Genomic DNA, 51,853 nt, shown 5'->3' with positions numbered 1-51,853 from the left:
GTTCGATCCCACTATTCGTTGGTAAAAGAGCATCTCAAGAGATGGCGATGGGTGGTGATGACTAGCTGCCTTCCCTCTAGTCTTACACTGCTAAATTAGAGAGAGCTAGCGCAGATAGGACTCGTGTAGCTTTGCACGAAATTCGAAAGCAAACAAACTAACTGTACATCTAACAGATAAAACATCATTTGATAAAGAAAAACTTCTTTTGAAATTCGTAAAGAATAAAATTCCATCAAATTTTGTAATAGAACCTACAATGTCCCATTAAGTTTTCGTCATAGTTATAGTGTTTTTTTTATCATTACACTATTCCCTCTTTCTCTATTTCCTTCAGTTATCAGTTTTAACTCGCTGACAATGCAGGTGAATTCATTGTGAAAGTTTCCATAACAAATACATAAATATACTATATGTGAAGTTGGAATAGTTCAATTTTATATTTAGTAGTGGAGCTTTCTTCTCCATTTGTTTACGGTATGCTCAAAAAGCGAAAGCATAACCTTACAGCTTTTCATTAAATAACACAGATATAGAGCTCCTCTTTGTCCATAAGATATCTGTACACAAGTACAAAACAATAGAATTCAACTCTGGCAGTGGTCAGATTTATCAGAAGTTAAAACCACTGAAGCCTGCAAGATAGCTTTAGAACTTTATATGCAAGACCTAAACCTCATCAGCAATTCACTACCACCAAAATTAACATCATATTCACTAACAAAAACTACCTACAAATAAATGGTCTAATTATAGGGAATCTTGTGTCAACAGTTCTAGCCATCATTTTCATGACACAGATTGAATCTTAAGCGATCAATTCAGCCTTATACCCACCATTATACTGGCATAGGTACGTTGATGATACGATTGCTGGATTCACATCTATAGTGTGTGTGTGTTTTTCGTATAGCAAAGCCAAAAAGGGCTATCTGCTCAGCCCACCGAGGGGAATCGAACCCCTGATTTTAGCGTTGTAAATCCGGAGATATATCGCTGTACTAGCGGGGGGCCACATCTATAGAACACATACTTTCAAACACACTAACTCTATACATCCCAATATTAAATTCATCTATGAACAAGAAAAAACTAACCAAATACCATTTCTCAACCTGAAGATCATAAGAACCGTCACACAATTGAAAACTGAAATCCACAGAAAATTCACCCATAATGGACTGTACATCCCCTGGAACTCAACACATGACACAAAACGAAATCTCAAAATATTAAGGAAGTAAATAAACACAGCCACAAAAATACGCTCACCCGATAAAAGTAACGATTAAATCAACAAAATAAAACAACACTTCTTCAACTTCAACAAATTTCCTCAAAAAACCGTTAAAATTTATACACACACATACAAACACGTAGATTAACAATAAAAATAACAAAATATAAAATCATTTGCTGCTGCATACTATATATTACTGATATTAGCGAGAAATAAACTTTTGGAGAACACTTATTACAAAACACAACATTCCAGTAAACATCAAATTTATTCAAAAACAAGGTACAAAACAAAAGTCCATACTATGTTAAAACTATACTGACAAACGCAATACCAACATAATTTATAAAATACAATGCAACAACTGCCATCACTTCTATATCGGAGAAAACGCAGAAAAACGGAAACCAGATTAAAAAAAAAAAAAACAAAAACACCTTTGCACATTTTCCTTCACTCCAAATCAAATAAACACAGCACTACCACTGAAAACATTATCATAGAAAGCGTAAACATAGACAACGTTACTATATAAAACTTTACCATAAAAAACATAACCACAGAAAACATGACCATAGAAAACATAACCATAGAAAACATTACCATAGTAAATGTTTCCATAGAAAACATTACCATAGTAAACGTTTCCATAGAAAACATTACCATAGTAAACATTTCCATAGAAAACATAACCATAGAAAACATTACCATAGTAAACATTTCCATAGAAAACATTACCATAGTAAACATTTCCATAGAAAACATAACCATATAACACTTTACCATAGAAAACATTACCATTGTAAACATAACCATGGGAAACTTTACCATATGAAACATAACCATAGAAAACATTACTATAGAAAACGTTAATATAGAAAACATTACCATAGTAAACCTTACCATAAAAAAAAATACCATAGAAAACGTAACCGTGGAAAACTTTACCACAGAAAACATAACCATAGAAAACATTACCAAACAAAACATTACCAAACAAAACATTACCATAATAAACATAACCATAGAAAACTTTACTATAGAAAACATTTACATAGAAAACATAACAATAGAAAACTTCACCATAGAAAACATTACCATTGAAAACATAACCATAGAAAACTTTATGAAACTATATGAAACATAACCATAGAAAATGTTACTATAGAAAAAAATTACCATAGAAAACATTACCAAACAAAACATTACCATAGTAAACATAACCACAAAAAACTTTACCACAGAAAACTTTACTATAGATAACACTAAAATAGTAAACATTACCATAGAAAATTTTACCGTAGAAAACATTTCCATAGAAAATTTTACCGTAGAAAACATTTCCATAGAAAACTTTACCACAGAAAACAACCAAAGGAAACATAAGCACAGAAGTTGAACAACGTGCAAATATTCATATTTCAGATTTGTTACGAGCAGAAACCAGTGACGGGCTTGGTGGGGCTCGAACCATTGCCTTATTGTTCTTAACTAAGAAATATGTGTTGCATATCAATGACGTTGGTTGGTGGGACTCGAACCGTTGCTTTCTTGGTCTTAAGCCCTAAAATTACCATCCGTCTCAGTCATAAAAATGTCTACAACTACTATGGATATATCTATGTGTAAAAGTCATAGTTTTCATAGTTTTTCCAAACACCCTCCCAAAAAACATATTTTCTTGCCATGATTGAAAATTGTCCTTTCAATATGCTGTTCGATTTTTCTTTAGTTTATTTTAGACATTCTACAAAAAAAAATTGTAATAAAGTTATACAGAGTTACTATGTCGTCTCACTTCACGACCTCTAAAAAATTTGAATTTCTGAAAAATTGTTATAGATTTCGCAAACAAGCCAGGTATGAATAGAAAGATAATGTATGCTATACAGCATAATAAACTTCTTGTGTCAGTACCTGTTTCAATTTTTTCATAATAAACTTCTTGTGTCAGTACCTGTTTCAATTTTTTCATAATAAACTTCTTGTGTCAGTACCTGTTTCAATTTTTGTGTCAGTACCTGTTTCATAATAAACTTCTTGTGTCAGTACCTGTTTCAATTTTTTCATAATAAACTTCTTGTGTCAGTACCTGTTTCAATTTTTTCATAATAAACTTCTTGTGTCAGTACCTGTTTCAATTTTTTCGAATATACAATGGGCCATCTGTAAGTTATGCACATGATACGTTGAGCTACATGAAGTATTAGGATTCTTCAGGCCTACAATAATTGGTACAACTTACGCTGTACCTGTATAATTCTCTAAACCTGCACTTCGCTATGAGTCATACAGAAATATTATCCTTCTTATGACACCTATGTTTACCCTATGTAACTATAGAATGTTTATTTTCTCATTTCATGATGCAGTTGTTTGAATTTTTTGTTTCCCTTCAGACTTCCTGGTATCTTGACGGAGGGTCGTGGGGTAGAATCGCTTTGCCAAACATGTCGTGAAGCCGCTATAACGTGACGGTCATTTCGTTAGTAAAATCTGTGATATTACGGTTTCCAATCTCGTCGATGAACATGCTTGTCTCTTCAACCGTGTGTGCGTTGTAATGTGTCAATCAAATCCACTTTTCGTTGATAGACCATGAAGACCGGCATGGCCAGGTGTGTTAAGGCGTTCGACTCGTAATCCCAGGGTCGCGGATTCAAATTCTCGTCGCACCAAACATGATCGCCCTTTCAGAAGTAGGAGCATTGTAATGTGACGGTCAATCCCACTAGTCGTTGGTAAAAGAGCAGCCCAAAAGTCGGCGGTGGGTTGTGATGACTAATTGCCTTCCCTCTAGTCTTACACTGCTAAATAAAGGACGGTTAGCGCAAATAGCCCTTGTGTAACTTTGCGCGAAATTCAAACAAACTAGAACATGAATTTCCCATGATTATGTTTTCTGTATGACTCATAGCGAACTGCAGGTTTAGAGGATTATACAGGTACAGCTGCTTTTCCTCTAGTCTATTACTTACACAACCGGCGATTAGAGCAGACGGCCTCTCACGTACCAACAAACAACAAACATTATTTTAAATAAATGTCAATAATTCTGTGTACGGCGATGTTCTGTAAAGTTTAAACTTTATCAATAATAATGACAGGCTCACACAGTTAATTTATCACATCTTTTGTTTTGGTATCAGTAACAATTACTTGTTCACACAGGTAATTTTTTTTACATCTCTTGTTTTGCTATCAGTAATAAATAATATTTCACACAAATCACTTCTCACACTCTTGATTTAATAACATTTTTAATTACAGGTTTACACAGCTAATTTTTCACATCTCTTCCTTTGCTACCAATAATAATTATCGGTTCACACAGCTATTTTTTCACATTTCTTGTTTTGTAACAAATAATAACTACCAGCTCAAACAGCTCATTTTTCTTATCTCTTATTTTGATATCAATAATAATTACCGGTTCAAAAAAATCATTTTTGAAACTTTTTGATTTACTACCATTATTAATTACGGGTTAACACAGCTATTTCTTGAAATATTTTGCCATCAGTAATAATTATCTGATTAAACAAATGATTTTTGAAACCTTTTCATTTATTAACGTAAATATTTACGTGTTCACACAGCTAATATTTTACATCTCCTGTTTTGCTATCAATAATAAATAACATTACACACTAATCATTATTCAAACATCATGATTAACTAACATTATTTATTACGGGCGGCACAGATAATTTTTCACATCTCTTGTTTTACTATCAATAATAATTACCGGTTCGCAGAAATGATTTTTCACATCTCATGTTTTATTACTAATAATAATTATCGGTTAACACGAATGATTTATCATATGTTTTGTTTGATTATGAATGATAATTACTGGTTCAAACAACTGAATTTTTGATATCTCTTGTTTTACTTTCATTACTAAATAATTTATTAGAAACTACGTCATATACCTGTTGACTAGTAATTACTCACCTTTTTTATTCATATTTCACTGAAACAAATTAAGTGAACATTTTCTAAAATTATGTCTTATTCTGAGAAGCTGTTCGGATTGTGTCTTTTAGTGATGCGTAAATGATTCAATGGAAATAACCGAAAACGCTCATAAATTTTAGTTATTTAAAATCTCATGTGTTTTTTTTTTTATATACATTAATATTATGTTTGTTTTACGTTATGCACAAATTACTTAAGTGGTACCTGTTCTCTGCCTACCGCGGGTATTGATATCCGGTTTCTATCGTTGTAAATTCGCAAACTTACCGCTGCAGGCTGTATTTAAAAAAATGGTACCTTTTGATGGAAAAATAATAATTATGTTTTGTTTTAAAACTGTTGTTTTTCAGTAATATATTTATAAATTATATCAATAAAGATATAATCAAACCCTGATGTATATTAAAACCGTTTATTTAAAACCGTCTTGTGTCATAAAGAAATGGTTGTTCTACATATGATATTTATTTTTAATTGTCTCTATCTTGAACATCTGAAATCTGGAATTTCTCTAAGATTTTTATGTGTGGAGCTATTCAATAAAAAAAAAATGTTTCATTGTTTATTATCAACTATTCTATTAAAATGAATTACGTTAATATGATATCATTAAAAGTCTAACAATAAGTTTAGTTTAAAAATTTGCTTTATAATAAATGAAAAAAAAAGAATTATAATTACGCAAAGCGGAACATCGTCCATGTCTGCTGGCACCAATCAGATCTCGCTACGTTACACAATCTGGCTACGTAATTTTTATATCAGCTATATATTAAGAATACTGCAGGGAAGTAGTAGATAGAGATATAACGTAAGTAGAGGTAAGGTCACGTTTATATTACTTTCAATGTGTCATAACGGAGATTTTTTTTTCATTTGTTTAGTATGATAAAAACAACAAGACAAAACTACACGTTTTCCACTCATTTTAAATTTGTTGTCTTCCCTTTTGTTCATTATGTCTTAAAATTTAACACACAGAGTTAATTTGGTGGACAAATCGGGCACATGTTGCGATGGAGATGGGTGTGGATCCGTCCGTTATCTAAGCAATTTCTTGACCAATGATCTGTCAGACATCAATCACTGTTTTCTTGTGACAGAAACCTGAGGATTATTATAATGTTTCAAACAATGCTGGGTCTCGAGAGAGCAGAATTTTGATATATTTTTAACAAATTATATGTAGATCTTCGCGTAAATTAAAAATCATTTTTTGAATTATTTGAATAGACTTTCACTCATGCATCTCAGAATAGCTGGTATGGGTATTAACATTTCTTGATAAGGAGAAACTTTCACCCAGTTTGTGTAACTTTGGCCACCTTGTGATTTTAAAAGTTCTCACTATTGAGTGCTTGTGAGTTTACTTCTTTGAAGTTCTCCTGTAACTTTAAAATTGCCTTTAAAAATTTATTTAATATTATTCTCAGTTAGTAGAGATAATTCATGATTCATATTTGAAGTTGGAAATATTCTTCCTAGATAGACTAAGTTACAACAAAAACCTTTTAGTTATTATAGTCGTCTTCACAGTCGTACCTTTGGTTTTAAAAACAAAGGACCACGTGTAATGCACTTAGTTTTATTGCAGGCTGTAATGATGTAAATTAACGATTGGTTTCTTCTATAAATCTGCATGTTATATCTCATTCACTGTGGTCTAACGATCCGAAAAACAGTCGCATATTAGATCCGTGACCATCCCATTTTGTTTGTTTTTTAATTTCGCACAAAGCTACTCGAGGGCTATCTGTGCTAGCCGTCCCTAATTTAGCAGTGTAAGACTAGAGGAAAGGCAGCTTGTCATCACCACCCACCGCCAACTGTTGGGCTACTCTTTTACCAATGAATAGTGGGATTGACCGTCACATTATAACGCCCCCACGGCTGGGAGAGCGAGCATGTTTGGCGCGACGAAGATGCGAACCCGCGACCCTCAGATTACGAGTCGCACGCCTTAACACGCTTGGCCATGCCGGACTCCCATCCTACTTTGAAGGGAGCCCTCAAGCTACAACATTGTCTTCGATAACATATTTTTAAAATATGACTTATTACTGGAAGTAAAGATGAGAGGAGTGGGAGTGGAAGTACTATAATTCATAAAGCTGTAGCATATTGTTGTAGGCCAACAATACAAACGACCGACACATTTATAATGAAGATAGTTCTGTTTAGTATCTAAATACAAACTTGCTAAAACAAATTCATATCTTGGAATAACGCTACCTTGTTTGATCTTAACGCCAAGCGCCCTCTAACAAAACCCTCGACTCTTCCTTCACGCACGTAGTATTTATATTCTAGATGTTGTACGGTATTAAGGTCGATAAATTTCGACTAGTATTAAGTTAGATCAGTGATTTAGGGTCCAGTGAAGTGTTTATTGAATAATAAGTGAGAATTCAGTGAATTATTTAACGTGAACACTAAGTAATTGTTGATCGAGTAAAAGTAAACAGTATATTAGGTTTGTAATCGATCAAATAAACTTAAGCCTATGGTATTAGGTTTATGGTAAATGGTATTAAGCCTACAGTAGTTTCAGTGTTTATGTTAAAACTTAAGTTTTCAATTTACCTCGAAAACGTAATCAAAATGAATTCTTTATCAATACATGGACATGGCTTTATTTCTACCAGATAACCTATGTAAGTATACGTCAATACGTGTGAATATATGTGTGTGTTTCGTGAATATTTCCATATTTTTGATCAATTAGCACCAAACTTCTTGATATATCAATACAGGGTGACATGAGAAAGGCCATGTGGGGATTGAAGCCACCTATCTAATTTCATAATACTACCAATCAATGTTGTAATTTCATATTGATAAAAACCCTTTACCCAAGCGCTTTCGAAATGTGGGGCTTTCCTCTTTCGGTGCAAACTAGAAATACCTTGAAGAAGAAAGGTCCGCCTGATTTTTATCATTCTGTGTGAAATGTTAAAAATCTGTCAGCATCAGTCTATTTTTTAAAATTTGTCGAAACAATATGTATTTTTTGTCAATATTGGTACCTTTGTGTATTTTGGTAAAAACTAGCTTTTATTTCACCCATCCAATGGACAGTACTCCAGTTAGTAATAATATTACGAACGCGTGAACAAGTTCAAACAGTACTGTATATGTTACGGTCTATTACAGATAGACATGGACACTGAAGAGTTTCGTCTATATGGTAAGCAGATGGTAGACTTTATGGCAGATTACATGCACAACATCCGGAACCATCGAGTGCTTCCTCAGATCAGTCCTGGTTACGTTCGTGATCTAGTTCCAGAGCAGGCTCCTGAAGAAGGTGAACCTTGGGAAGAAGTCTTTAAAGACATTCAACGTGTCGTACTTCCAGGTGTAGGTTAAACTTATTTAATAAATCATTATATATATAGTAAGCACTATTCTGTACTCTTGATAGAAAGTTCCGTCTTGATTTACGAAGACGGTAAAGACGTTATTATTACTGAACTAAAAGTTTTGAGAAATATATTAACCATTAAGTGTTTATTGTATTTATAAGTAAATATAAAATTAATAATTCCTTTCAAGTCACTGTCATAAGATCCTCCCCCATCAAGTAGCTCAGCGGAATTCAATGAACTATCCACTTAATTCTAGTTCCCACTATTACTTAGGGCGAAGTCTATACGAAATTCTCAGTATGGTGAATTAATTATCTTAGAATGTCTGTCCATCAGAGCTAGAAGAACATCAGTGTCCACATTATAATGTTTCCTCGTGGGCACGTACAGAGTCAAGCCCTGTTTCCGAGTAACTTACACTAGTCGCCACAACCAGTAGTGGTAACCTGTACTGAACGCTACCTACAGAGTCAAGCCCTCTTCAGAGTTGCCTACACTAGTCACCACCACCTGTAAGGGTAACCTGAGCTAAGCACTACATACAAAGTCGATCAATCTTCAGAGTTGCCTTCACCAGTCACCACAACCAGTGAGGGCAACCTAAGCTAGCCACAAAATACTGTCTCAAGTTTAATTCTAATTTATATTATGATATTCTAGATTTCCGTTCTATTTTATTTATTGTTTTCACTTTTCAAATGTGAAACGTCCTTGATTAGTTGTTATTTTTATTTATCCTCACTTGAACTGTGAAAACTAGTACCCTTTATATTTCTAATGAACTCAAGTTTTTTAAAACCTTTTTTGGTCATAATACCTCTCTTTTCTTTTCATTTTCATCCTGTTCTTGCATTTTCATAAAGTTGACCTTCAACCCTCATAATATTTACTGCCTGACATGATGCGAACAAGATATCTATTGACAACAAATTACGTAGTAATAGATTTTGAAAGCATAAAATATGTCCAAAGCAATATAGAGATATATTTCATAATGAATGCTTGGCATTTGTAGGTGGTCCATTGGAATTCTCCAAGATTCCACTCCTATTTTCCTGCTGGAAATTCTTTTCCTGCCATTTGTGCTGAAATGCTCAGTGGTGTATTCTGCAACATTGGGTTTTCTTGGGTAAGATAAATAACTTGTATACTGAAACCTAATTTGTTTTTGGATACGGGTAGGCGTAGACTTTGGCTTTTTTTAACAGAAATCATTTTATTTCAAGAAAAAGGAGATACGTTTATGCATACGATGAAACAGGTTTAAGATATATATATATATATATATATATATATCACTCTTGTATGTCTCTTCCACATAAAGTCTGCTTCGCCAGCATCTACTGACTTGGAAATGGTCATGTTGGATTGGCTAGGGAAGATGGTCCAGTTGCCTCAGGAATTTCTGTTTTCCTCGAATGGACCAGGAGGAGGAGTGGTCCAGGTAAGCTCTCTGTGTAAAGTAAACAACATTGGTTTTTATTGTTATTATAACATTCAGAGGCTTAGTATGTTGTGTCAAGGCATTTCTGCAGCTTCGACAAGTCTTGCAGTCCATGTTGCTACATCTGGTTGAATTTTATCTTACAATCATCTATCTTAAGAATAGCCCTGCAGTGTTACTTCTATTGCAAGAAGCCTTGTAATAGGGATGTCATGTCAAAAGGATGCCACACCTCCCTGTCGTGCTTCTACAATCCATCTAATGTACGAGAAATACGATCTCACAATGCATGTTTCCTCAGTATTCAGCGACTTCAGCATTATTTCTTCGCACGAAACAACATGAATACCTGTTTTATTATTCATCTGCATCAGGCTTGCAGCTGTTGAAAGAAAAGACTATGAAAGAAAGTTTTATACATGTGACTTCTGCCATTTTCGTTGATTAGAAATGACTGGAAATGTAAACAGGCTTTAGCTACTGACTTTGTGCTCGTAGATTTTCATTTATTACAAGATGCCTCATTTTACTTACTGTACTTAAGGTACTTTTTCGTGAGTCTATTTCTATATGGTCCTTGTATCCCAAGTTAATCCATATATATGGTATAATCGGTATAAGCGTTGTTCTTCAAATAGAATGGAATAATAGATGGTTGATGAACCTATATAAGAGAATTATATAATATATGTATCACTGTTATTGTTCTTGTAGAATGGAATAATGGTTGTTGATGAACCTATATAAATTATGCATCAGTGTTGTCGGTCTAAATGAATGGAGCATGGACTGTTGATCAATCTATATAAGATACGTATATATATACATATATTTTTCTTTTTTGCAATGCCATTGAGTAAAGTGCCAGTCCCTCTCTTCACAACTTTAAATTCCTTATCTGGATACTTATTTAAAAGCTAAACCTATATACATGTAGTGATACGGAAAGTCAGTTTGGACACCTTCTGAAAGCCATCAATGTTCAGTGACATGTATCAGTGTTGCTCTAACAAGAGGTTTTTAATGAAATTGTATAAGATATACAATTGTTATACTGTTGCTATTCTAATAGAATGAACCAAGAAATGGTTGATGAACCCATATAAGATGTGTCAATGTTGTTGTTTTAATAGAATGGAACAAACGCTTCTTGAAAAACCTACATAAGATATGTATCAGTGTTGTTGTTCTAATAGAATTGAACAAACAGCTGTTGATCAACCTATATAAAATATGTATAAGCATTGTTCTTCAAATAGAATGGAATAATAGATGGTTGATGAACCTATATAAGAGAATTATATAATATATGTATCACTGTTATTGTTCTTGTAGAATGGAATAATGGTTGTTGATGAACCTATATAAATTATGCATCAGTGTTGTCGGTCTAAATGAATGGAGCATGGACTGTTGATCAATCTATATAAGATACGTATCAGTGTTGTTTTAATAAGATGGAACTAAGGGCTGTCAATGAACCTATATAATATATGTGTCGGTATCGTTGTTCAAAGAGAATGGTATAAGAGATGGTTGATAGGCCTATATAAGATATGTATCAGTGTTGTTATATTAAGAGAATGGTATAAAGGGCTGTTGAAGAACCTATATAACATACTTACCAGTGTGTCGTTCTAAATGAATGGAACATGGACTGTTAATCAACATATAAAAGATGTGTATAAGTGTTGTCGTTCTAAGTGAATGGGATATGGGCTATTTATCAAACTATATAAGATATGTATTTGTGTTGTTGTTCTAATGGAATGGAACAAACGGTTGTTGATAAAACCATGTAAGATATGTATCAGTTTTGTTGTTCTAACAGAATGAACCAAATGGCTGATGATCATCCTATATAAGATATGAGGGAGTGTTATTGTTGAAATAGAATAAAATAAGAGGCAGTTCATGAACCTATGTAAGATATGTATCAGTGTTTTTTTAATAGAATGGAACAAGGGGCTGTTGATGAACCTATAAAATGTATGTATCATTGTTGTCATCGTAAATAGATAGAATATGGGCTGTTGATGGACCTATATAAGATAAGTATCAGTGTATTGTTTTAATAGAATGGAATAAGAGATGGTTGATGAACCTATATAATATATGTATCACTGTTGTCGTTGTAAATGAATGGAATATGGGCTGTCGATAAACCTATATAAGATATGTATCAGTGTTGTTGTTTTAATGGAATGGAACAAATGGGTGTTGTCGTATCTATATTAGTTATGTACCAGTGCTGTTGTTTTAGTAGAATGGAACAAACGGCTGTTAATGAAACCATATAACGTGTATCAGTGTTGTTGTTTAATACATTGGAACAAACGGTTGTTTATGAACCTACATAAGATATGCATCAGTGTTGTTGTTTTAACAGAATGTAAGAAATAACTGTTGATCAACCTATATAAGATATGTACCAGTGCTTTTTTTACAAGAATGGAAGAACAGCTGTTGATGAAACTATATATGTTTAAGTGTTGTTGTTTTGATAGAATGGACGAAACGGCTCTGGATGAACCTATACATTTTATATGTATCAGTGCTGTTGTTTTAATAGATAGTAAGAAACGACTCCTGATCAACCTATGAAAAATATGTACCAGTGTTTCTGTTCTAATAGAATAATACAAGAGGCAGCACTCTTGCTGTTGGATTTTTTTTTCTGTCTTGACGAAGAAAGATTAAAGTCTCTGAAATATTTTTGAAAATATGAACTTTCTAGGAAGAAAACATACATATGAATATATAAATATTTACAGCCTTTATAATCTGTCATGAGGAGAAAACCCACTTGTAGAGAAAAATGTATATGTAAAAACGACTGGTATGGTTGAATAATTTCTACGTAGAGGAGCGAACAACGTTTCAACCTTCTTCTGTCATCTTGAACACCTGTTAATATGTTAGTGTCCTCTAGCTACAAAACAGCAACAGATGTCAGGGTCTCCTACCTGCAAAGCAATAACAGTTAATATGTCAGTGTCACCAATATAGAAAACAATAGCAGTTGATATATCAGTGCCTCCTCACTACAAAACAATAAAAATTAATATGTAAGTCTTCTACTTAGAAAAAAATAACAGTTATTATGTGTCTCCTAACTACAAAACAATAACAAATTATATCTTAGTGTCTCCCACCTGCAGAACAATAACATTTAATATGTTAGTGACTCCTACAAACAAATCAATAACAATTAATACGTAAGTCTTTTAGCTTCAAAAATTAAGTTAATAATTCAGTTTTCCTACCTACAAAACAACATCAGTTAATATTTTAGTATCTCCTACCCACAAAACAATAATCATTAATATATCTATATATACCTGCTGAAAAACAACAACAGTTAATATGTTAGTGTCTCCAAACTGCAAAAGAAAAGACATATGTGCATCTTAGCTACAATAAAATTAATATGTCAATGTATCCTAGCTACAAAACAACAACTAACAGGTCAGAGTCTCCTACCTACAAAACAACAATAGTTAATACGTCAGTGTTTGTTACCCAGAAAACAATAACCATTAATATCTCAGTTCCTCCTAGCTACAAAACAAAAACAGTTAATATATCAGTGTCTCCTAGCTAGAAAAAATAGCAGTTCAGGTGTCATTGTCTCCTACCTACACAACTATAACAGATAATATGGAAGTTTCCTAGCTGCAAAAGAGATATATTTAAGATTTCAGTGTCTCATAGCTACAAAACAACAGCAGTTAATATGTCAGAGTCTCCTACCTAGAAAACAATGACAGTTTATGTTAGTGTCTCTTAGCTACAAAAATATAGTAGTTAATATGTCAGTGACTCGTTATGGTAAAAGTATTAACAATTAATACGACAGTGTCTTCTAGGTACAAAACAATAACCATTAATATTTCTGTGTCTACTAGATGCAAAACAGTAACAGATAACATGTCAGTGTCTTTTACCTGCAAAAATATAACCATTAATATGTCAGTGTCTCCTAGCTAAAATACCACAGCACATAATATGTCAGTGTGTCCTAGCTCAAAACAATAACAGTTAATATGATATTGTCTCCTAGCTCAAGACAACAACTCTTAATATATCAGTGTATCTTAGCTACAAACAACTATGGTAAATATTTAAGTGTTTCTTACCTGCAAAACAATAACCATTAATATGTCAGTGGTAACTACCTGCTTAACAATAAGTTAATATGGCACTGTCTATTAACTCAAAACGACAACAGTTAATATGTGTGTCTCCTAGATGGAAAACCAAAACATTAATATTCAAGTGCCTCCTAGTTACAAAACATAAACAGTTGATATGTCAGTGTCTCGTACCTAGAAGAGAACAACATTTAATATGTCGCTGATTCAAACCTAGGTAACTCTTATCATTTATATGTGAGGGTCTCCTAGCTTCAAAAGAACAACAGTTAAAATGTCAGTGTCTCCTAGCTGCAGAACAGTAACAATTAATATGTCAGTGTCTCCTACCTACAAAACAAAGCAGTTAATGTGTCAGTATCTCTTAGCTACAGAACAATAACACTTAGCATCTAAATGTCTCCTTGCTCAAAACAATAACAGTTACTATATCAGTATCATCTACCTTCAAAACGATAATACTTAAAATAATAGTGTTGCCTACCTAGAAATCAATAACAATGTCAGTCTCTTACCTGCAAAAATATAACCATTAACGTCAGTGTCTCATAGCTGAAATATCACAACAGTTTTTATGTCTGTGTCTCATAGCTCAAAACAACTTCTGTTAATATCTCAGTTTCCTTTAACTATAAAACAACAACAGTTTATATGCCTGTTTCTTACCTGCACAAGAGTGACCATTAATATGTCTTTTTCTACAAGCCACAAATCCACAACAGATAATATGTCAGTGTCTCCTACCTGCAAAACAATAACACTTAAAATGTCAGGGTCTCCAATATAAAAAAACAATAACAGTTAATATGCCAGTGTCTCCTTAAGGCCAAAACCTTAATAGTGAATATGTCAGTGTCTCCTATCTACAAAACAATAATCATTAGTATATCAGTGTCTTGAAGTTACAAAATACAATAGTTAGTATGACTGTTTTTCTTAGCTAAAAAACAACAAGAGTTATTGTCAGTGTTTCCTACTTACAAAACAACAATAGTTATTGTGTCACAACAACAGTTAATATTTAAGTGTCTCATAACTACAAAACAATGATAGTTAATATGTCAGTGTCTCCTAGCTGAAAAAACAACTATTAGAAGGTCAGTGTCTTAAAGCTTCAAAACAATAACAATTAATATGCGAGTTTTTTTAGCTACAGATCAACAACAGTTATATGTCAAAGTCTTTTACCTGTAAAACAATAACCATTAATATGTGTCTCCCAACTACAAAGCAATAACATTTAATATTATACTGTCTTCTACCTGCAAATCAATAACCATCAATATGTCAGTGTCCCATAGCAACAACACAATAACAGATCATATGTTGGTGTGTTATACTTGCAAAACAGTAACCATTAATATGCCTGTGTCTCCTAGCTCAAAACAACTGTCAGTGCCTCTTACCTGTAGAACAATAAACACTAATATGTCTTTGTCTACAAGCTCCAAAACCTCAACACTTAATATCTCAGTGTCTCCTTCCTGCAAAACAATAATACTTAATATGTCAGTGGTTCCTACTTACAAAACCGTAAAAGTTAATATGTCAGTGTCTCATAGCTATAAGAGAACAACACTTAATATGTCACTGACTCAAACCTAGATAACTATTACCATTTATATGTGAGAGTCTCCTAGCTTCAAAAGAACAACAGTTAAAATGTCAGTATCTCCTAGCTGAAAAACAATAACATTTAATATGTCTGTGTCTACTAGCTACAAAACAAAGCAGTCAATATGTCAGTATCTCTTAGCTACAACACAATAACACTTAACATTTATATATCTCCGAGCTCAAATCACTAACTGTTACTATGTCAGCGTCACCTACCTACAAAACAATAATACTTAAAATAATAGTGTTGCCTACCTAGAAATCAATAACCATGTCAGTCTCTTACCTGCAAAAATATAACAATTAACGTCAGTGTCTCATAGCTGAAATACCACAACAGTTTTTATGTCTGTGTCTCCTAGCTCAAAACAACTTCTGTTAACATCTCAGTTTCCTTTAACTATAAAACAACAACAGTTAATATGCCTATTTCTTACTTGCACAAGAGTAACCATTAATATGTCTTTGTCTACAAGCCACAAATCCACAACAGATAATATGTCAGTGTCTCCTACCTGCAAAACAATAACATTTAAAATGGCAGGGTCTCCTATACAAAAACCAATAACAGTTAATATGCCAGTGTCTCCTTAAGGTCAAAACTTTAATAATGAATATGTCAGTTTCTCCTAGTCACAAAACAATAACCAGTAGTCAATCAGTGTCTCGAAGCTACAAAACTACAACAGTTAATGACTGTTTTTTGTAGTTAAAAACAACAAGAGTTAATGTCAGTGTCTCCTACTTACAAAACAACAACAGTTATTAGGTCAGTGTCTCTTAGGTAAAAAAATATAACCATTAATATGCCAGTTTCTCCAAGCTAGAACACAACAACAGTTAATATTTAAGTGTCTCGTAGCTACAAGAGAAAACAGTTAATGTGTTAGTGTATCCAAGCTCAAAATAACAACTGTTCATATGTAGGTGTCTTCTAACTACAATATAACAGCAGTTAATATGTCAGTGCATCCTAGCTACAAAAGAAAAACTGTTAATATGTCAGTGCTCCTGTCAAAAAACAATAACCATTAATATGTCAGTTTCTCCTAGCTACAAAACAACAACAATTAATGTTTCAGTGTCTCTCACCTGCACAACAATAATCATGAATATGCCAGTGTCTACTAGCTACAGAACAGTATCAGCTAAAGTCAGTGTCTCTTAGCTAGAGAAAATAACAATTAATATTTCAATTTCTCCTAGGTACAAAAGAGAAACAGTTGGTATATTAGTGTCTCCTAGCACAAAAGAATAAGAGTTGATATTTTAATGTTTCTTACCTAGGAAAAAAATACAATTTATGTTAATGTCTCTTGTATGGAAAAATATAACAGTATCTCAGTGTTTCCTTGGGTTAAAAATAATTAACAATTAACATGTCAGTGTCTCTGGCTTCAAAACAATAACAGATAATATGTCAGTGTTTCCGAGCTGCAAAACAAAAACTGTTATTTTTTCTCTGTCTCCTAGCAACAAAACAATAATGTTTAATATGTCTGTGTCTACTTCATCCAAAACAATAACAGTTAATATGTCAGTGCTCCAAGCTGCAAAACAAAAAAACATTAATATGCCAGTGTATTCGAGCTCCAAAACAACAACCTTTAATATGCCAGTGTCTCCTAGTTACAAACCAATAACAGTTTATATGTAAGTGTCTGCTAGCTCAAAACAACAAATGTTAATATCTCAGTGTTCTCTAGCTACAAAGCAACAACAGTTAATAAGTCAGGGTCTGTTACCTGCACAACAGTGACCATTAATATGTCTTTGTCTACATGCTAGAAAATCACAACAATTAATATGTAAGTGTCTAGTGCCTGCAAAACAACAGTTAACATGTCAGTGTCTCTTATATAAAAACAACAATAGTTAATATGGCAGTGTCTCTTACATAAAAACAATAATAGTTAATATGTCAGTGTCTCCTTCCTACAAAGCAATAACATTAAATATCAGTGTCTCCTAACTCAAAACAATAACAGTTAATATGTCAGTGTCTAATACCTAGAAAACAATAACACTTTACATCTCAGTGTTTTCTAAGCTATGAAGCAACAGCTGTTATGTCAGTGTCTTTTATCTGCACAATAATAACCATTAATATATTTTTGTCTACAAGCTACAAAACCACAACAGTTAATATGTCAGTGTCTCCTACATGCAAAAGAATAACAATTAATATGTCCATGGCTCATACCTCCAAAACCATAAGAGCTAATATGTCAGTGTCTTCTAGCTACGAAACAAAACAGCTAATATGTCAAGGTCTTCTACCTACAAAGCAATAAAAGTTAATATGTCAGAATCTCCAACCTGCAAAACAATAAAATATGTAAGTCTCCTTGGTACAAAAAACTACAGGTTTTATGTCGTTGTCTCTTAGCTACAAAACAATAACACTTAATAGGTATGTGTCTCCTATCTCAATACAACAACTGATAATATGCCAGTGTCTTTTAGGTACAAAACAAAAACAGCTAATATGTCAGTGTCTCTTACCTGCACAACAATAACCATTAATATGTCTTTTTCTACAAGCTACAAAATCACAACATTTAATATGTCAGCGTCTCCTACCAAAGAAACAATAACAGTTAATATGTTAATATACTTTTTCAGTATACAAAAAACTTGTGAAATTTGTTAATCTAACAAATGTTAATTTATTTTTAGCATGATTAGTAAAACTTAAGTCATGAAATACTAGAAGCATTTAAGCAACGTTGAATTACGGAAAGTAGTTTCAATTTTGGCTTCTAATGTTTCATAAACTTGTTTAGAAACATTGTCTAATGCTTATACCAGTGTATAACTTCATTCTAGAGCAGTGCCAGTGAAAGTACATTAATGGCTTTGTTGAGTGCTCGAGAGAAAGCCATTTCCTATGTCCAATCCATAAAGAAGGACTTAAGCCAAGGCATTATCTTGGAGAAAATGGTGTATTATTCATCAATAGAGGTGTGTTTCTGTTATTAAAATTCTTGAATTTTCTTAACACAGCACTCAGCATGGAATTGTGTGATTCCCTTGTGTCATCTTAATTGAATTACAGGTTGAATAAACGCCAAAGTTTTTTTATATTTTTATTTAAGGAATGATGTCGTTTCTTCAGATCGTATGGTTTAATTATAAAACTTGGCGAATATTTGGATTGGTTTGTTTTAAATTTCGATCAATGTTACACGAGGACTATCTGTGCTATATGTCCCTAATTTATTACTGTAAAACTAGGGGGTAGACAGCTAGTCATCACCACCCTCCGCCAACTCTTAGGCTAGTCTCTTACAAAAAATAATGGGATTGACCATGCCAGGCCTTTCTCGAATGTATAAATTTTTATTTAATTTTATTTTAATGAAATAATTTGCATTATATTTGCATTATGAAGTAATTTTACATTATAAGTAGCAGGTTTAATGTTGAAAATAACAAGTCAAATATACTCGCTTAAAGCAAATTTACACTTTATGCAGTCAGTTTACTATTGAAAACAAGACAAATGTAGAAGGTTATAGTAATTTTACATTCTGTGCAGCAAATTTATTGTTGAAAACAACAAGTGAAATATTCTCGCTCAAAGTAATTTCACATTGCATGCAGCAAACTTGGTGTTGAAAGCAAGAAGTGAAATATACTCGCTTAAGGTAATTCTACACCGTATACAACAAGTTTACTATTGAAAACAACAAGTCATATATACTTGCTTAAACTAATTTAACACTGAATGCAGCACCGTTTCAAAGAAGCCAAATATAATTTTACAATGTGTGCTCAAACTTACTCTTAAAACAAAAAGTAAAATATTCCCGTTTAAAGTAATTTTTAATTGTATGCACTAATTTTACTGTTGTAAAGAAGAAGTCAAATATCCTACCGTAAAGTAATTTTACATTGTATGCAGCAACTTTACTGTTGAAAGCAACAAGACAAATATACTCGCTCAAAGTAATTTTACAATGTGTGCTACAAATTTACTCTTAAAACAAAAAGTCAAATATTCCCGCTTAAAGTAATTTTTCGATGTATGCACTAATTTTACTGTTGTAAAGAAGTAAAATATACTACTGTAAAGTAATTTTCCATGTATGTAGAAAGATTACTGTTGAAAGCAAGATGTAAAATATAGTAGCTTAAAGTATTTTTTTTTTTGCATGCAATAAATTTACTGTAGGAAATAAGAATAAAATATACTGGCTTAAAGTTCTTTTACATTGTATGCAGCAAGTTTACAGTTAAAAAGAAAAGTCAATTACACTAGCTTAATGTAACTTTACATTCTATGTAGAAGTTTGTTTTTGAAAACAGCAAGTCAAATATCCTTGTTTAAAATAGTTCTACATTGCATACAGGAAGTTTACTGTTGAAAACAACAAGTCAAATATACTCGCTTAAAATAATTTTATAGTGTAGACTAGTAGTTTACTGTTCGAAAAAAGTCAGATATGCTCGCTTAAAGTAATTTCATATTGTACACAGCAAATTTATTATTCAAGACAACAAGTCAATTATACTCGCTTAAAGCAAATTTACACTATGCGGTCAGATTTCTATTAAAAACAGTAAGTCAAACATGCTAGTTTGAAGTAATTTTACATTGTATGCAGCAAGTTGACCGTTGAAAAGAAGTCAAATGTAGAAGGTTACAGTAATTTTACATTCTATGCAGCAAATTTAATGTTGAAAACAAAAAGTGAAATATTCTTGCTCAAAGTAATTTCACATTGTATGCAGCAAATTTATTATTGAAAACAACAAGTCATATATACTCGTTTAAAGTAGTTTAACATTGAATGCAGCATATTTACCGTTTCAAAGAAGCCAAATATACTCGCGCAAAGTAATTTTACAATGTGTTCTGCAAATTTACTCTTAAAACAAAAAATCAAACATTCCTGTTTAAAGTAATTTTTAATTGTATGCACTAATTTTACTGTTGTAAAGAAATCAAATATACTCAAAGTAATTTTACATTATATGCAGAATGTTTACTGTTGAAAACAACAATTCAATTACACTAGCTTAAAGTAATTTAACTTTCTATGTAGCAAGTTTACTGTTGATAACAACAAGTGATATATACCGGCTTAAAGTAATTTTGTTCTGAATGCAGCAAATTTACAGTTGAAACTAGATGTCAAAAATAAAACCTTAAATGAATTTTATATTGTATGCATTAAGATTAATCTTGAAAACAACTAGTCAAATATACTCTTTTAAATTAAGTTTACATTCTATGTAGTAAGTTCACCATTGAAAAAACAAGAAAAATATAATCGGTTAAAGTAATTTTATAATGTATGCAACAAGTTTATTCTTAAAATAAAAAGTAAAATATTCTCGCTTAAAGTAACTTTTCATTGTATGCAGTAAGTTTACTTTGAAAGCAGCAAATCAAATATACCAGCTGAAGGTAATTTTACATTGTACGCAGCAAGTTTACAGTTGAAAGCAAGAAGTGAAATATACTCGCTTAAAGTAATTTTACATTGTATGTAGCAAGTTTCAAGTTCAAAACAACAAGCAAATATACCGACTTATAGTAATTTTACATTTTATGCAGCTAGTTTACGGTTGAAAACAAGTCAAATATAGACGATAAAAGTAATTCTACATTGAATGGAGCAAATTTATCGTTGAATACAGCAGGTCAAATGTATTTGTTTCAAGTAATTTCACATTGTATGCAGCAAGTTTACTGTTGAAAACGTCAAAAATACTCGCTGTAAGTAATTTTACAATCTATGCAGCTAGTTTACGCTTGAAAACAACAAGTCAAATATACTTGCTGTAAGTAATCTTACAATCTATGCAGCTAGTTTGCGCTTGGAAACAACAAATCAAATATACTCGCTGAAAGTAATTCTACATCGAATGAAGAAAGTTTATTGTTGAAAACAATAAGTCAAATATACTAACTTAAAGTAATTTTACATTGAATGCAGCAAATTTACCATTGAAAAGAAGTCAAACATACAAGGTTATAGTAATGTTACATTGTATGCAGCAAATTTACTGTTGAAAGCAACAAGTGAAATATACTCGATTAAAGTAATTTTACATCGTATGCAGGAAGTTAAGTGTAGAAAACAATTGAAATATAATCGCTTAAAGTAATTTTACATTGTATGCAACAAGTTTACTGTTGGAAAGAAAAAGTCAAATATAGTTTAAAGTATTTTTTTTCCTTTCGGCTATTAAAATGAAATCTAAAACTGAGCAAACTAAACTGTTTCAAGATGAATAAATTATTTTTATAATTTACTTGTGGCTCACTTTTTTGATTCTCATGATGCAGATATTTGATTGTTTTACTTTAATTTCATAACAAGTGAAAATAATATAGCAATGCAATTTTGCATAAATTATGTTATTTCAGCTCAAACCTTCATGATACTTCAGTGAACCTGTTTTTTAACATAAGACTGGTTGTTGGTTTTTGTGAAAGTTGATTTGATGTTAATAATGATTCCTAACAATTTTTAACTTGTCTCTATCCTACGTCGTTTGCTGGAACTTGTATTATGACAAAAGTAAAATACATACTTTCTATTTTTAATTCATACATATGTCTTTCTTTTAACAGGCTCATTGCTCTGTGGAAAAAGCTGGATTGCTCAGTGGGCTGACGTGTCGGTTACTTCCAACAGATGCCGCATTTAGCCTACAAGGCGACATACTCCAAGCTGCCATTGATGAAGATCGAACTCAAGGGAAAATCCCATTTTTTGTACATTTTCTGTTTGTTTATATTTTAATATTATGCACGTAATGCAGGAACAAGATTTGCTGTTTTCATGTCTTTATGGACTTCTTGGTTTTATCGCGTATTGAAATGATTATACTGCTATTTTGAGTCAATAATAAATATTTTTAAAATATCTTTAATATAGTAGCTAATGATACTACTTGGTTCCACCTCTCGTGCTCTTCTTTCCAATGGTGTTAAAGAAATGTTACTTAGATGTTAAATGTGAATCTAAAACATTGATGCAGTACCAGCATGAAACCGTAGCTTTCAAATTGTGGTCTGGCATGAAAAAGTTGTCTAGTTCTCCATTTTATAAAGTCATTACTCTTAAACCAGTTTTAATTAACATAACCTCAGTTATTCTGTAACCCTGAAGGTTAATGTTATTAGCATAAAACAGCTATACTAATAATTAATAAAGGTTATTTCCAAGAATTCTAGAGTTCTTGGTTAAGGAAAACCTGTTTTGTACGTATAAGAGACAAGCATTTGGTCATAAGCTATATAAACTTTGTTCTATATACGTTGAAAATACTCTTATCGTGAAGGACTATTACATTTTTCTACATTAATATTGTCAACATTATTATTTCAGGTAGTAGGAACCCTAGGCACAACCAATTCGTGTGCGTTTGACAATATCGAAAAACTAGGAGAAGTTTGTAAGTCTTACATTATTTGTCTCACTACAAGTTATATTTGTATTAACGAATGCAGGTATTTTCTATTATTTCATATAAATATTTAAGACTTACAATTATCAATATAAATCTAATATTGTTTAGCTTGACACAAGTGAAACTTGCTGGTAATAATTTTAAAGAGATCTCGAATTGATTTGAATTTATGAGTTATGTGAGTGTGTGTTAAACCTACTGTATCAGTAAACAGTGTGTGTTAAGCCTGTATCAGTAAGTGAATTGGACAACTACGAAAGCAAATGGAACAATTTACACAATCATACAAAATTATAACCAAGTCTGTTAGTGTAAACTAGTTGCAAACATCTAAGAATCTAAGTGAAAAATATAACATTTTTTTAAGAAAGATATTACAATTTCATAAAGTGAATGATGTTCTTAAAATACAGCTTGCATTTTGAAACAATTTAGCCCGCTAATGGCCCAATGGTAATTATACCGAAAGACTCATTATGTTAAAAATAATGTTTCGAACAATGTAATAGACCAGGATCAAACTTCACATTATTTATTTTTTGCTTAGCAACAAACCAAGCCTTACAGCCTAATGCTAAATTGTTCATTTACTTTATATATTTCTACATGAAGAATTATTTGGATAGTTATGTTCCTAGAAATATTAATAAGAATTTGTAGAAATGAATACTATCATTAATATAAAGAAATTATGTCACTTAACCCTTTCAGTAGAACAAAATACTGTCATTAATATAGAGAAATTATGTCATTTATCCCTTTCAATGGAACAGAATACTATCATTAATATAGAGAAATTATGTCACTTACCATGTAAGTGGAACAGAATACTATCATTAATATAGAGAAATTGTGTCACTTAACCCTTTTAGTTGAACATGATACTTTTTTTTTAATATAGAGAAATTATGTCACGTTATCCTTTCAGTGGAACGGAATACTATCATCAATATAAAAAAATTATGTCACTTAACCCTTTCAGTGGAAAGGAACACTATCATCGTTATAGAGAAATTTTCGAGACCACTGAGTTTATAGTTGCCAGTTAATTATCGTATACTGACAGTAAAATTGTTAATTAACTGTGTCGAAATAATGACTAGAGATCAACTATAAATATCACTGGTGTCATTTGGAAGTGATTTGTTTATTTGTTTTATATTCCTTTGGTTCCAGGTAAGAAAGAAAACCTATGGTTTCATATAGACGCCGCTTACGCAGGTGCCGCATTTATTTGTCCAGAATTTCGATATCTTTTAAATGGAGTTGAAGTAAGTATTTAAGGCTTAATAAATTGTTTAAAACAAAAATAATTCTTGAAAAGTAAAGTGTATGTTCATAAGGGTTTTAATTCAAATAGAAACAACTGGTATATTAAGGCAATGTGTTTCTCTCCCTGATGTTATTTTACTTTCACGCTTTCAATTGTTCTCATGAATAGCTTGTATATAATACTGTATACTTTAATGTCACGTGATGAACACGTGAGTTAGTGACTAGTTTGTTTGTTTTTTCGTATTATTAAGAGTATAAAAGACTATTTGATTAAGAGAATGGCCGATGACATTCCACGTATTCTATCTCTTTTGTTACTGTGTATATTTAAGGTGTTTCATTGACGAGTTCTTTTAAAATATCTGGCGAAAATAATTACACGTCTTGTTTGTCGTCTTTAACACACCTAGATGCTTAAACACTGAAGAACATTGTAGGCCTTGTTTACAGCAATGCTAACTTGTACCACTTTGATATTAAAGTAATTAACTCAATAAGAACCTTAACAAACACAAGTGCGAAACATGCTAACCAGTTCTTATTAAACCCATGAATGTAAGTCATCATTAAGACCTGCAGCTCCTTTTAGTGAGTTTCTAAATAACAAAGTTTAAAACAGCTTATAACGATAAACTCAGTATTGGAAGTAGCTATGGAAACGATGAGGAAAGAGGATATTTTGTAAAATATCATGTGTCTATCGTGTCATAATGAAGTGTCACGTGGTGACAGTTTAAAATGTCATTCCATCGGAGCTTTGTAAGAGTCACAAGCTATCCATTAATTAATACTTCAAAATTAGGAAAATGGAGAAATGGGCTAAGTAGCTTTACTATATGTATATATATATAATACGAAAATAAAATAAATTGTTCATAGTTTTACTAAAGTAAAATTCCTATCACATACACTTTCAATTTATAATTATTAGGACGCAGTCTCTCACGAATCATTATCGCCTCTTCAGCTGCGGGGATGTAAGAATGTTATGACTAATTTCACTATTTGTTAACAGAGAAGCTCCACAGTTGTCGGTAAACTACACTAATATTATTTGCAATCGTGCAGACATTGAAACGTTTCTAAATAGTCTTTGTCAATACTGTAAATATTTGTGTTATTTCTTTCTGCATACTAAATAATTTATAAAATGTTGTGTATTTGAATATAATAACCTAAAATGGTGGCTTTCGAAAAATAAGTATATTATGATTCAGAAATGTGTGTATACTAGTGGTCTTTCTTACTGCAGTATGCAGACTCTTTCCTCTTGTGTCCTGCCAAGTGGCTGCTCACCAACCATGACTGTTGTGCGATGTGGTGAGTTACGTCACTTCCGCTATTTGAACTTCAAATGTGTTTTAAATGTTCAAGAAATTTAAATTTAGTTTAGTAAGATCTAACAAATATTCCATTATTATTTTATAATCATAACATTGTTTTTTTGTTCAATAACGTGTTTCTTTAATATGGCATGATCTTGTTACATTCGCACGACGTACTTAAGTGCTGCTAGCTCACAACGAACTTAGGCCTCCAAATACCAGAAACGACCCACATCCAAAAAATAATAATCTCGGGTAATCTAAAGATATACTAGAGTGAGGAATTTACTAGTGAAAATATAACCTTAAAGTATAATTTATTTTACTGTAAATTCTCCTAAAGTACTGAGGTCTGATAACTTCAATTCCGAAATACCGTTGTGTTTATATTAGCTGACGTCACTCTCTGGTGAACAAATGGGTACATGTTATCGTTTTAGTTATCTAATATTCTATAGAAACTTGCTCGTTTCTTCACTTTCTCATACTATTTTATCACCTACATGCTACAGACAAATTAGAAATATCTGACGTGCTCTACTGCAGACGTGTCATAAGTTCCCGTATTTTCAAAGACTCGTATTCTCACTTACACGTGTTCTAAAATCATGAAAAAAGTAATTCACTAGTTGGTGAGTGAAAATTGTCTATTATCTATACCCTACCGTATGTATGGTGGAGCAAATGTTATTGGAGTTATATTACTGTTATTTTTGCTTTGTGAGGTAAGGAGTAAATTAATATATTTTTATGCAACTACATCTAAAAAAATATACCCTATTCGCTTTCTCTCTTTGAAAGAGAAAGACGAGCAATTATGTCTTTATAAACAACTTACCTTTTGAGGAAACCTACTTTTCTACCCTGAGGAAACATGTCCGTTTGTTTGTTAGTGCTAACTTACATAGACAGCTATCGCCAATTTTTTAATGTTCGACCTTCAGACTTCCGTTGAGCCTAAAAAAGTTTAAAATCAAAACGCATCTGGGTATCCATCTATAGATCCTACGTAGATCCTGAATGGGGCTGCAGACTCCTCCCCCTCCTTCACACAAGCTTAGGAGAAGCTACCTCGCTAATTTCAATACTTAAAAAACTGACGTTATTTTTCCTGCTATTTAGAAAGTAACAAGTTAGTAAGTAATAATAAAACGCAGGTAGAAGTAAAAGATAAAATATCGACCATCTGGTTAGACTTACCAAATCTGTTCTTCGTGGCTTTAACCGCAAACAAACCACCATAGCTACCTTTGTCGATATACGGAAAGCATTTGACTCTGTATGGTACAATGGCCTTAGATATAAAACCCGGGCTCTAGGCCTGCCATCTGGTTTAGTCCGATGGATATCGAGTTTCTTCTCAAACCACACAGCCAAGGTTAAGATAAATATAGCATCCTTTCGACCTAAGTGCCAGTTTCCTACCCTCAACTATACTCTCCCAATACGCCGACGACATAGCTATATGGAATACCTCCAGCAACCCTCACATTGCAGCAGTCAGGGTTCAAGCAACACTCAGTTGTTTGTTTGTCTGCTTTTACATTTCACGCAGAGCTACATAAGGGCTATCTGCGCTAGCCGTCCCTATTTTACCAGTATAAGAACACAGGGAAGGCAGCTAATCGTCACCACCCACCGCCAATTCTTAGGCTACTCTTTTACCAACGAATAGTGGGATTGGCCGTAACATTATAACGCCTTCACGGCTGAAAGGGCGATCATGTTTGGTGTGACGGAGGCAATGTGGCACAATGATGTGACACATGGTGTGTTGGCCTGAACCCCAATAAAATTTAGCCATTCCTTTCCAGCAGAAAGTTAACAAATACCGGAGAAAATTCAGGAATATCAAACTAAACCTCAATAATACTGACATTCATTTCACAAACTGCATCAAATTTCTAGGACTAACTTTTTCACAAAACCTATCTTGGACACGACACCTCAAGTATATTATCGGCAAAGCCAGCAGCAGGATCTACTATCTGAAACGTATTAGCGAACCCACCTCTATGAAAACTATCCTGACTCAAAGCCTACATTAAACTCCTCTTCAAGTATGGCAATGCGGCCATCTGTAACATGTCTCAATACCAATACTCACAATTAAAGAACAAAGCCATAAAAATCGTATTTAGATTGTCTAATTATACCCCACCCATATATCTCGAAACAGTAACTGAACTACTACTACAGGTACATGACTGCTTCACCAAACTCGCTTCCCGATATTACAAAGGAGCCAAGAACAGAAACACATAAACCCATCAGATATCGTATATAGACACCACGTGGTCCTCGGCTAAATACACCTGCCCACTCAATTGGATTAACAGTAACATTGAATAGTACCACCAACTTTATATACTAATACTTTAGTTTTATTTTCAGGTATTGGCACTGGACAGATAGAATATTCGGCGCCTGTCCAGTGAAAGTGGTTTTCTCCGGGCACTCCGGTTTCCCGCACATCAAAATTTCCTAGCCATTGGATTTATATATCCCTGGTACCGTGGTCCTCAAAGGACCTGTTATTCTTCCTTCTCCTCTCTCCCCAGCCCCTATCATCACTGTGGCTATAATTCTGTCTATCACCTACCTACTCCTATTTTCTCACCCCATCCACTTACCTTCACTACACTCTTCCTTCATCCCAATCTTTCACTATCATAGCATTATAAGACTCACTTCAGCTTGAATCTCTCTGCTCAAACACTGGACCTCGCTATCGTTAAGCCCTTCAACCTCGGTTTTCACGAATCATGCCGTCCAGGTATACACTCCAACTACTGGTACTTCCTGACCTCCTTTCACGGCTCTTCCCGACCCACACGACTTACTTTAAGCTTGTCTGAAGGTAAAACCCAGAACCCCTAAAAACATAACCTACATCACAAGCACACAAGTAAACTCATATGCTGCAACAGTCAAAAGATCATCTGTAACTGGTGAAGGTTTACCCAAAACTACTGAAGACACACACAAAACCACATCAAAGAACAGTGAAAATGCATTGACCGATGTTATTACATCTACTTTCTCTCAAATAATGGCTGAATACACTAAACCTAATAATGTAAACAGTTTAATAGACGTAGTTATTAAATTACTTATGAAAAACATCTAAAAATACCTACCACAGATCTAAACATATATCATTAACTTTATCATAGAAAAATACACATCAATATTCAAGGTGCTGTTGTTTCCAAGAAACACGAGATTGAAGCTATAACCAGCATCATAAAACAGATGTCTTTGTAATTAGTGAAACATGCCTCTATAACCACCATAAATTTAAGATAAAGGGATATTCTATTATCAGACAGGATAAGACAGATTCAAACAGAGAAATTTTATTATTGTATAAAACTGAACTTATATATCAGGAAGTAAGAATACCTTCCTCATTATATATTTAAAAACGGCTGGTATGGGTAGAGAAAGCACTAGAAGAGCGAACAACGTTTCGACCTTCTTCGGTCATCGTCAGGTTAATGTACTATGTACTATTACTTTGGTATGAACATGACGATGACCGAAGAAGGTCGAAACGTTGTTCGCTCTTGTAATGCTTTCTCTACCCATACCAGCCGTTTTTAAATATATAATTTTCTCTACAAGTAGGTTTTCTCGTCATCACGAATACCTTCCTCAAATGAATCAGTAGTAACAGACAGAAGAAATCAAAATAACATTGAAGTTACATTGGCGGGCATTTACTGCTCGCCTAGCAAAGTATTAGATGCCAATCTGTTACACTCGATATGTAATCACAACCCCAATATTGTAATTATAGGAGATCTAAATAGTGAACATATCACTTTCAACCGTAGATATACATACTCTAATAGTGAAATACTTTATAAATTTCTACCCGAAACTAATATGATTTTGTTAAATGATGCAACACCGACACACGGCACCAGTGAAATGTGTTTTCTTATTGCAAAGCCACATCGGGCTATCTGCTGAGCCCACCGAGGGGAATCGAACCCCTGATTTTAGCGTTGTAAATTCGTAGACATACCACTGTACTAGCGGGGGGACACCAGTGAAATACTGGATTTATGCCTGTGTACGTATAAAATGTGTCGCAAATTCTTAAACTTCTCAGTTGGTCACGATATATATAGTGATCATCTTCCAGTCCCGTGTATCCTCAATCTCACCCCCCCCCCCCACTTAAACAAAATTAAAATAAAAGATAAATTAAATTATAAGAAAGCTAATTGGCCACTATTTCAATTAGTCATAGACCAAATTTTACCGACTGAAGTACTTAACTTTGCCGCGTACGCATCAGATATAGATGCATATAGTCATATAATCTCTGAGTGCCTAAAACATGCATCTAACAGTTTGATACCGAAACAAAAACACTCCACATCAACACTCATATGGCAACCACATCAAGAAATAATACACCTGATAAAAGAAAGAAGAAACCTACGCAGACAGTACATACAAAATCGAAATCCGATACTAAAAACACAAATAAACACCATAAGAAATAAAATAAGAAATCAAATCCGACAACAAAAAACAAGAAGTTGAGACACCTTCTGCTCACAATTATATCACAAAACAGATCCAAAACAACTCTGAACACACTTGAAAAGATATACCAACACAGGAAAAACAAACAAAGAGTACTCACCACTTGAATTGCATGTAAAAACTGCTTACACTAAACTAAAAAGTGCAGAAATATTTAAAGACCACCTGAAAAACACGTTCAAAACACACCACGATCCAGACATGAACAGATACTTTTATAATGAAGTCAATAAATTCAATGAACGGAACAAAACCATATACATGCCAAAATTCCCAGTAAACATCAATAAAACCAGATCAAACAAAAGACTGGAGCACTCACCAACAGATAAACGAATTAACAGTGACGGAAGTATCAATATTCATCAAAAACACCTGGAGGAGATGAAATACAAACCATCTTTTTAAGAAATGGTACTCAGGAATAATATGAACACCTATTTAACTTTCATTTTCAGCTGGATATATCCTTGTTTCTTGGAAGGACGCAGTAATTTTAATGTTCCAGAAAGAAGGAAAACCAAAAATAAACCAAATAATTACGCCCGATTAGTCTAACCAGCTGCATAGAAAAAATAATTAGTAACCGACTATCAATATACTGAGAAACAAACTCAAAATTACCCGAAATTCAAAACGGCTTTAGAAAATATAGACAAACTACAGACCACCTAATCAGATTAACAGAAACAGTTACAGACAGTTTTAACAAGAACGAATGCACTGTAGCTTGCTTTCTCGACGTTAAGAAAGCATTCGACACTGTCGAGCATCACGGATTACGACCGTTTAACGAAAATGGATTTACCCCAGGGAACTATTCACTAGCTATCTAACTTTTTGGACAATAGAACGTGTAAAGTAGATGTGAATGGAGCCTACTTAGAGTCCTTTTCACCTGAGGCAGGAGTCCCACAGGGAGGGATAGTTAGTCCTATCTTATTTATCATGTATGTGAGTAATATACATTGCCTTGTTTTTTGTTGAGTTTTTTTAGTCAGTATTTGACCTCTCTCAGATCACCGACGGACCTTTGTCACTAGCCTACAGCACAATCTCGTAAACTTAAAATTATTTTGGTTTAGCTCTTTATTACTAGCCCTGCATCAAATTTAACTTCGCGAGTAGGGCGAAGAGAAGGACTCTTCTGAGCGTCCTCGATTGTTTTTCATCTCTTCTTGAGGTGCAAAGTGTTAAATCGGAATACCTGCCACGATTTTTAGTTTAGTTTTATGTCACTGTAAGACCTAAATTTAGATTTTGCATCACAATTTGCTGACGATGTAGTGGTCTGGAGAAGTGCCCCCACTCCTTCAATAGCAGCAACGAACCTCGAACCAGTCCTGAATGACTTAGAAGAATATTACCAGAAATATAGAATAAAAATAAATATTCCGAAAAACCAAGTAATACTATTCAGCAGATTAAATAAACTAAAAAAAAAAAAAAAAAAGATCCACCGAAGTTATGCATGAACGGATCACTCTTACAGACTGCTGCCTCGGCTAAAGTTTTAGGATTTAACTTACGATATTAAATTAACGCGGATACAGCATACAAACAGTATCCTGATTAGAATATGGAAAAGCCCAAATTATCCAAGAAGGCCATCGGGTAAAAATCAAAGCACATCTCCTGATAATAAAATAATAATATACAAAACATACATTAGACTAATTATAGAATACGCATATCCAGCCTGGTTAAACATAACAAAAAAACTACACAAACTACAAAAAACACAAAATTCAATCATAACCTCAGCTTATAAAGTACCCCGCAGTACTTCATCAACATTTACGCACAAGTATGCAAACTTAGAGACAGTATCCCATCGATTCTGCCATAATGCACTAAATTATTTTAATAAAAATTGGCATAAAAATGATTTATTGTGTGATCTCGACAGATACTACGTACATGGCGAACATAGTCCTAAGTACCTCTCTTCTATGAATATTTAAGAAATATAAATCAAGCTGGCCACCATGCACTAGACGTTTAAATTTAGTATAATATACATAGTTTATAAATATTTTATATAAATAGATCTAAAACATAAAATAAACAAATAAAAAAGACAACTCAAGACAATATATGGACATTGCCCCAAAAGGGGCCAGGTTACTGTGGGTTACTCTGGCCCTCAAGCACTACAACTACAACATAGTAGTAGCTGAAATGAAAGAAAGGTAAGGATGGAGGAAGAGGTCTTTTCCACCTGACCCTCCTGGGTATAAAAATTTCCAACATACCCAAATACCCACGAAGAAGAAAGCGAAGCGATTAGGATTCCTTCCCACTCGGGCAACAGAAGGGTCCCAGAAGTAATCTATCTAAATTTTTCCTGGGCAAAACAATGGTTTTAACTATTACAACAAATTTGACTAAAGAGCCTTGTTTATGTATTTATTTATATGTTTCTAGAGCTATATATAATTCTATTTTGAATCAAAATCCACACAGTCTGGTTCAGTTACTTTAGAACATAATTGACAAGACGAAGTATTTTTCCCTATTCAATTACAACGGTTCAGTCTGTGATCATTTCACTTTAATTATCACTCTTTATTAATAAGCACACGACCACGCAGTCTAGAACCACACTCCATGATTTGTTTTACGTATTTATACCCGACAGAAGAATGTAACATTCCACACGACACTAGATATTCTGATGCAATAATAATCAGTTGAACCAGTTCTGGCCACATGACGCTATAATCTCACTAATGGAAGCAATCGTTCATTCACAACAATTAAACTGCACAACGTATGATTCGTTGACAGCTATGCAAAAAAAACTTACCGCAAAATACAGCTTCTAAAAATATATAAATGTTATTATCTAAATCATAAAGCTCGCGGTAAATTTATATTGAAACAGTCCAGTATATCTAACAATTAGCAATTTAGAATTTTGTAAAGAAAACAAGAACTGAAAGAACACTGGGCTTTATCATAGGGTGAAAGACAGAGAGAATATTCTTAAGCCTTTCTCTATCATGCATGCGTATTTGAAGGAAGATTTGGAAGTGGAAACCCTCAACTATAGGGTACGTATTACTTGTTTATTTTCTTACTATAACTTTAAAGTTTCCCAATTTATTATTCTTTACTAAAGTGTTAACTTCAAAAATGCTATAGCCATTTTACATTTTTCTTTCATCGAAAATTAAATAAAATGTTTCTCTAAACTAAAATATTATTCAACACTTGAAGAACCTCCGTTAGTACAGCGGTAAGTCTACGGATTTACAACGCTAAAATCAGGGGGTTCGATTCCCCACGGTGGGCTCAGGAGATAGCCCAATGTAGCTTTGCTATCAAAACAAAACACACACATAGTGGGAGATAAATTTTTACCATAATATTTGCCTAAGTTATCTTAGATGTTGTAAATCTGATCATTAACCATTTTTGTAAACATAGAAATAATTATTGTGAAAAAAGTGAAAATGTGTTACTTTTAGTCGACAAAAAGAAGGAAACATTTTTAATTAAAATAATTGAGTTAATCAATTTACGACGTATTCTTCCATTGATTCATTAAATATGAATCTATCACTTTTAAATGCCACATAAGTACACAAATGTTATTCTGTGATCAGATTTCACATTACAGGAGGGAAGATAAAACCTTTAGCCTTGAGTTTACTTGTCCCGGCCTGTGAGTTAGTTTAATATACCCCTTTTGAATGGAATGCTCGTTTGTTTACACTCTTGTAAACCACATTTATTACCTACGTGTGATAGTCTGACGTGTACATGGTGTCTACTGTGTTACCGTCTGTGATGGTCTGACGTACACGTGGTTCCTAATGTGTTACCGTCTGTGATGGTCTAGTTTCTCTTCTATATCAGAAGGTGGCCAAACAAGCTCTAATTTAAGATAAAGTTGACCACTTTAGAATTTTCAAATAAAAATCTTTTTTGTGTTATTAAATACACTGAAGTTTGTCATTTTGTTCCATAAAGGAAATAAAGTGTCTGTTAGTGATGTCGAGAAAACCCACTTGTAGAGAAAGATAGACATGTAAAAACGGCTCGTTTGGGTTGAGAAAATATTTTACGTAGAAGAGCGAACGTAAAATATACTATTCAAAACAAGAAACGCAAAAGGGATATTTTTTTTATTTTAAAGAGAAATATATGTAATAACGTTACAAGCTCAGAGTATGTGATGTTACATGTTTTAAGGCACTGATTGTCAGACAAAAATGACAATAAAAGTTGTGCACTTTGATAATGGAGGAAAACATTGGATTTTTCGCCAAAACGCATGCATGTCCAATAAATTTGTTTGAGAGATCTGCATGTTCTGCAAGTGCAACATGTGCATAATCCCTATAAACGTGACGGGTTCTCGGTTTCCATAGCTTAGTGTTAAGCCACCGACACGCAATACAGTTACGCCAAGACTGGCTGAAGCACAACGCAACAACGCCATTGGTGGCTTTGAAGCAGGCGAATCTCGATCAGATGTTGCCAGAGCTATGAATGTCCACCCAAGCACCATCATAAGGCTATGGAATCGTCACCAACAACATGGATGAACTCGTGACCGTCCACGATCTGGCAGACCTCGTGTGACCACGCCCGCACAATATCGCTACATCCGGTTACGTCACCTTCGGAATAGGACCACCACTGCGACGTCTACTGCCTCAACCATACCAGGGCTGAGTAGGATTTCCGATCAGACCGTACACAACTGTCTACGAGATACAGGAATCCGACCTCAACGTCCAGTCAGAGGCGTCAACCTCACCCAGCAACATCGTAAAGCACGGCTGCAGTGGACTTGGGCACATCGGGTATGGCCTCATCGATGATGGAGGCATGTTTGATTCAGCGATGAATCACGTTTTATGCTTCGTGGGCAGGATATAAGGACCCGTGTTTACCGTCGCCGAGGTGAACGTTTTGCAGCAAACTGTGTGCAGGATGTTGACAGATATGGTGGTGGCAGCGTCATGATGTGGGCTGCCATCGCCTACAATGCCAGAACAGACCTTTTGCACATTCGAGGGAATCTTACGGCTCAACGATACGTCGACGAGATTCTTAGGCCCCATGTGCAACCCATCATTGTGAACGTCAACGATGTTTTTCAACATGACAACGCCCGACCTCACACAGCCCGACTCACCACTGTCTTCTTGAGACACCACAACATCAACGTTTTTTCATGGCCCTCCAGATCACCAGATTTAAACCCCATCGAACATCTTTGGGACGAGTTGGACTGACGTCTGCGACGGCGACAACCTCAACCGCAGACTCTACCTCAGTTTGCAGCAGCTTTGCAGGCTGAGTGGACAGCCATTCCACAGGATGTGATTCGTCATCTCATCGCTTCCATGGGCAGGAGATGGCAAGCAGTTATTGATGCTCACGGGGGGCATACTCGTTATTGACGTTGAGTGACGTTAAACTTCACCTAGTGAGCGTGGACTTCGCCTTTGCAAACTTTGGATGTTCAGCAGTGAATGTGCAAAGTTTCACACATGTCATACAGAACTACCCGGAATAAACTTGTTAACAATTTGTCTCATATTTTGCCTTTTGTGTTTCTTTTTTTGAAGAGTATATTTTCTCAACCCAAACGAGCCGTTTTTGCATATATAAAGTGTCTGTTAGTAATTCAGCGACTCCATTTCACTCGACTGTTTATATGTATGTATTTTGTTTTCTCCGTGTTAGTAACATTTATTTATAACATTATTTTTTTCTGGCAAATACAGCACTGGGGAATTCCCTGTGGCAGAAAGTTCCGGTCTTTGAAGATGTGGTTTGTGTTTCGACTGTTCGGTGTACGTGGTTTACAGACGTATATACGAAAGGTACATTTTACAATTTTTATAATTGTTAACGAAACAATTTGTTTGGATCAATATTTATTATGTTTTAACACTGTATTTGTATAAGTACATCTGTGTAAACTTAACCACAGTATCTTATTTAATTTAGTACTAAAACGGTTAAACTCTAAAGAGAAATACATAACATATAGATAGATAGATAGATAGATAATGGTGACAGTATCACTTACATGTTTGTAGAACTTTAAGATGTCATCGTTTTGTGGCAAATTTGAATAAATCATTTATTTTATGCTGGACAACTTATATCGTTATATTACATGACATAATGTCATAGCTTATATTGTTATATTACATAACTTATAATGTCACTGTATTTTAATTGAAATAGACATTTCAATATAAAATATGTTTGTTTCTTCACCACAGCATGTAAGGCTTGCTCACGAGTTTGAAAACCTTGCAAGAAACGACAACAGGTTTGAAGTTTTATTTCCTGTAGTTTTAGGAGTTGTTTGCTTCAGACTCAAGGTGAGGTAATGCTCTGTAACATCTGACTTGAAATTACACTTGTACCTCAGCTCTTTATTCACATTTCCCATCTTTTTCTCATAATCATTTGTAACAAAATACTAATCAAGAGCCAAAGAATAATTTTTTAACATTTACAGCTTCACGTATTTAACTTTACTAGTTCATGTACAGCTTCATCTATTTAACTTTACAAATTCGTATAGAGCTTCATCCTTTAACTACTAGTTCAGGGAGAACTTCAACTATTTTACTTTACAAGTTCATTTACAACTTCAGCTTTTCAGCTTTAGTAGTTCACTTACAGCGTTAGCTATTTAACTTTACTAGTTCTTTTGCAGGTGTAACTATAAAACTTTACTAGCTCAGGTACAAAAAAAAGCTGTTTAACTTATGACTTCATGTTCAACTTCATCTATTCGACACTTCTAGTTCATATACAGCTTCAGCTATTTAACTTTACTAGTTAATGCACAGCTTTAGCTATTTGACTTTACTAGTTCATTCACAACATCAGCTATTCAACTTTACTAGTTCATTTAGAGGTGTAGCTATATAACTTTACTAGCTCATGTACAACAACAGCTATATAACTTGTTCAAATTCAGCTTTCTCTATTTATCTCTACTATTTAATTAAAATCTGCAGCTATTTAACTGTACCAGTTCATGTACAGCTTTAACTATTTAACTTTAGTATAGTTCATGTACAGTTTTTTATTTAACTTTACTAGTTTATCTACAAGTTCAGCTATTTATCTTTACTAGATCATATACAGGACTAGCTCTTTAATTTTACTAGCTCATGTTCAACAACAGGTATTTAGCTTTACTAGTTAATGTACAAATTCAGCTATTTAACTCTGAAAGTTCAATTTCAGCTTTAGGTGTTTAACTTTACTAGTTCGTGTACAGCTTTAGCTATTTAACACTACTAATGTATGTACAGTTTCATCTATTTATCTTCACTTGTTTATGTACAACTTCAGCTGTTTAACTTTTCTAATTCCTTTACAGATTTAGCTATTTAACTTTACTAGTTCTTTTGCAGGTGTAACTACACAACTTTACTAGCTCAGGTACAAAAAAAAGCTGTTTAACTTACTACTTTATGTTCAACTTCATCTAATCGACACTCCTAGTTCATATACAGCTTCAGTTATTTAACTTTACTAGTTCATATACAGCTTCAGCTATTTAACTTTACTAGTTAATGCACAGCTTTAGCTATTTGACTTTACTAGTTCATTCACAACATCAGCTATTCAACTTTACTAGTTCATTTAGAGGTGTAGCTATATAACTTTACTAGCTCATGTACAACAACAGCTATATAACTTGTTCAAATTCAGCTTTCTCTATTTATCTCTACTATTTAATTAAAATCTTCAGCTATTTAACTGTACTAGTTCATGTACAGCTTTAGCTATTTAACTTTAGTATAGTTCATGTATAGTTTTTTATTTAACTTTACTAGTTTATCTACAAGTTCAGCTATTTATTTTTACTAGATCATATACAGAACTATTTAACTTTACTAGTTAATGTACAAACTCAGCTATTTAACTTTGAAAGTTCAATTTCAGCTTTAGCTATTTAACTTTATTACTTCATTTTCAGCTTTAGGTGTTTAACTTTACTAGTTCGTGTACAGCTTTAGCTATTTAACACTACTAATTTATGTACAGTTTCATCTATTTAACTTTACTTGTTCATGTAGAGCTTCGTCTATTTAAATTTACTAGTTCATGTATAACTTCAGCTATTTAAATTTACTATTTCATATAAAGCTACAGCTAGTTAACTATACTAGTCCATGTACATCTATACCTATTGAACTTTACCAGTTCATGTAAAGTTTCATCTCTTTAACTTTACTAGTTCATCTACGGCCTTATCTATTAGTTTATTTACAGCTTTAGCTATTTATCTTTTTTCATTTATTTATAGGTTTAGCTGTTTAAATTTACTAGTTCATGTACTTCTTTCACTATTTAACTTCACTAGTTCATGTTCAGCTTCATCTATTTAACTTTACAAGTTTATTTACAAATTCAGCTATTTATCTTTACTAGTTCATTCACAGCATTAACTATTTAACTTTACTAGTTTATTTACTGGCTCATTTATTTAACTTGTTAGTATAAAGCTTCTTCAATTTAATTTTACTATTTTATTTCAGCTTCAATTTAACTTTACTAGTTCATTTACAGCTTCAGCTATTTAACTCTAATAGTTCGCGTACAGCTTGTTGATTTTATCACTTAGCAAATTCTTTCATACTCTATCGGTGAATGAATTACTTCACTAATGATAAAAGAACAAAATTAACTGTTTATACATAATAAAAATATGCATTAGAACTGTTGGAATTGTTACTGACAGAAGTTTCATTTTAGTTTATGTTACAACTTTTTAATTATAAATAAAAAGTGTTAAGTGAGTGATCAGATTTGTCAACTATGTTAACTTCAATATGTCCACAAGTCCCAAGTTAGAATTTTATGGCAAGACAAATCCAATAATTTACAAAATAATTCTTTCATTAAATGAAAGTAAACTTGCAGTTGTTAGAATAGTTTGTTTAGATCTGTACGTGCTACACTGCGGTGTTTTCCAGGGTTCAGAGGTACAGAATGAAGAAATGCTTCGTGTTATTAACAAGCGAGGAAAGATAGCTCTGAAGTCTTCAAGAATGCGTAGCCATAACCTTTACTTCATCAGGTTTGTGGTATGTGGCAAAGATACAGAAAGTGAAGATATAGTGTTTTCTTGGAGAGAAATTAGTCTTGCTGCAAACAACGTTCTGAACCCAAAGGTTGTAGGTGACAAAAGTGAAACTTTCTAGTCTAACAACATAATAATTAAGTTTTAGCGTTTTCTTGATAGTTCCCATCTTTCAATCTCCGTAAAACATTTCCCCATTGTTTACATCTCAATACATTTGTAAGTACGAAATATCTTTCCTATGTTAAAGGAAAACCCATTTGTTGTGATCAAAGACCCGAGGACCTCACAGACAATTGAAGTTAAACAATGGCACATCCAAGTACCTTCTGGAAGGAAGTTCTCTTGTTGTACAGAAGAATACCATAGAAAATTTAAAAGACTTCAACCTTGTTTTTAGATTTGATGGAACTATATGTTACCAGTTATGATAAATGCAGAAGTTATAGTGATACAGTCATGTTAAGAGTCTATCTAGAATGTATTGGTTGATATAGGGTATTTGCAATTCTTTGTAGCATTTTCCTATAATAATAAATTCATGTGAACAGTCTATCTAGGATGTACAAGTTTGTTCAGGATATTAAAATTTTTTACAATGTTTCCTGTAATAATACAATCATCTTAACAGAATATCTAGAATGTATGGGTTGGTTTAGAATATAAAAATTCTTTCTGGTGTTTACCTATAATAATACAGTCATGTTAAGAGTTCAACCAGAATGTATTGGTTGGATTAGGATATATAAATTATTTTCTGTTGTTTTCCTATAATAATTCACTCATGTTAACACTGTCTAGAATGTATGAGTTTCTTCAATATGTTTAAAATTATTTCTTACTTTTTCCTATAATGATAGTCTATCTAGAATGAATTGGTTAGGTGAGGATATTTAAAATTCTTTGCAGTTTTTTCCTATAATAATTCAGTGATGTTAGCAGTCTATCTAGAATTTATAAGTTTCTTTGGAATATATAATATTCTTTGGAATGTTTTCCTATAATAATACATTCATTTTAACAGTCTATCTAAAATGTATTGGTTGTTTTAGGATATGTAAATATTTTTGTAATGTTTTCCTCTAATAATACAGTCATGTTAACAGTTCATCTAGAATGTATTGGTTGAGTTAGGATATTTAGAATTCTTTTTTAGTTTTTCCTATAATGATACAATCATGTTAACAGTATATCTAGAATGTAAGAATTTGTTCAGATTATATAAAATTGTTTGTAGTATTTTCTATAATAATAGTGTTACGTTAATAGTCTATCTAGAATGTATGAGTTTGTTCACAATTTAAAAATTATTTCTGCTGCTTTAATATAATAATACAGTTATGTCAAAAGTCTACCTAGAATGTATTGGTTGGTTTAGGACATATAAAATTCTTTGTAGAGTTTGCCTATAATAATACAGTCATGTTAACAATCTATCTAGACTGTATGATTTTTCAGGATACGTAAAATTCTTTATTATGTTTTCCTATAATCACACAATCATGTTAATAGTCTATCTAGAATGTATTGGTTGATTTAGTATATATAAAATTCTTTGTAATGCTTTCCTATAATAATACAGTTAGGTTAACAGTCTACCTAGAATGCATGAGTTTGTTTGGAATATATAAAATTCTTTGTAGTTTTTTTGTATAATAATAGTCATCCCAAAAGATTTTCTACAATGTTTTGATTGGTTTATAGTATATAAAATTATTTGTGGTGTTATGCTATAATAATATAGTCATATTAACAGTCTGTATAGAATGTATTGGTTTGTTTTGGACTTTTAAAATTCTTTATGTTGTTTTCCTATTATAACACTGTCATGTTAACATTTTTTCTATAGTGTATGAGTTTTTCAGGGTATATAAATTCTTTCTACTGTTTTCCTGTGATAATACAGTCATGTTAACAGTCTACATAGAATGTATTGGGTGGTTTAGGACATATAAAATTCTTTGTCGTGTTTTCCTATAATAATACAGTCTGGTTAGCAGTCTGTCTACAACATATTGGGTTGTTTGTCTGCGATATTTAAAATTCTTTGTAATATTTTCCTATAATAATACAGTGATGCTAACAAGTTTATTTAGAAAGTATTGGTTGGTTTAGAATATTTAAAATTCTTTGTAGTGTTTTCCTCTGAAAACCGTGATAATACAGTCACGGTTTGTTTGTTTGTTGTGAAATTTGCGCAAAGCTACACGAGGGTTATCTGCACTAGCTGTCTCTAATTTTGCAACTAGTCATCACCACCCACCTCCAACTCTTGGGCTACTCTTTGGGATTGACCGTCACATTATAACTTCCCACGGCTGAAAGGGTGAACATGTTTGGAGTGACGGGAATTCAAACCTGTGACCTCAGTATTACGAGTTGAATGCCTTAACCCTCTTGGCCATGCTGGGCCTATAGTCATGGAAACAATCTATCTAGGATGTATTGGTTGGTTTAGGGCATTTAAAATTCTTTTTAGCATCTCCTGTAATAATACAGTCATGTTTACAGTTTATCTAGAATGTATTAGTTGGTTTTAGATATATAAAATTATTTGTGGTGTTTCCTATAATGTTACAGTCATGTCAACAGTTTATCTGGAATATATGAGTTGGTTTAGAATATTTAAAATTCTTTCTAGTGTTTTCTTATAATATTACAGTCATGTTAGCAGTCTATCTAGAATGTATGAGTTTCTTCATGGATTAATAAAATTCTTTGTTCTGTTTTCCTATAATAATAAAGACATGTTAACAGTCTGTCTAGAATGTACGAGTTTGTTCAGGATACTTAAAATTTTTTATGTTTTCCCATAATGACACAAGCATGTTAACACTCTATCTAGAATGTAAGAATTTGTTTAGATTATATAAAATTATTTGTGGTGTTTTCCTATAATAATATTGTCACATTAACAGTCAGTCTACAATGTATTGGCTGGTTTAGGACATTTGAAATTCTTTGTAGTGTTTTGTTATAATAATATAGTCAAATCAACTGCCTGTCTACAATGTATTAGTTGGTTTAGGAGATTTAAAATTCTTTGTAGTATTTTCCTATAAGAAAACAATCATGTTAAAAGTCTATCTAGAATATATGAGTTGACCAGCTAGTATTTAGGCTAATTTCATAGTGTTCACATTTTCTCTATTAAATGCAAAAATAAGTTTTTTATTTTTATTTTCCCTTTTCTTATTTTCATCTTTCAAAGCTCTACTCAAATAAGTGGTTGAGTCTAGCAACACAAAATGCATATATTTTCTTTAAGTTCATTGGCTTAATTATGTATACATAAAATACCACTCTCCAATTTAGATATATACAAAATAGCTTTGGCTGATTTAGATGTATCGAAAATACCAATCGCTGATACATATATAAAATACCAATCACTGACATGTATATAAAATACCAATCGTCGATTTAGATATATACAAAACACCACTTGCCTCTTTAGATATATAGAAAATATCACACCTTGATTTATATATATAATACCACTCTCTGGTTTGTATTATACAAAATACCACTCGCTGATTTATAAACATAGAAAATACCTCTTGCTGATTTGTTGTATATACATGAAATACCACTTGCTGATTTACATATATACAAAATACCACTCCTTGTTTCATATATTTACATAAAACCACTTGCTGATTTTGATATATATATAAAATACCACTCGTTGATTGATATATATATATATATGTATGAAATATCACTCGCTGATTTAGAAAAGCAGAAAATCAATACATTAAAAGTTTTTTTTTAAGAAACACAATTACAATACTAGGTAAAACATGTAGTTTGTAAGAAAAATAGCAACAAGAAGAACAATTACAACCTGTGCATTGTTAGAAAGCAATAATAACAAGAATAATAGTTAAAATCTGTAGTTTCTAAGGAAAACAAGAACAATTAAACCCTGTACATTGTTAAAAACAACAATAACAAGAATAATAGTTAAAACCTGTAGTTTGTAAGAAAAACAAGAAGAGCAATTAAAACCTAAACACTGTTAGAAAACAACAATGACAAAAATAATAGTTAAAACCTGCAGTTTGTAAGGAAAACATCAACAAGAAGAATTGAGCCCTGTACACTGTTAGAAAATAACAATAACAAGAATAATAGTTAAAACCTGTAGTTTGTAAGGAAAGCAACATCAACGAGAAGAATTGAGCCCTGTACATTGTTAGAAAACTACAATAACAAGAGTAATAGTTAAAACCTATATGTAAGAAAAACAACAAGAACAATAAACCTGTGTGTATTGTTTAAAAACAACAATAATAAGAATAATAGTTGAAAACTGTAGTTTGTAAGAAAAACAAGAACAATTGAAACCTGTGGTTTGTTAGAAAGAATAACAACCAAGATAATAGTTATGACCTGTTTTGTGATAGAAGAAAACAACAAACCAGAATAATAATTAAAATCTGTAGTTTCTTAGAAAAAAACAACAACCAGTATAATAGAAACCGGAGAAAAAGATAAAACCTATAGTTTATCAGAAAAAAAGAGATAAGATAAAAGTTAAATCCTGTCGATTGTTGGAAAAATACCAAAATAATAATTAAAATATGTAATTTCTTAGAACAAAACAACCAAGATAGATGCTAAAACTTGTAGTTTGTTGGAAAGAACAACAACCAGAATAATAGTTAAAACGTGTAGTTTGTTAATGAAAACAACAAGCAGGATAATAGTTAAAACGTGTAATTTGTTAGAGAAAAAACAAACCAGGATAACAGTTAAAACCGATAGTTTCTTAGAAAAAAAAAACAAGAAGAAGGATAATAGCTAATTCCAATAACTTTTGGTTCCATTTACAAACAAGGATATACTAGGTTAAAGTTCAAATCTGTAGTTTGTCAGAGAAACAGCAAACCAGAATAATGGTTAAAAACCTTTAGTATTTCAGAAAAAAATACTACCATGATAATAGTTAAAACCTCTAGTTTGTTACATAAATCAATAATCCAGGATGGTTTGTATGTTTTCGAATTTCTTGTACAGATATACAAGAGCTACCTGCTCTAGACGCCCTTAATTTAGTAGTGTAAGACTAAAAGGAAGGCAGCTAGTCATCACCACACACCTCCAACTCTTGGGTTACTCTTTTGCCATCGAATACTGGAATTGACCGTGACCATCACATTATAACACCCCCACAGCTGAAAGGGCGAGCATGTTTGGTGTGATGGGGATTCGAACCTGCATTCGTAATATTTCGAGTCGAGCATCTTAACCATCTTGCCATGCATGGCTGCAATCCAAGATAGTAGTTAAAACCAGTAGTTTAATAAGAGAAGAACAACAATTAGGGTAATATTTGTTAACCTGAAAATGACCTAGGAAGCTCTAAACGTTGTTCTCTGCCTATCAACAAAAGTGGTAATACCCAGACCAGCCGTTTTCAGATACAATTAGGATAATAGCTAAACTACAACAAAACTAAATATAGTTAAAATATGTATTTTGTAAAAAAAACAATAAACGAACAGAATAATGGTTAAAACTTATCGTTTGGTGGAAAAAAGAAGAAAATATTAAAACCTATAATTTGTTAGGAAACAAACCAATCAAAATAATAGTTAAAACCATTACTTTGTTTAACCATTACTTTCTTTAAAAAAAAACAAGCCACGATAATAGTTAAATCTTGTAGTTTGGTAGAAAGAAAAGGAAAGAAACAACCAGGATAATATACTCTTCAGAAAATGAAACGCAAAAGGCAAAATATGAGACAAATTGTTAAGAAGTTTATTCCGGGTAGTTCTGTATGACGTGTGAAACTTTGCACATTCACTGTTGAACATCCAAAGTCTGCAAAGGCGAAGTCCACGCTCACTAGGTGAAGTTTAACGTCAATAACGAGTATGCATCCCGTGAGCATCAATAACTGCTTGGTATCTCCTGCTCATGGAAGCGATGAGATGATGAATCACATCCTGTGGAATGGCTGTCCACTCAGCCTGCAAAGCTGCTGCAAGCTGAGGTAGAGTCTGCGGTTGAGGTTGTCGCCGTCGGTCCAACTCGTCCCAAAGATGTTCGATGGGGTTTAAGTCTGGTGATCTGGAGGACCAGGGAAGAACGTTGATGTTGTGGTGTCTCAAGAAGACAGTGGTGAGTCAGGCTGTGTGAGGACGGGCGTTTACATGTTGAAAAACGTCGTTGACGTTCACCATGATGGGTTGCACATGGGGCCTAAGAATCTCGTAAACGGTTGCGTACAGTCTGATCGAAAATCCTACGCAGCCCTGGTATGGTTGAGGCAGTGGTGGTCTTATCCCGAAGGTGACGTAACCGGATGTTGCGATCTTGTGTGGGCGTGGTCACACGAGGTCTGCCCGAACGTGGACGATCACGATTTGATCCATGTTGTTGGTGACGATTCCATAGCCTTGTGATGGTGCTTGGGTGGACATTCACAGGTCTGGCAACATCTGATCGAGATTCGCCTGCTTCCAAGCGATCAATGGCGTTGTTGCGTTGTGCTTCAGTCAGTCTTGGCGTAACTGTATTGCGTGTCGGTGGCTTAACACTGAGCTATGGAAACCGAGAACCCGTCACTTTTATAGGGATTTTGCACATGTTGCACTTGCAGAACATGCAGATCTCTCCAACAAATTTATTGGACATGCATGCGTTTTGGCGAAAAATCCGTTGTTTTCCTCCGTTTTCAAAGTGCACAACTTTTATTGTCATTTTGGTCTGACAATCAGTATTTTAACACGTGTAACATCATATACTCTGAGCTTGTAACGTTATTACATATATTTCTCTTCAAAATAACAAAAATATCCCTTTTGCGTTTCTTGTTTTGAAGAGTATAGTTAAAACCTCTTATTTGTAAGCTGCAACAAAGCGTCCACAATAATGAAATACATGAGTGAGAGGTGCATACAGGTAATTACACCAATCACTAAATATTCATTCCTCAATAATAATGTATATAAGTTTCATTCTTTGGCAGGATGCTGTTAAAATTATAGTTTTGTTTGTTGGAGTTTACGTGAAACTACTCGGAGACAACATCCAACTCTTAATCGTTTTTACCTTACTAATGAAAAGTTGAATTGACCATCACTTTATAAAAACCCTAGGGTGAAATGTTCAGCACTCTGCATATTAGGAGTTGACCACCATAACCAAAATAAGTTATAAATAAAAGTGTTACATTAATAAATACAGTCTCTAGTTTATTTAAATATATATGTAACTATTACATTTTTATTAAAGACGATAAACTATATCATGTTAAAATATTACTTTTGTAAAACTATCTTTTTTTTTTATTGGAATCATCTTTGTCATTAAAATATTATTATATGAAAAGTATTGTACTGAAAGTGTATTTGAGTGTAATATTTCTTTAGTAAGAACCAAAATGTTTTAACTTTAATAAAATGTTTGATTATAATGTTCCTTTAGTAAAACTAACAATAATGTTTTGGATATTCTATTACAACTAAATTACTTAGGCTACCACTGCTGTCTGTAATATTTAACTATAGACAACAGTTAAAACTTGTATTTGATCAGAAACAAAATACTACTACAAATGAAAAACACCAACACAATCTCAGGAAACCATTATTCTTACATACGAAGGACGACTACAACCCACAATATTGGCCTACGTATCATTTAACTACAACCTCAGTAAATATATAGCATGGGAATTTTATAAATATGTAACATCAGCCGGCTACTTTTTCAAAGACTTTTAATTTTACATATATTCTTAATCTTTTTTTAATCTTTAATTCTTAATCAAATTTAATGGCCTAAATATAAGTAATCCTGTGTCACCAGTTCTAGCCAACATTTTCATCACACAGATTGAATCTCGAACGATCAAATTGTTGATGATACAATTGCAAGATTCACATCTACAGAACACACATTTAGTTTTTTCAATCACGTTAACTCGATACACCCAAACATTAAGTTTACCTGTGAACAAGAAAACACTAATCAAATAGCATTTCTTTACCTCAAGATCACTAGAACCGATACATAATTCAAATCAGAAATCCACAGAAAAGTCACCCACACTGGATTATACATTCCGTGGGACTCAGCACATGAAACAAAACAAAACTCAACATATTAAGAAAACAAAAAACACAGCCACAAAACTATGTTCACCCGATAAAATTAACAATTAAATCAACAAAATAAAATAACTTCATCAACATCAACAAATTTCTTCCAAGAACCTGTTAAAAATTACACACACACACCTAAATCAACAATAAATCCCAAGATAGAACAAACTACAATACCTTATACTACTGCACACCATGTGTTCCCGACATCACTGAAAAAATAACCAATATTTGGAAAAAAACTTGTAGCAAAATACAACATTCCAGTAAACACCATTTTATTCAAAAACCAGGAACAGAACTAAAGTTCATACTATGTAAAAACTACACTTACAAACACAACACTAACATTATTTATAAAATACAATGCAACAACTGCCATGAATTCTATATTGGTGAGACAAGCAAAAAAGTGAAAACTAGATTCAAAGAACAAAAAAAACATTCACACGTTATTGAACACTGCAACTCAAATAAACACATTATAACTATAGAAAACATCCATATATTAATTACTGAATCAAACATAAACAAACACAAAATCAAAGAAGCTCCACTTATACAGCAACTAAAATAAAAATTAAATCAATATAAAAGAACACCTTTATACCTATATTAATTAATAATCTAACAACTAATTGCAATGCTCCCTACAATCCTGTACCCGTTTACACTCTCGTCCCTAAGACATGCGCCCAACAGTCAGTTGTAAACCTTCTCTGTTAATCTGAAGATGACCAAAGATGGTCGAAACGTTGCTCTCTGCTTTATTAGTAAGAGTGTTAATACTCATACCAGCCGTCTTAAGATACATTTCTACTTCAAGCGAGTTTCCCGTCATCACGATTAAGAAGATAGATTTTCATCTCTGCAAAACACTGCACGATTAATGTTATAATAGAGCACGACTGGATGCAACAACCTGGTGTATAAAGACGTAGTGAGGCTCCAAACTTAAGTTACGGTAACTAAGCATGGGAATACTCACTGCTTTGAAAACCCTTTTATCATTTGGAAGTTCTGCTCTGGGGTAAATTCATACTTCAAATTACGAAGAAATAAACTGAAATGTGCTTGTATTGTACAATTTTCTTTCATCATACAACGTTAGCTTGAATGTATTTGTTAACGTTCACATATAACTGTCTGTAGCCCCCATTGTGGCCCGGCATGGCCAAGCGCGTTAAGGCGTGCAACTCGTAATCTGAGGGTCGCGGGTTCGCATCCGCGTCGCGCCAAACATGCTCGCCCTCCCAGCCGTGGGGGCGTTATAATGTTACGGTCAATCCCACTATTTGTTGGTAAAAGAGTAGCCCAAGAGTTGGCGGTGGGTGGTGATGACTAGCTGCCTTCCCTCTAGTCTTACACTGCTAAATTAGGGACGGCTAGCACAGATAGCCCTCGAGTAGCTTTGTGCGAAATTCCAAAACAAACAAACAAAAGCCCCCATTGTGTAGCTTTGTGCTTAATTCCAAACAAAAACCATCTGCACTAGAAAAAAAAAACTAAAATCGTGGTCTTTAATACGTGGTACAGAGACAACCTACGGTGTGTTTAATTGAATACTTCAGAAACGTAATTACTTTATTGTTGAACAGTAGCTCTTTATCGTGGTTGGTCAATAGTTCCTTTGATTTTATATGTACGATTGTCACACATGATTGATTTTAAAGACTGGATTTCATAGCTTATTGTTTCTACCTATAACAATCTTAATGCTTAAAATTTTGTCATTTTTTATTCTATGTTGCGTGACTGGTGATCGTGAGGTCCGTGGTTGGAGCATTTGATATAAAATTGAACTCGAAAAGCACTTTCTAATCTAGCTACGTAATAGTCATTTCCCCTGTTTAGTTAAGTATTTTGTAAAATGTGTGTCGACGTTGAGGTTGAAATTATTCTATTTATCACTGTATAATACTTCACCTGACATTTCAATAGATATGACGATACACACTGTTGTTGTGGTTAGAGTGAGTTGCTAGAAACGTCGTCAAATAAATTACTGGTCAGTTATTGATGAAAATATTTCATTGATCTAGTTATTAATTGATATAAGTATCGATTCATCACTGAGTGATTTATCAAATGAAAGAAAAACTTTAGAGCTAGAATGTCCTCTCTAAATAATTTTAATCTATGTTCAAAATACAGATGCGAAAGCCTTTGTTTATTGACATTATGCAGTTGTGACATTCGTCCCTAAGAAGACTATGTACGAAAACAGTGACCTATAGTAAGACTATTTACATAAGTTTACGTGATAGGCGTCTTTATTAAGATTACATAGAAAACTAGGTGTGGTACTCTTCTTTACTAAGACTACATATGAAAGTAGACAAGACAGTCGTCATTACTAGTATTATATACATAAGTAGGCTGGCTTGACAGTCGTTTGTAGGAATTGTTTGTACTTAAGTAAATGCTAGAGTCGTGGTAATGGAGATGCTTGTACATAAGAAGGGTTGTAGTCGTCAATTAATTGACATTAATTAATTGACAGTAAATAGTTTGTCCAGAAGAGAGATTTCTATTGAGGGAAATGTTCAGTGAAAAATGAAAATGAGAAGTATTTAAGAAATACTTAAAATGACAGAAACACAGTGCTGTAGGCTATATTTTTAATATTTCATTTTAAGGTTTCCTTATGGGAAGCAGCAAATAATGATGACGTAATATCTAGAAAGTTTGTTATGATGTAATGATGGAGACAGTTTGTGAAATATCTGGAAAGAAGAGTACGATATAAACATGAGTAATGAGAACGGGTTCATTTCATGTAATGAAGTATTAATTTAGTGATTCAATAAAATGTGTTATTACTAAGAGCAGAGAGAGGTATCACCGATATATTCACTTACTCAATTTGTACAATTGTATAAGTTTATTTACGAGTTAATTGTGGTATCATTACCGAGGAACTCTTTTTGATGTATTATTTGTGAACTTAGTGGTACGAATAGAAATTATCCTGCATAGACGATACAAACTAATTGACTTTTGTTACGTGAACCGGACTTGGCCTTATTTTACGTAATAATTCTTATAAATTCTGTCAACCTTAGAAAAGTTCACAACAATGGTAACGCAATGCAAGCTTTCTTAACAGCAAGTAATTCTGTACAAGTGGTGAATAAATAGTTTAGAAAATTGTATACTGGAAACATGACCAATTTGAGGAAGCGATTTTTTGAAATATCAAGATGCATTAAGTTCAAACTTCCCACAAATCGGTAGGACAATAAGGATGTTGTGGTAACTTAAATTAAGAGGAATTAAATGACTAGTGTTTTCTAAAAACGACAAATGGAATTTCAGTACAGAGAGATATATTACAATATTTGTCGTAAGAAATCGATAATAAGTGACCGAGCGGTATAAGGCGCTGGTTTAAGGCTCCAGTCTCTTTGGAGGCATGGGAATGGGTATATCAATTTTGCATTTTGAAAAACTGTTAGCAAATACTACGATTTATTGTAGAATGTTCTCTGTTCGAACAAAGAACGTGGTTAATCGGTGTTTTGTTATCAATGTTTTTCTATACGTTAAATGATATTCGTCTCAATTTTTATGAAGTGATCTTTATAATACCAATAATTTCCACCTTACTAAACGTCTAAACAAAAGAGTGTAAAAAAACCACTCTAAATGTGTTTATTGACATCAGGCAATGTGATTCTGACTTTACGTCTTTGAATTGCTCTATTTATCACTTCCCGTTATTCTAAATAGTAATTACATTCATGAAAAGGTTTGTTTATTCTGAATTTCGCGCAAAACTACTCGAGGGATATCTGCGCTAACCGTACCTAATTTAGCAGTGTAAGACTAGAGGAAAGGCAGCTAGTCATCACCACCCACGGCCAACGAATAGTGGGATTGACCGTCACATTATATCGGCTAAAAGGGCGAGCCTGTTTAGTGTGACGGGGATTCGAACCTGCGCCCCTCAGATTACGAGTCGAGTGCCTTAACCATCTGGCCATGCCGGGCCTCACGGAAAAGAAAATGACACACGCAGAAATATGCTAATACCTTTACACATAAATCCAGAGAGTAGATTACGTTATATCAAAACAGTTTGAACATGTAAATGAGCATGTCACACGACTTTCTCATCCGATATAAAGTTAAAGTTTATCGATACATATCACAACTATGTTTTGACATTGTTCGCGTTTATATGTAACATGAAGCCAACGAAACCTTATCCATTTCAGCAAGAGAATGTATCCGTCCTAGGATATTTATAT

At 33.1% G+C, this 51,853-nt stretch overlaps 1 protein-coding gene across 12 annotated transcripts; it reads left to right on the top strand.

Moving 5' to 3' along the window:
- The first annotated feature begins 7,491 nt into the window (after positions 1 to 7,491).
- Positions 7,492 to 40,035, top strand: LOC143247147 (aromatic-L-amino-acid decarboxylase-like). 12 transcript variants are annotated; one of them, XM_076494773.1, is made up of 13 exons: positions 7,492 to 7,875; positions 8,375 to 8,581; positions 9,605 to 9,718; positions 9,914 to 10,033; positions 18,634 to 18,768; positions 22,394 to 22,537; positions 23,154 to 23,220; positions 24,412 to 24,506; positions 25,763 to 25,830; positions 33,364 to 33,454; positions 36,146 to 36,244; positions 36,653 to 36,702; positions 39,731 to 40,035. In XM_076494773.1, the coding sequence occupies exons 2-13, from the start codon at positions 8,381 to 8,383 to the stop codon at positions 39,747 to 39,749; spliced, it is 1,203 nt and encodes a 400-aa protein (XP_076350888.1). In that variant the 5' UTR covers positions 7,492 to 7,875; positions 8,375 to 8,380; the 3' UTR covers positions 39,750 to 40,035. The 12 variants fall into 12 exon arrangements, with proteins under 12 accessions (XP_076350888.1, XP_076350885.1, XP_076350878.1 ...); XM_076494770.1 differs by having other exon boundaries at positions 39,374 to 40,035; XM_076494763.1 differs by having other exon boundaries at positions 36,653 to 36,754.
- The last annotated feature ends 11,818 nt before the right edge of the window (positions 40,036 to 51,853 follow it).

The sequence above is a fragment of the Tachypleus tridentatus genome, chromosome 3 (assembly GCF_004210375.1).
Source record: "Tachypleus tridentatus isolate NWPU-2018 chromosome 3, ASM421037v1, whole genome shotgun sequence".
Lineage (NCBI taxonomy): Eukaryota > Metazoa > Arthropoda > Merostomata > Xiphosura > Limulidae > Tachypleus > Tachypleus tridentatus.
Note: the sequence above shows the minus strand (reverse complement) of the source record. Positions and strands in the feature narration are given on the sequence as shown.

What these genes read in the sequence shown, in the direction of transcription:
- LOC143247147 (XM_076494762.1), top strand. Translation starts at nt 8,381, where the DNA reads ATGGACACTGAAGAGTTTCGTCTATATGGTAAGCAGATGGTAGACTTT. An exon ending in AAGGGAAAATCCCATTTTTT is followed by an intron (nt 22,538 to 23,153) that starts GTACATTTTCTG and finishes TTATTATTTCAG; the next exon opens with GTAGTAGGAACCCTAGGCAC. An exon ending in CATGACTGTTGTGCGATGTG is followed by an intron (nt 25,831 to 33,363) that starts GTGAGTTACGTC and finishes GCTTTATCATAG; the next exon opens with GGTGAAAGACAGAGAGAATA.